This window comes from Oncorhynchus mykiss, chromosome 28, assembly GCF_057628025.1.
Source record: "Oncorhynchus mykiss isolate SJ-2025 chromosome 28, ASM5762802v1, whole genome shotgun sequence".
Lineage (NCBI taxonomy): Eukaryota > Metazoa > Chordata > Actinopteri > Salmoniformes > Salmonidae > Oncorhynchus > Oncorhynchus mykiss.
The window spans coordinates 35516058-35588146 of NC_143049.1; the positions used below are offsets into that span (position 1 = coordinate 35516058).

General features: G+C 43.3%; 3 protein-coding genes across 5 annotated transcripts in view; 1 reads left to right on the plus strand and 2 right to left on the minus strand.

The window, feature by feature from the left end:
* Window positions 1-22882: 22882 nt before the first annotated feature.
* On the plus strand, window positions 22883-30979 carry LOC110509067 (rhodopsin kinase grk7a-like). Its single transcript, XM_021590024.3, has 4 exons — window positions 22883-23644; window positions 24179-24622; window positions 28499-28779; window positions 29178-30979. Exons 1-4 carry the CDS (start codon window positions 23048-23050, stop codon window positions 29515-29517), a joined length of 1662 nt encoding a protein of 553 aa, XP_021445699.1. The 5' UTR covers window positions 22883-23047; the 3' UTR covers window positions 29518-30979.
* Window positions 30980-47623: 16644 nt separating this feature from the next.
* On the minus strand, window positions 47624-62698 carry LOC110509072 (sodium/potassium-transporting ATPase subunit beta-3). The gene is made up of 7 exons (XM_036966648.2): window positions 61981-62698; window positions 59123-59251; window positions 57165-57263; window positions 56312-56505; window positions 54113-54163; window positions 51788-51874; window positions 47624-49889 (listed from the first exon to the last, which is right to left on the minus strand). The coding sequence occupies exons 1-7, from the start codon at window positions 62096-62098 to the stop codon at window positions 49722-49724; spliced, it is 846 nt and encodes a 281-aa protein (XP_036822543.1). The 5' UTR covers window positions 62099-62698; the 3' UTR covers window positions 47624-49721.
* Window positions 62699-69772: 7074 nt separating this feature from the next.
* gk5 (glycerol kinase 5) overlaps window positions 69773-72089 on the minus strand; it is a 27138-nt gene continuing 24821 nt past the window's right edge. For all 3 annotated transcript variants that reach the window (XR_016492791.1, XM_036966430.2, XM_036966431.2), the window contains one exon: window positions 69773-72089. This exon is cut by the window's right edge and continues 1820 nt beyond it. The gene's annotated coding sequence lies outside the window, so the exon portion shown is untranslated.

Here is a 72089-nt window from a genome sequence, read left to right on the forward strand (position 1 = left end):
GCATTCTATGTTGTTTTTCTATGTTTTGTTCTGTTATATTTCTATGTGTTTGGCCTAGTATGGTTCTCAATCAGAGGCAGGTGTCAGTCGTTGTCTCTGATTAGGAGCCATATTTAGGTAGCCTGTTTTCTATTGTGTTTTGTGGGTGGTTGTATCCTGTGTTAGTGTTTTCACCATACGGGACTGTTTCGGGTTGTTTGTTTGTACTTTTGTTATTTTCTTCAGTGTTCTGTTGATTTATTAAATATATCATTATGGACACTTACCACGCTGCACATTGGTCTGATCCTTGCTACTCCTCTTCCTCCTCCTCAGAGGAGGAAGACGAACGTTACAGTCACACCAAACAGACACACGACATGGTTTCCATGTTCTCTAAATATTAGATATGAATCTTCTAGACACATTTCATGGGATTTATTACAAGAAAATGATTGTGTCCAATGACGTTTAAAACATAGGATGTTCTGTCATGGTCCCCTGGAGGTATATGTTTAGTTCCCAGCTTATTCCCGGGGATGTCCCTAAAGACGTTTTTAGGACGTTGCATGATGGTCCCAAAGAAACGTTCACAAAATAAAAAATAAACTTGTTTCTTTACGTCTTGTTTACTGTTACCAAGCCCACCAAGGCCCTGATCGGTGAACTACTGATCCATTCAAAGCTCTTTGTCTGTTGGTAAAGTCAGGAACACCCACACAAACATTGCATTTTAACATGTCATGTTTTCAATGTAAATATTTGACACTTTTGATGTACATGATTCAAGTTCCTTTACACAGGAATGATTATCTAGCGTGTCGTCACCTGAGATTTGAGCTCAGAACCTCTTGGTTCATGGCATAACTGAGCTTCCTGCTACGCCACCATGTCTGTGTCAGTAATCTATTTTCTCATTGTTGATTTGATTGACTTATTTCAGCAATTTGGTGGTTTTCTGTATCGTCGTCTAATGTTACTGGGGTATATTACTCTGTTGTAATGTTACTGGGGTATATCACTCTGTTGTAATGTTACTGGGGTATATCACTCTGTTGTAATGTTACTGGGGTATATCACTCTGTTGTAATGTTACTGGGGTATATCACTCTGTTGTAATGTTACTGGGGTATATTACTCTGTTGTAATGTTACTGGGGTATATTACTCTGTTGTAATGTTACTGGGGTATATTACTCTGTTGTAATGTTACTGGGGTATATTACTCTGTTGTAATGTTACTGGGGTATATCACTCTGTTGTAATGTTACTGGGGTATATTACTCTGTTGTAATATTACTGGGGTATATTACTCTGTTGTAATGTTACTGGGGTATATCACTCTGTTGTAATGTTACTGGGGTATATTACTCTGTTGTAATGTTACTGGGGTATATTACTCTGTTGTAATGTTACTGGGGTATATCACTCTGTTGTAATGTTACTGGGGTATATTACTCTGTTGTAATATTACTGGGGTATATTACTCTGTTGTAATGTTACTGGGGTATATCACTCTGTTGTAATGTTACTGGGGTATATCACTCTGTTGTAATGTTACTGGGGTATATCACTCTGTTGTAATGTTACTGGGGTATATTACTCTGTTGTAATGTTACTGGGGTATATCACTCTGTTGTAATGTTACTGGGGTATATTACTCTGTTGTAATGTTACTGGGGTATATCACTCTGTTGTAATGTTACTGGGGTATATCACTCTGTTGTAATGTTACTGGGGTATATTACTCTGTTGTAATGTTACTGGGGTATATTACTCTGTTGTAATGTTACTGGGGTATATTACTCTGTTGTAATGTTACTGGGGTATATTACTCTGTTGTAATGTTACTGGGGTATATCACTCTGTTGTAATGTTACTGGGGTATATCACTCTGTTGTAATGTTACTGGGGTATATCACTCTGTTGTAATGTTACTCGGGTATATTACTCTGTTGTAATGTTACTGGGGTATATTACTCTGTTGTAATGTTACTGGGGTATATTACTCTGTTGTAATGTTACTGGGGTATATTACTCTGTTGTAATGTTACTGGGGTATATTACTCTGTTGTAATGTTACTGGGGTATATTACTCTGTTGTAATGTTACTGGGGTATATTACTCTGTTGTAATGTTACTGGGGTATATCACTCTGTTGTAATGTTACTGGGGTATATCACTCTGTTGTAATGTTACTGGGGTATATCACTCTGTTGTAATGTTACTCGGGGTATATTACTCTGTTGTAATGTTACTGGGGTATATTACTCTGTTGTAATGTTACTCGGGTATATTACTCTGTTGTAATGTTACTGGGGTATATCACTCTGTTGTAATGTTACTGGGGTATATTACTCTGTTGTAATGTTACTGGGGTATATTACTCTGTTGTAATGTTACTGGGGTATATTACTCTGTTGTTATGTTATTCCTTAATGTTCTTCAGAGTCGCAAGGATCAGACCAATGTGCAGCGTGGTAATTGTCCATGATGATATATTTAATAAATCAACTGAACGAAATAACAAAAGTACAAACAAACAACCGAAACAGTCCCGTAGGGTGAAAACACTAACACAGGATGCAAATCACCCACAACTCTAAAGTGAAACCAGACTGCCTAAGTATGGTTCTCAATCAGGGTCAACGATCGACAGCTGCCTCTGATTGAGAACCATACCAGGCCAAACACAGAAATCCCAAAACATAGAAAAAGGAACATAGACAACCCACCCAACTCACGCTTTGACCATACTAAAAGGTCAGAACGCGACACTTAATCACTATAGCTGGGTTTCCATCCAAATGGGGACAGATTTTCATGTCGATATTCATACATTTGCATAAAAACAATATGCACATTTTGCCAACTGAGATATATTTCCATCAAATTGACTTGTCGAGGATAAATGGCTGAATAAAAAATACATTTTAAATGGGTTTCCATCACATTTTGAACTCTACTGATGGTTTTCCCGCAAAAAAAAATGTTGTGTTATAGTGAGTGTGTCCACTCTGGTTTTGGTACGTGTGCTGTAGCCAACAGCCTTGAAGATACTGTGTGGGTTTAGTCTACATGATGAGACGATTAGGGACAAAAGAGCAAGATTCCTTTAATTTGTGAAAACAGACAAGCATCGATGATCATGATTCATGTCACCATAATAAGACCGTCGATGTTTATTGGAAAGGAGCATCAAGCTCATCATCGTGCACTTTCACCACCCTGTGAAGTTCTCTATAATTGATTTAATCTGTAGTATAATAAACTGCATGCTTTCCCATCGAGTCGTAGAGGGAGGACGACATAACATGTCATCGCATGACTCCAAGTTTACTTCGATTTGATGGTTATTATATAAATATTTGCCCATTAAAGCTATCACTGCCATTTCTCACATAATACATTTTACAGACACAAAAAGATCCCACCTCATCTAGCGTATTTTGTTTTGTCAACATTTGGAAAGTTTACCGACACATTTTCTGTTTTCTTCAGGCCTGTCATTACATGTTTTATCCGACATGTACTTTACTCGCAGAAAAAGGTTGGATGGAAACCTGGTTTATGATAAATAAAATTGTTTTTCTTGAGTGTACTTTTAACAGAGCTGGGATTTACTTCAAAGTGCAAATTGTAGCAATACAGGTGAGTTCAATCACTGATACAGGTGAGTTCAATCACTGATACAGGTGAGTTCAATCACTGATACAGGTGAGTTCAATCACTGATACAGGTGAGTTCAATCACTGATACAGGTGAGTTCAATCCCTGATACAGGTGAGTTCAATCCCTGATACAGGTGAGTTCAATCCCTGATACAGGTGAGTTCAATCACTGATACAGGTGAGTTCAATCACTGATACAGACATGGTGGTGTTTGAGGAAGATCATGAACCGAGAGGTTGTGAAGTCAAATCCCAGGTGAAGACATGTTGAATAATAGTTACTGTATGAATAAACATGTGCAATAAAATCATGCATGTCAAATATGAAAGTTGAAAGCACTGTGTGGGTGTCCCTAACCTTACCATCAGACGAAGTGTGTCGAATGGAATAGTGGTTCACCAATCATGGCAACCATGTTCTGCAACCATGTTCTGCAACCATGTTCTGCAACCATGTTCTGCAACCATGTTCTGCAACCATGTTCTGCAACCATGTTCTGCGTGACGTTGATGGAATATTCTCCTAACCTTCACCAAAATATGCAAAATACTGTAGGTTCTCGGGAGGTTTTTGCTAACATATATAGGATGTCCACCTAACTAACAGGAAACGGAACACTCAAACATCAGGGGAACATTACAGGTAACATAACAAAAACAGTCTAGCTGGGGCGTTACATTTCAACTTGGGAAAGTGTAAAAAGGCCATAGGAGGCGGCACAGGAAATAGATGAGTAACGTGCACAACAAATTCACCAGTGTACATTTAACTCAGAAAGTGTTACATATGAGTCCCACTAATCCAGTTAACTTGAATAAAATAGCACTGCCTTCAGTGTTCATTTGTCAACACTATTAAAAGTGTTAAGTGAGCCTGATACAGTGGTACCGATATGTACACTGTGTCTGTGAGAGAGTGAATGGGCTTCATTTCTGGCTTCATTCTCTTGAAGTGATCTAATAGTGCCTCTAACCTCTGTCAGCTAGGCCAGCCATAAAACGTGTCCATCAGATCGTCTTCTTTCTACTTGGATGTCCTGGATCTGTTTACAAGCCGAGTGATAAATACCCTGTATTCCCTTTCCTCTTAGTGTTAGCTAATCTGTCTCACTTGAGACGTGGGATTACGACTGCTGCTTCAGTCCCTGGACTGCAAACCGGCCAGTAGAGGGCCAACCCTTTCAGCCAGAGAGTATTAGCACCTATAGGATCCGTAGCCGTGGTGTTTGTACAACAGAGTCAGAATGTATTAAAGCCACGAATGGGAGGCACAATACAGTATATTGTATTAACCGGCTTTGACAGGCAATGTCGTACAGCAGTCGGATTAGTTGTTAGAGCATTCAGAGAGCTGTGTGACGTCACCACGCACATATCAGATTAAGTAGCGTTGTGATGATACCACTCATGGCTTATAAAGTGGCTGTGCAGGTGTGTGTGTGTGTGTGTGTGTGTTTCAAATCAAATCACAAATATATAACATCAATCTGTATTTGTCACATACAACAAGGGTAGACTTTACTGTGAAATGCTTTACTTACAAGCCCTTAACTAACAATGCAGTTCATGAAGAGTTAAGAAAATATTTACCAAATAAACTAAAGTAAAAACTAGTAAAAAAGTAACACAATAACATAACAATAACGAGGCTATATACAGGGGGTACCGGTACTGAGTCAATGTGGAGGCTATATACAGGGGGTACCGGTACTGAGTCAATGTGGAGGCTATATACAGGGGGTATTGGTACAGAGTCAATGTGGAGGCTATATACAGGGGGTACCGGTACAGAGTCAATGTGGAGGCTATATACAGGGGGTACCGGTACAGAGTCAATGTGGAGGCTATATACAGGGGGTATTGGTACAGAGTCAATGTGAAGGCTATATACAGGGGGTATTGGTACAGAGTCAATGTGGAGGCTATATACAGGGGGTACCGGTACAGAGTCAATGTGAAGGCTATATACAGGGGGTATTGGTACAGAGTCAATGTGGAGGCTATATACAGGGGGTACCGGTACCGAGTCAATGTGGAGGCTATATACAGGGTGTACCGGTACTGAGTCAATGTGGAGGCTATATACAGGGGGTACCGGTACCGAGTCAATGTGGAGGCTATATACAGGGTGTACCGGTACCGAGTCAATGTGGAGGCTATATACAGGGGGTACCGGTACCGAGTCAGTGTGTGGGGGTACAGGTTAGAGGTCATTTGCACAAGTAGGTAGGGGTGAAGTGACTGTGCACAGATAATAAACAGCGAGTGGCAGCAGTGTACTGTACAAAACAAATGGGGGGGGGGGGGGGGGGGGGGGGGGTAATAGTCCGGTGGCAATTTGATTAATTGTTAAGCGGTCTTATGGCTTGGGGATAGAAGCTGTTGAGGAGCCTTTTGGTCCTAGACTTGGCACTCGGGTACCGATTGCCATGTGGTAGCAGAGAAAACAGTCTATAAAACAGTGACTGGAGTCTCTGACAATTTTATGGGCTTTCCTCTGACACCACCTAGTATATAGGTCCTAGATGGCAAGAAGCTTGGCCCCAGTAATGTACTGGGCTGTGCGCACTGCCCTCTGTAGCGCCTTACGGTCAGATGCTGAGCAGTTGCCATACCAGGCGGTGATGCAACCGGTCAGGACGCTCTCAATGGTGCAGCTGTAGAACTTTTTGATGATCTGGGGACGCATGCCAAATCTTTTCAGTCTCCTGAGGGGGAGAAGGTTTTGTCGTGTCCTCTTCACGACTGTCTTGGTGTGTTTGGACCATGATAGATCGTGGGTGATGTGGACACCAAGGAACTTGAAGCTCTCGACCGGCTCCACTACAGCCCTGTTGATTTTAATAGTGAGGCCTGTTCCCGTGATGTGTGCAGAGTGAAAGAGAAAAAACAGTGTGCTTCTTCAAAACTATACGGTTGGGAGGAGTTGCTGGAGGCCACTCCAGGCCATGAAGCAGATGGAGGATTGGTGGTCTGATTCTTAACTCCCCCCGCCCCGCTCCCCCCGCCCCCCCCCCCCCCCCCCCCCCCCCCCCCCAAACTAATCCTGCCCCAATCAGCAAGTAAGGTTATGGCAGGTCACTTTAGATGACAGGTCAGCACTAAGAAGAGTGTGAGAGAGAGCAACAAAGCATTTACCTGAGCATGATCCTCACAATGTGTTAGTGGTTGGTATGCGGGAGGTCTGAAATATGTGCTGTTTATAGTTAATTTGTCATGGTGGGTTTAAATTACATTTATATTGTTATCTATTAAGTATTTATTACTTATTATTTATTATATAGTATTTAAAAAGTCTCCATGCACTTCACAAACGTATGAAAAGTTATGTGTACGTGTGTTATTGTGGGCACATTTCATTGTTGTCGAGGATTCCCTGTACGTGAATTTGTCTGTTGTGTCGGTGTCTATATGCCATTTAGCTGACACTTTTATCCTAAAAGGCTTACAATCATGTGGCCCGAATGGGTATCAAACTCACGACCTTGGTGTTGCAAGCGCCACGCTCTACTCACTAAGCCACAGAGGACACAGGTTGATCCAGGTGTCCATGTCAGGTGTCCATGTCAGGGAGTGTAGTGGTACGCCACAGGGATCCCAAGGGAGTCTGAATGAGATTCTCATGTGGTGACCTGCTGCACAGTTTCAGTGGCTGCTTACCTCACGCCACCTTACCACACCCCTCCCTATAGAAGGCTGACACCCCTCCCTACAGAAGGCTGACACCCCTCCCTACAGAAGACTGACACCCCTCCCTACAGAAGGTTGACACCCTGATAAGGAAATGAGTTTTAATAAATTATTAGAATATTACACTCCTGAAACCATAAGTCTGAAACCATGTGATTGTATGAAATTGATTTGACTCATTTGATTATTATAATACTGTGTGTGGTTTTAGTCAAGGAATAATAAAGAATATATCATAGAGTGTAGTTCTTAGTCAGAATCAATGTTTTGGGAACAATGTGTCTAGTATTTTGATGACAGACTATCTGTCTGAACCAGATCCGGGGAGACCTTGACTGGGACACTGAGAACTTCCCAGTCCCAGGTCTCTCCCTATTTTAGGGGAGCGCAGGAAGACGCTATTCTCACGGACTCATCCTAATCTCTATTGGCGGGCGGATTTGATGGTTTGTGTGGAAGTATGTGTGTCACTATAAATTGAAGGTCTTTGTACGTTGCACGTCAGAACTTTCCGTGAATAAACATTTAACTATTGCAGACTGGGCCTCTGTCTGTTTTCATTTCTATCAGTATCATACAAATCCTGATAGAGCAGACTGAGTAATTACATTGAATTGGTTAATGAACAGGATAACATAATTCTCATATCACACCCCTCCCTACAGAAGGCTGACACCCCTCCTTACAGAAGGCTGACACCCCTCCCTACAGAAGGCTGACACCCCTCCTTACAGAAGGCTGACACCCCTCCCTACAGAAGGCTGACACCCCTCCCTACAGAAGGCTGACACCCCTCCCTACAGAAGGCTGACACCCCTCCCTACAGAAGGCTGACACCCCTCCCTACAGAAGGCTGACACCCCTCCCTACAGAAGGCTGACACCCCTCCCTACAGAAGGCTGACACCCCTCCCTACAGAAGGCTGACACCCCTCCCTACAGAAGGCTGACACCCCTCCTTACAGAAGGCTGACACCCCTCCCTACAGAAGGCTGACACCCCTCCCTACAGAAGGCTGACACCCCTCCTTACAGAAGGCTGTTGTCTGGTTTCTTAGAACATACCATTTGCATGTGTAGTTATATTCATGACAGCAATAGTTTCATATCATAAATAACATACCTCTTATAGAATATTACATAATATGACATAATAAACCACTAAGAGAATATCCGATTTTCTGCAGGGGTTTTTGCGTCCGAGTATTAAAAGTTGAATGCATAGAAGGACTTCTGGTCAAGTCAAAGGTCAAATTGGAATGCATCCACTGTAGCGTTCATGTCCGATACAACAGTGTAACCTTAGACCCTTAAGTGCAGTGTGGGCGAGTGATTGGCTTGAGTACAATGTGACACTGGAGAGAACTGGGGCCATAGCTCTTAGCCAGAGCATACAAGCCATGGACAAGTCATTTACCCCCTGCTCTTACGCATTGCTCTGGGAGCCGGGGATTCTTTAGGCTTGGATAAGCTCATATTAACTTAGGTTTATCGGACTGAATTAGCCTATATAGCTTCATAGCTTTAGGTTGAGGTTTCTGCCAACCAACGAGACCAGTAATGAGACCCGGGAGGATGACATTTGCCCCGTCACCTGCGTCTGGTCCCAGAGGAAATGATATCCCCTCTGTCGGAGGATCATGTGCTGCAACCTCTTAATGACTAATTAACGGATTGAGTTTGAATCAGAGCATTGCAACACGGGCCCGTTGTAACTACGGGGCTGCTATGTCAGCTTTTGAGTGGCCACTTACAAATGGAGTTGCGCCTGTAAGAATACAGACAGAGTGAGAGAACTGAGATGCTGAGAAGGACGACAAAAGCTAGTGAATTTTCACACAAGCACCCTCTTCACGGTGGAGAAGAAGTTCTTGACGGTGGAGAAGAAGTCCTTCACGGTGGAGAAGAAGTCCTTCACGGTGGAGAAGAAGTCCTTCACGGTGGAGAAGAAGTCCTTCATGGTGGAGAAGAAGTCCTTCATGGTGGAGAAGAAGTTCTTCACGGTGGAGAAGAAGTCCTTCACGGTGGAGAAGAAGTCCTTCACGGTGGAGAAGAAGTCCTTCACGGTGGAGAAGAAGTCCTTCACGGTGGAGAAGAAGTCCTTCACGGTGGAGAAGAAGTTCTTGACGGTGGAGAAGAAGTCCTTCACGGTGGAGAAGAAGTCCTTCACGGTGGAGAAGAAGTTCTTCACGGTGGAGAAGAAGTCCTTCACGGTGGAGAAGAAGTTCTTGACGGTGGAGAAGAAGTCCTTCACGGTGGAGAAGAAGTCCTTCACGGTGGAGAAGAAGTTCTTCACGGTGGAGAAGAAGTCCTTCACGGTGGAGAAGAAGTTCTTCACGGTGGAGAAGAAGTCCTTCACGGTGGAGAAGAAGTCCTTCACGGTGGAGAAGAAGTCCTTCACGGTGGAGAAGAAGTTCTTGACGGTGGAGAAGAAGTCCTTCACGGTGGAGAAGAAGTCCTTCACGGTGGAGAAGAAGTTCTTCACGGTGGAGAAGAAGTCCTTCACGGTGGAGAAGAAGTTCTTGACGGTGGAGAAGAAGTCCTTCACGGTGGAGAAGAAGTCCTTCACGGTGGAGAAGAAGTTCTTCACGGTGGAGAAGAAGTCCTTCACGGTGGAGAAGAAGTCCTTCACGGTGGAGAAGAAGTCCTTCACGGTGGAGAAGAAGTTCTTGACAGTGGAGAAGAAGTCCTTCACGGTGGAGAAGAAGTCCTTCACGGTGGAGAAGAAGTCCTTCACGGTGGAGAAGAAAGTTTATTTCCTGCAATTCTACACATTTTGTCATGGGGCGGAGATAAAAACTAAAATGTTATAACACATTCTTTTCATTTCTACTCATTTTGCCATGTGGCAGAGAGAAAAAATGTGCAGTTTTACAGCTAATTTCCTGCAATTCTACACATTTTGTCATAAATTACTCCCCGTTAATATGATATCTGAGTGAGAATAACTAACATCATCAATGGGGGCCCCCTGGAGGTAAGGGCCCCTGGGAACGTGCCCTGCATGCCCGGTCGGTATTCGTCCATGATTAAGTTTAGATAGCTGGATAGACTAACTACCAATCAAAACATTGTTAGCTGACATGGCTAATTGAGTGACTGACATAACAAGATAGAAACTGCAGATGCACAAACACATTTTGAGACCCAGACTGAGTCATCCCCCCCCCCCCCCCCCCCCATTTAGCGGCCAGGGGCCCCAGTAAATGCTTATGTCGCTTATGCCTGGAACCGGCCCTGGGCCCTGGTGTTTTAATTGGGATCATTCTGAGATCAATCTGTTCTGGCTCCACAGTAAAAATATCCAATCATTCCCAAACGATGTAAATCTTTCTGATCTGTTGGTGATCTGATGTCTCCCATTTAGCCTCAATCCCGTCCCTGTCTGAGGACAGGGAAGCCCTGAGAGTTAGAGAAGGCTTTTTATAAACAGACCAGCAAAAGGCCGGTGGCGGTCATTTCTATCTGACCATATTTTCGGCAGGCACTAAGGCTGCGCAAGTGTCAAACGCACGTTGGTTGGCATTTTTCAACCCCATGCGCCAGATTCTGCAAATTTTACCTGTCTAACATCAGCTCGCTTGCGCTGACGTGGGAGAGGTGGCAATATTTTGTGTTTAGTTTAATTAAAAACAATCTCAGAAGTGACAATTTCATTCAGCGTTAATGATAAGATTGAAGACCAATGAAATTAAGGAATTGGTAACGGTATGGATTTTGAGAGAGGAAGCGCATCATATCCAGCCATTAAAAAAAATAAAAAATTGAACCTTTATTTAACTAGGTAAGTCAGTTAAGAACAAATTCTTAATTACAATGACGGCCTACCAAAAGGCAAAAGGCCTCCTGCAGGGACGGGGGTCTGGGATTAAAAATATAAATATAAGACAAAACACACATCACGACAAGAGAGACAACACAACACTACATAAAGAGAGACCTAAGACAACAGCATAGCATGGCAACAACACATGACAACACAGCCATGATGCACAGTGTCCTTATGCTCATGGAGCAGGAGAGGAGAGGTGCTTTTCGATGCCCTTGTATTTAGAAACATAAAAAAGGAATGTTTCATTTTCTTAATTTCATTTAATTTGATTAAAAAAATCAAGCAATGAAGGATTTTTTTTTTTTTCCTGCCCAATGCATTCGCCAAGTACTAGTATCCAAGCCTATCAATAAGAGGCTTTGGCTTGTGAGACTGCTTTGAAATCAATCTTAACAACAAAAGCTTATTAAAAGATCAAGTTGAAGAGAAGCAAAACAATGAGCGGACATCTCCTTTTTAATTTATGTATTGTATATTATTTTAGCCAGATCCCGTTGTTATTTTGGACGTGCGTAAAACCCCATCCATACTTTTATCTATATGCCCATCGTGAAAGGAGAGATGAGATGATTCCATGATGCCAGTGACCTATTTAGAAACATTTTAAGACATGCTCCGGAACTTTGGCGGCTAGTAAGTATTTTTTAAACCTCCCGCTTTGGGCTGGATGTGTCCATTTGTACCTCATTCAGCATAATCTATGAGCAGAATTGCTGTTTTACCACAATTAGCCACAAAATCCCTAGTTTGAAAGCGACTGTTTACTTGAAGCTGTGTGCAGCCCCCTAGCAGTTCTAGTTCTAGCTAATGAGCTTCAGCCCCTCGCCATTTGAGTGACAGCTAGCAAGATGCACAAACAGCAGAACGAGAGAGAGCAATGACATGGTGCACATATCTGTGCGTATGTGACGTAGGTACGCAATTTTACGTTTGGCTCGTGAGTGCTACTTTCAAAACTACTGGCTAAAAAGTATACAAAAGTATCGGATAATCTCTTTAAGTTATTTTACTGTAACAGTTGTTTGTTTTACATTTCACTTCATTAAAAACCAAGCCCTCAGTAAACTACCGTACCTTACTATACTAAGTCTAGTTACACAGCAATGCGTCATCGGGTGTCTTTTTTATCCTGGCCTTGCAGCCAATCAGCCTATCCATAAAATGTGTTTAAATGTTGCATTTGTGACCGTGGTTTGAAAATACAGTGCCCAGTGAAAGTCTCCTTTGCACAGTTATCACATTTTTCACCCTTATTTAAAATCTAACAATGAATTAAATTGAGATTTTACCCCACTGATCTACACAACCTACCTCACGTCTTACACACTTTCAAAGTGAGAAAAAAAAACTACTGACATTTTTTGATTATGTAATTTTTTGAAAATAAGATGTATTGATTGTGTAGGTCTTCACACGTCTGAGCTAATTCATTACTTAGCAACAACAGCTGCAAATTCCAATAAAACAACATCACGTCTTTTCATTCCTCGCCCACAAAGGTGTTCTGCAGACATACTACAGCTATCACAGCCCAGTGTACTGCAACTTCAGACCTCTCTTAGGTATGAAACATTGGTATCACATTTCATTACTTGCATTAGTTGTGTCTTCGTGTTAGTGTTAAAAATGTCCAAATACATAGCCGAAAGCAAAACAAATAAATGATGGTCTACAGTACATGCTCATGGTAAATAAAAACAAAACAACAATTGCATTTCAAATAACGTGGACGGAATCACAGAATTACGACATTCAAACGAAATTCAACCACATTCAAAAATGTTTTGAACTCAATGGGAAATTGGCTCAATGTATTGAACTTATTAGTAAATGCATTCATTGGCCGAGGTTGATCACAAGACATCGACAAAATGCATTCATTGGCCGAGGTTGATCACAAGACATCAACAAAATGCATTCATTGGCCGAGGTTGATCACAAGACATCGACAAAATGCCTTCATTGGCCGAGGTTAATCACAAGACATCAACAAAATGCATTCATTGGCCGAGGTTAATCACAAGACATCAACAAAATGCATTCATTGGCCGAGGTTAATCACAAGACATCAACAAAATGCATTCATTGGCCGAGGTTAATCACAAGACATCGACAAAATGCATTCATTGGCCGAGGTTAATCACAAGACATCAACAAAATGCATTCATTGGCCGAGGTTAATCACAAGACATCAACAAAATGCATTCATTGGCCGAGGTTAATCACAAATGCATCAGTGATTCATATTTGTATATTCATATTTTCCTGCAGATTTCTGAAATGGCATATGAACTCCCCTGTGTGTGTGTGTGCGTGTGGTGCGCACGCATTAATGTAGCCGCTAGCGACACACCTACTCATTCATGGGTTTTTCTTTATTTTTACTATTTTCTACATTGTAGAATAATAGTGAAGACATCAACACTATGAAATAACACACATATGGAATCATGTATTAACCAAAAAAGTGTTAAACAAACTGAAATATATTTTATATTTGAGATTCTTTAAAGTAACCATCTTTTGCCTTGATGACAGCTTTGCACAATCTTGGCATTCATGACTGTCTAAAACCAGCTCCCTATGGTCTAAAAGTTCCCAATGAGTGGGTGAACAATCCAACGCTTTGTGAATTCTGCTTCACAATGATAGGAAGAGCCGACATCGATGGATGAAAAAGAGACCTCGCTGTGAACGCTTGGCCGCCACAAGCCAGTTATCCCTGTGGTAACTTTTCTGACACCTCCAGCTTTTAAAACCCCAAAAAGTAAGAAGGATCGTATAGCCCCGCTTTCACAGTCTGTAATCATACTGAAAATCAAGATCCTGCGAACTTTTGCCCTTAGGACAAAATACAATGCCATCTAACCCGAAAAGGCCTGTGGGGTTGATGGTATCCTAAATTAAATGTTGAAATATATAGACCACAAATTCCAATTGGCTATACTTAAACTCTTTAACATCAACCTCAGCTCTGGCAACAACCTCAGCTCTGGAGTAAATCTGGCGCCGACAGAGATGGCCGCCTCGCTTCGCGTTCTTAGGAAACTATGCAGTATTTCAATGTTTTATGTATTATATCTTGCACTGTTACCCCAGGAAATCTTAAGTCTTATTACATACAGCCGGGAGGAACTATATGATATAAGAACAACGTCAACTTACCAACATTACGACCAGGAATACGAATTTCCCGAAGCGGATCCTCTGTTTGGTCCACCAACCAGGACAATGGATTGGATCCCAGCAGGCGACCCAAAACAATGGCGTCGCAGAAGGGGCAGACTGAGCGGTCTTCTGGTCAGGCTCCGTAGACGGGCACATCGCTCACCACTCCCGAGTATACTACTTGCCAATGTCCAGTCTCTTGACAACAAGGTAGACAAAATCAGAGCAAGGGTTGCCTTCCAGAGAGACATCAGAGATTGTAACATTCTCTGTTTCACAGAAACATGGCTCACTTGGGATACGTTATCACAGCCACATGGTTTCTTCACGCATCGCGCCGAGAGAAACAAACATCTCTCTGGTAAGAAGAAGGGCAGGGGGGTGTGCCTTATGATTAACGAGTCATGGTGTGATCATAAAAACATACAGGAACTCAAGTCCTTTTGTTCACCTGACCTAGAATTCCTTACAATCAAATGCCGACCGCATTATCTACCAAAAGAATTCTCTTTGATTACAATCACAGTCGTGTCTATCCACCCCAAGCAGACACCTCGACGGCCCTGAAATAACTTCATTTGACTCTATGTAAAATGGAAACCACATATCCTGAGGCTGCTTTATTGTAGCTGGGGATTTTAACAAAGCTAATCTGAAAACAAGGCTCCCTAAATTTTATCAGCATATTGGAATGCACGACCCGCCCTCCTTTCGGCAAATCTGACCACGACTCAATTTTGTTGCTCCCAACCTATAGATAGAAAGTAAAACAGGAAACGCCCGTGCTCAGGTCTGTTCAACGCTGGTCTACCAATCTGATTCCACGCTTCAGGATTGCTTCGATCACATGGACTGGGATATGTTCCGAATAGTATCAGACAACAACATTGATGTATACGCTGATTCTGTGAGCGAGTTTATTAGCAAGTGCATCGGTGATGTTGTACCTAAGACGATTATTACAACAGCAGCATTCTCGCAAAAACAGCAGCGACTATTACAGCAGCATTCTCGCAAAACTGAAAGTGCGAACCACTGCTTTTAATCAGGGCAAGGCGATCGGAAACATGACCGAATACAAACAGTGTAGCCATTCCCTCCGCAAGGCAATCAAACTAGCTAAGCGTCAGTATAGAGACAAAGTAGAGTTGCAATTCAACGGCTCGGACACGAGAGGTATGTGGCATGGTCTATTGGTAATCATGGACTACAAAAAGAAAACCAACCACGTCGCAGACCCCGATGTCTTGCTCCCAGACAAACTAAACAACTTCTTTGCTCGCTTTGAGGACAATACAGTGCCACCGACACGGCAGCCAACGTGAGTAAAACATTTAAACGTGTTAACCCTGGAAAGGCTGCCGGCCCAGAAGGCATCCCTAGCCGCGTCCTTAGAGCATGCGCAGACCAGCTGGTTGGTGTGTTTACGGACATATTCAATCAATCCCTATCCCAGTCTGCTGTGCCCACATGCTTCAAGAGGGCCACCATTGTTCCTGTTCCCAAGAAAGCTAAGGTAACTGAGCTAAACGAATATCACCAAGTAGCACTCACTTCCGTCATCATGAAGTGCTTTGAGAGACTAGTCAAGGATCATATCACCTCCACCCTACCTGCCACCCTAGACCCACCCACACAATTTGCATACCGCCCCAATAGGTCCATAGACGACGCAATCGCAATCACACTGCACACTGCTCTAACCCATCTGGACAAGAGGAATACCTATGTAAGAATGCTGTTCATCGATTACAGCTAAGCATTTAACTCCATAGGGCCCTCCAAACTCGTCATTAAGCTCGAGACCCTGGGTCTTGACCCCGCCCTATGCAACCGGGTCCTGGACTTTCTGACGGACCGCCCCCAGGTGGTGAGGGTAGGAAACAACATCTCCACCCCGCTGATCCTCAACACTGGGGCCCCACAAGGGTGCGTTCTCAGCCCTCTCCTGTACTCCCTGTTCACCCATGACTGCATGGCCATGCACGCCTCCAACTCAATCATCAAGTTAGCAGACGACACTACAATGGTAGGCAGGATTACCAACAACGACGAGACGGCCTACAGGGAGGAGATGAGGGCCCTCAGAGTGTGGTGTCAGGAAAATTACCTCACACTCAACGTCAACAAAACAAAGGAAATTATCGTGGACTTCAGGAAACAGCAGAGCACCCCCCTATCCACATCGATGGGATAGTAGTGGAGAAGGTGGAACATTTTAAGTTCATCAGCGTACACATCACGGACAAACTGAAATGGTCCACCCACACAGACAGTCTTGTGAAGAAGGCGCAACAGCACCTCTTCAACCTCAGGAGGCTGAAGAAATTTGGCTTGTCACTGAAAACACTCACAAACACAATTGAGAGCATCCTGTCGGGCTGTATCACCCACCGCCTGTTACGGCAACTGCTCCACCCAAAACCGTAAGGCTCTCTAGAGGGTAGTGAGGTCTGCACAACACATCACCGGGGGCAAACTACCTGCCCTCCAGGACACCTACACCACCCGATGTCACAGGAAGGCCTAAAAGATCATCAAAGACAACAACCACTCGAGCCACTGCCTCTTCACCCCGCTATCATCCAGAAGGCGAGGTCAGTACAAAGCTGGGACCGAGAGACTGAAAAACATTTTCTATCTCAAGGCCATCAGACTGTTAAACAGCCATCACTAACATTGAGTGGCTGCTGCCAAAATACTGAGTCAAATCTCTAGCCACTTTAACAATAAAACATTTTATGTAATAAATGTATCACTCGTCACTTTAAACAATGCCACTTTATATAATGTTAACCTACCCTACATTACTCATCTCATATGTATATACTGTACTCTATACCATCTACTGCATCTTGCCTATGCCGTTTGGCCATCGCTCATCCATATGTTTATATGTGCATATTCTTATTCATTCCTTTACACTTGTGTGTATAAGGTAGTTGTTGTGAAATTGTTACATTACTTGTTAGATATTACTCCATGGTTGGAACTAGAAGCACAAGCATTTCACTACACTCGCATTAACATCTGCTAACCATGTGTATGTGACCAATCAAATTTTATTTGGCATCTTTCCCAATATTTGGAACCAAGGACTGATCACCTCAATCCGCAGAAGTGGAGACAAATTTGACCCCAATAACTACCAGGGGATATGCATCAACAGCAACCTTGGGAAAATCCTCTGCATTATCATTAACAGCATCCTGGTACATTTCCTCAGCGAAAACAATGTTCTGAGCAAAAGTCAAATTGTCTTTTTACCAAATTACCTTACGACAGACCACGTATTCACCCTGCACGCCCTAATTGACACATAAGCAAACCAAAACAAAGGCAAAGTCTTCTCATGCTTTGTTGATTTCAAAAAAGCTTGACTCAATTTGGCATGAGGGTCTGCTGTATAAATTGATGGAAAGTGTTGTTGGTGGAAAAACATCCGATATGATAAAATCCATGTACACAAACAACAAGTGTGGTTAAAATTGGCAAAAAAACACATTTCTTTGCACAGGGCTGGTGAGTGGGGGTGAGACAGGGATGCAGTTTAAGCCCCACACTCTTTAACATATATATATTAACGAAATGGCGAGGGAACTAGAACAGTCTGCTTCACCTGGCTTCACCCTACTAGAATCTGAACTCAAATGTCTACTGTTTGCTGATGATCTGGTGCTTCTGTCCCCAAACATGGAGGGCCTACAGCAGCACCTAGATCTTCTGCACAGATTCTGTCAGACCTGGGCCCTGACAGTAAATCTCAGTAAGACAAAAATAATGGTGTTCCAAAAAAGGTCCAGTTGCCAGGACCACAAATACAAATTCCATCTAGACAGCGTTGCTCTAGAGCTCACAAAAAACTATACATACCTCGGCCTAAACATCAGCACCACAGGTAACTTCCAGAAAGCTGTGAACGATCTGAGAGAGAAGGAAAGATGGGCCTTCTATGCCATCAAAAGGAACATAAAATTTGACATACCAATTAGGATCTGGCAAAAAATACTTGAATCAGTTACAGAACCCATTGCCTTTTATGGTTGTGAGGTCTGGGGTCCGCTCACCAACCAATTCACAAAATGGGACGAACACCCATATTTGTATTTATTTATTTGATTTTAATGAATTCGATTTTAATGAACCTTTATTTAACTAGGCAAGTCAGTTAAGAACAAATTATTGTGTACAATGATGGGCTACCAAAAGGCAAAAGGCCTCCTGGAGGGACGGGGGCCTGGGATAATAAATAAATATAATAACATAAATATAGGACAAAACACACATCACGACAAGAGAGACAACACAACACTACATAAAGAGAGACCTAAGACAACAACATAGCATGGCAGCAACACATGACAACACACAGCATGGTACAACACACAGCATGGTACAACACACAGCATGGTTCAACGCACAGCATGGTAGAACACACAGCATGGTACAACTCACAGCATGGTACAACGCACAGCATGGTACAACGCACAGCATGGTACAACGCACAGCATGGTACAACACACCGCATGGTACAACACACAGCATGGTACAATGCACAAAACGTGGTACAACACACAGCATGGTACAATGCACAAAATGTGGTACAAACGCTATTGGGCACAGACAACAGCACAAAGGGCAAGAAGGTAGAGACAACAATACATCACGCAAAGCAGCCACAACTGTCAGTAAGAGTGTCCATGATTGAGTCTTTGAATGAAGAGATTGAGATTAAACTGTCCAGTCTGAGTGTTTGTTGCAGCTCGTTCCAGTCGCTAGCTGCAGCGAATTGAAAAGACGAGCGACCCAGGGATGTGTGTGCTTTGGGGACCTTTAACAGAATTTGACTGGCAGAACGGGTGTTGTATGTGGAGGATGAGCGCTGCAGTAGATATCTCAGATAGGGGGGAGTGAGGCCTAAGATGATTTAATAAATAAGCATCAACCAGTGGGTATTGCGATGGGTAAACAGAGTTGACCAGTTTTCAGAGGACTATAGAGTGCAGTGATGTGTCCTAAAAGGAGCATTGTTGACAAATCTGATGGCCGAATGGTAAAGAACATCTAGCCACTCGAGAGCACCCTTACCTTTCTGATCTATAAATTATGTCTCCGTAATCTAGCATGGGTAGGATGGTTATCTGAATCAGGGTAAGTTTGGCAGCTGGGGTGAAAGAGGAGCGATTACGATAGAAGAAACCAAGTCTAGATTTAACTTTAGCCTGCAGCTTTGATATGTGCTGAGAGAAGGACAGTGTACCATCTAGCCATACTCCCAAGTACTTCTATGAGGTGACTACCTCAGACTACCTCAGAGGTAGTAATCCCACCTGTGGGGAGAGGGGCATTCTTCTTACCAAACCACATGACCTACAAAGCCGGCGTGAGGTGGTAAGAATAGGATGGGAGGCCAAAAGTCTGTAACCAATAGGGAGTCAAGAGTCCCGAGTCTGGGAACAAAAATAGTCTGTCCCACGGTTGGGTAAACAAGAAAGTTCATATTCAACAATGCAAGCAGGAGTCATAAGGCAAGTAGAAAAATGCACAAGAAAAAAATAAAATATATAACTACTTGGGGCTAGCCATTGTAAGTTCAGAGTCACTTGCCAGGGCGGCAGGTAGCCTAGTGGGGGGTGGCAGGTAGCCTAGGGGTTAGAGCGTTGGGCCAGTAACAGAAAGATTGCTAGATCGGATCCCCGAACTGACAATGTAAAAATCTGTCATTCTCCCCCTGAACAAGGCAGTTAAACCCAATGTTCCTAGGCTGTCATTGTAAATAAGAATTTGTTCTTAACTGACTTTCCCAGTTAAATAAAGGTCAAATAAAAAAACAGTGTGTGTCCTGGAGGCAAGTGAAAGCTTGGGAGAGAGGGGGGAGTGTAGTGGGGGTACCTGTACCAGATAGGGCAGACAGTGAACAGATCACCAAGTGGAATCCAAGCAGCATGCAACGGGAATAGGTGTGTTGTATCTGGTCTGTCTTATCAAGCCTGGCAGCCTCAACTCAGTATTCAGTCCCCATAAAGTAAAATATTTTTTTCATTTTTCTTTTTCTTCTTGGCTTACAAAATAGCATCAGACCAAACACTACTCACTCAGTCCCAGGTTGGATGGTGTCCTCAGGTCTCTGCTGTTTGTTTGCTAGAGCACCCTCCATATAGCTTGGAAAGCTACATCCTTTCGTAGCAGTAATCCCTCCAGGTAATTTTGGCCAAAATTAGGTTATTGAGACTGCATGCAGACTTCTGCAAAAATATCCTCTGTGTACAATGTAAAACACCAAATAATGCATGCAGAGCAGAATTAGGCAGATACCCGCTAATTATCAAAATCCAGAAAAGAGACGTTAAATTCTACAACCACCTTAAAGGAAGTGATTCCCAAACCTTCCATAACATTGCCAGCACCTACAGAGAAATTAGCCTGGAGAAGAGCCCCCATAAGCAAGCTGTTCCTGGGTCTCTGTTCACAAACAGACCCCACAGTGCCCCAGGACAGCAACACAATTAGACCCAACCAAATCATGAGAAAACAAAAAGATAATTACTTGACACATTGGAAAGAATTTACAAAAAAACATTGCAAACTAGAATGCTATTGGGCCCTAAACAGAGAGTACACAGTGGCAGAATACCTGACCGCTGTGACTGACCCAAAATTAAGAACATCTTTGACTATGTACAGACGCAATGAGTTTAGCCTTGCTATTGAGAAAGGCCGCCGAAGGCAGACCTGGCTATCAAGAGAAGACAGGCTATGTGCACACTGCCCACAAAATTAAGTGGAAACTGAGTTGCACTTCATAACCTCCTGCCAAATGTATGACCATATTAGAGACACATATTTCCCTCAGATTACACAGACCCACAAAGAATTTGAAAACAAATCCAAATGAACTCCCATTCCTATTGGGTGAAATACCACAGTGTGCAATCACAGCAGCAAGATTTGTGACCTGTTGCCATAAGAAAAAGGGCAACCAGTGAAGAACAAACACCATTGTAAATACAACCTATATTTATGTTTATTTATTTTCCCTTTTGTACTTTAACTATTGGCACATAATTATAACACTGTATATAGTCATAATATGACATTTGAAATGTCTTCATTCTTCCTGAACATTTGTGAGTGTAATGTTTATTGTTGTTTTTTTTCTTCACTTTTTTCATCTATTTAACTAACTTTGGAAATGTAAACATATGATTCCCATGCCAATAAAGCCCATTAAATTGAATGTAATTGAGAGAGAGAGAGTTCTTATGGTTCTAACAATGAACTAAGCCTTAATATGCTTTTGGGAAACTGGGCCCTGGCTCACTGTAAGATTATTGTTTGCTCTACTTGACTGCTTACAACTTTTTCATTTTTTTATTTAACTTTTATTTAAACCAGGCAAGTCAGTTTAAGAACAAATTCTTATTTACAATGACAGCCTACCCAGACAACGTTGGGCCAATTGTGCGCTCTATGGGAAACCACTGGGAAGGATCTCCTTCATCAACTCAACGTTCATGATTATCATTAGAAAACAGTCTAGGACTTGGTATATAAGTGCCATAGTGTGATGCAGCCTGAATTCAAACCAGGGACTGCAGTGACACCTCTTGCACTGAGATGCAGTGCCTTAGACTGCTGCGCCACTCGAGAGCCGATGTAAGGCACATTTACCACTTGTCCAGCCTTTGCTCCAATAACCTCCAACCTCTAGGCGCTGTCTTACGTTTACAAACATTCAGGAGCATGCAGCATAATCAGTTACATCTGAATTCTGAAGAAAAAAAACTTGTTCATCAAATGTTCAGAAACCATTCAGACATGGGATAAAGCTTGACCCGGCACAGCCAGAAGAGGACTGGCCACCCCTCATAGCCTGGTTCCTCTCTAGGTTTCGTCCTAGGTTCTGGCCTTTCTAGGGAGTTTTTCCTAGCCACCGTGCTTCTACACCTGAATTGCTTGCTGTTTGGGGTTTTAGGCTGGGTTTCTGTACAGCACTTTGATATATCAGCTGATGTAAGAAGGGCTTTATAAATACATTTGATTTGATTTGATATATATCAACAAGTTATCTGCCAATTTACGGCTCTGCCCCATAATCCAATAAAATCTACACTGGCTAATCTGAGTGCTTCAGAGATCTCTAGGACTTCATAGTAGATGGGAATTGTAGATTTAATTGTTTTCAATAATTTGGGGTTTGTAATAATGAAAACAAAAGGTATGAGGGTATGTTTGAGTGAGTACATGTGTTGTATGAGTAAATGTGTTGTATGAGTATATGTGTTGTATGTGCAGACAGATCCTCTTCTCTCCTCATCATCTCAACCTAAGTGTTTAGTCAACAGAACCCAATGCTCCTCCAATAGTCACAGGCCGACACCGGGCCAAATATAGCGAACCATAAAGCCTCTTAGGAGAGAACCTTCTTACAGTTCCCTTTCTGTGAACAGCATCTGCGAATAGACAACACAAAGATCCTTAAGCCAAAATCCCTCCCAGGTATTTAATTCTAAAGGAGTAATTACTGGGTGTGTCTTAGGTCTGCAGGTACGTGTGTTGTTGCCGCTCATTCGCATCCAGTTTTTGGAGCGAGTTGCACACTCACACAGACACGCACACTCAGAAAACACACTGCACAGAGCAAGGGATCCTAAGGAACTGCTGAAGAACCCAGTCACGTAGGGGGGATAGACCAGACAAAGCCACCAAGATGTGTGACATGGGGGGATTGGATAACCTGGTGGCCAACACGGCCTACCTGAAAGCCCAGGGTGGCGACGACAAGGAGATGAAAAAGCGTCGTCGGAGTTTGTCACTGCCCCTGGCCGAGCAGTGTGCCACCATCCGGACTACCATTGATAAGAACTTTGAGTCGCTCTGTGAGAGGCAGCCAATCGGCAAGAAGTTCTTCCGGCAGTTCCTGACTGCTACCCCAGAGTACATCAATGCCGCTGAGTACCTGGACGAGCTGAATGACTGGGATCTGGCGGAAGGTGCTGACAAGGATAAGCAGAGGGCGAACATGATGAAAAAGTTTTGCAAGGCCGACTCCAATAACTTTCTGACCTACCTCACTGGGGAGGTAGCCGACAAGTGTAAGGCAGTGACGGACAATGACTTTGACGAAGTGATGAATGTCAAGGTGAAGGAAGCCACACGGGAGTTTCTGAAAGACAAGCCCTTCACGGACTATCAAACTAGCCCCTTCTTTGACAAATTCCTGCAGTGGAAGGAGTACGAGAAGCAGCCCATCAGTGATAAAACCTTTTATGAGTTCAGAACTCTGGGTAAGGGAGGTTTCGGAGAGGTAAGCATGCAGAAACCAATACAGCAGCATCATGTCTTTGCAACACTGCCAAAATGACTACGTGTCAGTAATATGTATCTGCAATATTATCTATTTAATGAATGTAAAACACATGTGGCAACAGGACAATTCACAAAATAAAGAATTATGTACAGAATCAATTACTAATCCCATATAGTCGTTCCCATAGTTTCACTGATGCAGCGTCTATCAGTACAAAGTACACCTCAGTTAACTTGCAAAGAGCTAATCTCTCGTTAATCCCCCACAAGAGATGACCCACGGTTCTTAATTCCTAAAGTACAGAATCAGTTTCATCACTCGCTACTACTCTATGCATACTTTCAAGCTTGTATCATTATCAAGTTGTTCTACAAGATGAGAGAATTCTCAATGGAAACTCCAAATGTCTCCCTGTTCAAGCGTCATGTGTCAGTATCAAATCTGAGTGTCACAAGGTGCCATTTATCCAGCCCTTAGGGTACTGCTGAGGTATTCAAGAGTCCTTTTAACCCACGGTCTCCATCTGTCCAGGTATGTGCCGTACAGGTGAAGAACACAGGCCAGATGTACGCCTGCAAGAAGCTGTGCAAGAAGCGCCTGAAGAAGAAACATGGTGAGAAGATGGCCCTGCTGGAGAAGCAGATCCTGGAAAAGGTCAACAGCCTGTTTCTTGTTAACCTGGCCTACGCCTATGACACCAAGACCCACCTGTGCCTTGTAATGACCCTGATGAACGGCGGTGACCTCAGGTACCACATCTACTACGTCAGTGAGAAGACCAAGGGTATTGAGATGGCACGCATCATCTACTACACAGCGCAGATCTGCACAGGCATTCTTCATCTGCATGAAATGGATATCATATATCGTGACATGAAGCCCGAGAACGTGCTGCTGGACAGTTTTGGCCAGTGCCGACTCTCTGATCTGGGTCTGGCCGTGGAGCTACCTGCTGGAAAGACCATCTGCCAGAAGGTAAGCCTGTTGAAGTTGGATTTTCAAAAACTTGTAGTTGACTGTGGCTTTGGGAAACTATCGAAAGTCGAAAGTCGGGATGGCGGAGAATGAGTATGAGGAAATGATGATGATGACATGACAATGAAGGCAATAAGGTTCCTTTATGGTTGCGATCTGATAGCAAGCTTCCAGAATTTACCTTTTCATTATAGTGTGACAATTTGGATGATTAAAAGTGCCTGTGGCTTCTAATGCATTTTCTGGTGAATTGACAATGATGTGTCAGTAACAGCTTTAGGTCAAAAGCCAGGCTGAAGGGTTTTATATGGGATCAGAAGCGACGTGCTATGTCTCACTAAAAAAATGAGGAGTAACTTAACATGGGAGGGAGTGGATGAGTTTATGACATGGTATTGTCCTATCCTTGCCTATTAGATGATGGGGCTATGATTAGGGTTGATGACTTTTGACCTCAGAGTCTCATATATATATATATTCTCTGGACCCTCTCTCTGTCTCTGAAGCTTTTGCTGTAAATCTGGAGGGATTACTGGATCGTTCAGGATCTGTCCAAGAGGAGTCTCTGCCTCCATTATATAACCCGGGGCTGCGCAAGATGGAGACACGGTGTCTTCAAAACAGTGCCCCTCTAAGTCATCTAGTATATTTATAAATCATTGATCTACACCTGGGATGGGCAACTTTGATTGGTGTGGGGACGACGAGAAATCTGAACTCATCATGGTCTGCTACCCACATCAGTACCTACACATGCAGTCAGAGCCGGCCCTAGCCTTTTGGGGGCCCTAAGTTAAAAAAAAATTGGGGGGCCCTCCTCACCTTGCGAGCAAAACATTTTAGCCCCCCCCCCTCTTGACAGAGGAGAGAATAAAACAAATCATGTAATTCTACACATTTTGCCATGAGGCATAGAGAAGTTTTACCAATTTTAAAACACATTTCATGCATTTCTACTCATTTTGCCATGGCCCAGAGAGAAACATTTGCAGTTTTATAGCTAATTTCCTGCAATTCTACTAATAACTCTGAGGGTGACAAACAAAATCAATGGGTGCCACCCCCCAGATGGTAATTTGACCATGATTACTACAAGATAGCTGTCTAGACTAATTCACCAATCTAAAAATGTTTTGCTGACATACGTTAATTGAGTGACTATCAGTGACTGACATAACAATAGAAAACCTGCTGATGCACAAACCACATGTCAAAATTTCATTTAGTGTATTCTACTATCCTAACTACCGACTGAATCCCCACCCCCATTTAAAAAAAATATTTATTTGGACATTGTCAGTTGCCCATCCTTGATATAACCGATGTTATCCTTAGTGGGTGGTTATTATATCCCAGACAACTATAGGACAGACCATTTTGGGGGCATTGTAAGTAGAGTTGGGGGTTGGATTTGGTGTGTCAGGGGTGTCCTCCTGATCTCTTCCGTGAAAAAGGGATTATTATGTCCAACCCCTAAACTCCTTGGATACTGAGTAAACTCAGGGGTACAGCACCTTTGAGCAATATAAAGATAGGCAAGATTTATGTAACCTCTTGAGACTATAGAATGGTATATTACAAGGTCTCTACGTGGGGTGTCTGTTTGCACAACCAGGATACCAAAGAAATGAGGTCATCAAAACCAATCTGACCAATCAAAGACACAGGACAGGAGTTTGCAAGTCAACGAACCAGATAAATGGATAGTTTAGAAGCATCTCCCTTGGTTAAGCCAACCATTTCATTCAGGGAGGACAAGGCTAATTGTGTTAATTGTGCAAATTGTGTTGTTAGCTGGGTGACTGATACTTGATGAAAAATGCACCTTAGGAAGACTTCTGCTGTGTGTAGATGCTGTGTGTATGTTTATCAATCCTGTGAACCAGTAAACCATTAGCTTTTCAGTCAAATGATTTGTCACAGAGTTTTACAGATTGGGGCATCTCTCAGGGTCAATGAAGAGTAAGATGCAGGCTCTGTAGAAGCCCAGTAAGCTCATTATCCAGAGCTCTTCTCTGGTCCTCCTCGGCATACCGGGGAGCCTTGACTAACCCCCCATAGGCTTGGCTGGCTTTGCCCTTTTAAGCCTCTTACTTAGCAGGCATTACACAAATCAGTCCCCTGATCAGACTAGCAAAACCAGGTTAACCTTAGGCACAGTTTCTGTGTATTAATGAACTAGACCATTTTGATGGTCTACTTACAATTTCTTGACTATGCAGTGTATTTAGTGAGGCCTTAGATCTACAAAAAAGGTTGAGGAATTAGAGGCCAAAGTTTGCCCCAGCTGTTTGGCCAATGGCTGGACCAATCAGGTGTTTGGAGAGCTTTGATTTGACCAGTCACAGGTAGTAAGTAGTCCATCGCTGTCCTCTTTTGGAAAGGTGTTTTCAATGTGGTTAGCAATTAAGCGCGGGTCAAAAGTCAACTGAAAGATGGGAGTGGCATGTCCATTTTTGTGTACAAGGAGAAACCTGGCTTTAGCTCATGCAGGATAAAAGCTAATAGACACCTGGTACCAGGGACTCCGTTTTGAGTCGTGCATAAGAACAACAGCCTTTAGCCGTGGTATATTGGCCATATACCACACCTCCTCGGGCCTTATTGCTTAAATAGAAGCCTGATTCCAGTCAACCAAGGTGAAAATCTCTTGAATTCATGCTATAGGTCCGATGTGCAGTGCTGTGGTAGTGTCGTCCTCTAGAATACACGACCACAGGGCTCTCCAATACGTATTGCTAAGCACATTTGTAATGCTATACTTGTGCATGATTATACATATAGATGTACACGTGTGTGTGTGTGTGTGTGTGTGTGTGTGTGTGTGTGTGTGTGTGTGTGTGTGTGTGTGTGTGTGTGTGTGTGTGTGTGTGTGTGTGTGTGTGTGTGTGTGTGTCTTACAGTATATGGTGCATGTGGTCGCTCACTAGAGTCCATGGATGGACATCCTTTATGTAAGCAGAAAGAGAGGTACGTCACCCTGGATGTGCACATGACTCTTGACAGGAGAGAGAGAGAGAGATTAGCATTAGCATTAAGCTACTTGTCCCACGCTATGGCTGAAGACAGGAAGGACTAGAGAGGGACAGAGAGAGAGGGACAGGAAACAGAGGGCTTATATAAAACAGCACATGGCTGTGTTCATAGCCATGTCCGGTTTTAATGTAAGCCATCTTCTTCCTGTTCCACATGGCTGTGTTCATAGCCATGTCCTGTTTTAATGTAAGCCATCTTCTTCCTGTTCCACATGGCTGTGTTCATAGCCATGTCCTGTTTTAATGTAGCCATCTTCTTCCTGTTCCACATGGCTGTGTTCATAGTCATGTCCGGTTTTAATGTAAACCATCTTCTCCCTTTCCCTCTCTCTCTGTCCCTTTCTAGTCATTCCTAAGACCTTACCTTACCTCATTCTCATAACCTTTATGTTCCTGGTCTCATCCTCACTAGGTCTCACCTGGTCTCATCTTCGCTAGCCCGAGGCTAGTACGTCTTAGACCAGACCAGAAAATGTACCAAACTAACACTAAAACAGTATTTTTTTGGTCTAATCGTATCTCATGGTACAGACCCTTGGCAAGTAGAATATCACTCAGGCTGTTCCATCCTCATCATGTGGATCAGCTTTCTGATAACCCATTATAACTGGCATCAGCATGCTTTATTATCGGTCAAGAGAAATTTTGACTTTTGAGAAACAGCAAACAGATACAGTAGAGAAGGAACTGTAAGGATGGTTAAAATCACTTCTAAAACCAAGTTACCCAAACGAGCTGATGTTTCAAACATACCGTATGATGATGAGTTGTCCTCTAATTGTCTCCATCTTGCTTCAATTCTTCCTGAATCTCTCCTCCTGCATCCCCTACACCGTCCCAGGCTGGAACCGGGGCATACATGGCCCCTGAGATCCTGAACGAAGTTCCCTACAGGACATCGGTGGACTGGTGGGCGCTGGGATGCAGTATTTACGAGATGGTGGCTGCCTATACCCCGTTCAAGGGTCCCGAATCCGGGAAGCAGAAGGTGGAGAAGGAGGAGGTGCAACGTCGCATCTGCAAAGAGGAACCCCCATGGGAGCACAAGAACTTTGACGCGCCCACCAAAGCCATCATCCAGGAGTTCCTCAAGAAGAATATTGATGAACGCCTGGGCTGCAAGTAAGAGAATCAGTCTGTCCAGGCTACCATTAATATACGCAACAAGAACAATGATCTATTCTCTACTGATGTTGTCATTTATGGGGAAACAGCCCTATCAAGTCAGGTAGCTTACCATAGCATAGCATAGCATAGCATAGCATAATAGCATTCATTTTCAATTACACTACCTACACTACCTACATTACAATTGATCAAGGCAGTATCAAAAGTATCCGATGTACTCTGCAAACAACTGGTTTAATTAATTTTCCAGTAGACAGTATTTAAGTTTGTTTGTTCTACTGTATTTCTTGCTAAGTTATCTGTGACGTTAGCCTAGTTAGCTAGTTAACTAGTTAGCCTTCACCTGCCAGTATGATGCTCACACGGATATGTCAACAAACTTTCCTCCACAGGGGAGGAGGAGAGGACCCCCGTAAGCACGAGTGGTTCAAGTCCATCAACTTTCCTCGTCTGGAGGCTGGTTTGATCGACCCCCCTTGGGTGCCCAAGCCCAACGTGGTCTATGCCAAGGACACTGGCGACATCGCCGAGTTCTCCGAGATTAAGGGCATTGTGTTCGACGCCAACGATGAAAAGTTCTTCAAGGAGATTGGCACGGGAGCCGTGGCCATTCCCTGGCAACAGGAGATGATCGACACGAACCTGTTTGACGAGCTGAACGACCCCAACAGGAAAGAGTGTGCTGGGGGTGATGACGGGGAGGGGAAGTCTGGCACGTGCACATTGCTGTGAACAGTCAAACCTGGCACATATATACACCGAAACATGGCACCAATACATCAACTGATTCGCTCATGTTCTGTAAAATTCTTGTAAAACATTACACACAGAAATAATTGAACAAACTGCATCGGAGAACAGCAGGAGAGAGAGATGAGGTATCCTTCACTGGACCTGGTCGGTTGCCATTGATTTTAGTAATATGGGTTGAAAGTTCCCTGAGCTTCCAAACACATAGGAGAGTAAAGGTGGCTTTAACCAAGATTGTTATTGGTAGTCTCTTCAGATTGCAGCTACTCCCAGATGTTTCTCATGATGTATTAGTGCCCTCCTGGCCAACAGGGGTCGTAAGATTAAAATATAACAAATTGATATTGTGGATAAAACATTTTTTTTTAATGATTAATGGATAAACACAGGCCTCTGTTTACATACAGCCTGCATCAGAAAGATGTGTGTATGTAGACTGCAGTGCTAGCCCTAGGCCTGAAACCCAGGCATTGGCCACAATGGAGCATGGTATGCAGAATTTACTAGTCTGGGAATATGTTTGGGATCTCATTCTTGATTGTGTTCCATTAATTGAATTTGATAGAGGCCACATTTTTTTCACCCCCCCCCCCCCCCCCCCCCCTCTCTCTAAAGGCAGAGGTGATAACTTTTTTTTGTTGTCAAATATTTCAAGAGATCAATGTCTGTATGGACACATCACCTTTTTAGAAATTCCACCCGGAAGCGATCAGAAGCGAATAAATAATATTTCTACATCAGAAGTTATTTCAAAACGAAATGTGGCAGAGATTTTACTTACCTATAATGACTAACCTTTAGTCGATCACTAAATTTCCAAGCAGATGCACTTTCCAAGCTAGCATCTAGTTTTATTTCAAAACTATGTTGTATATGAATATAAATATGTATATCTATGCATTGACATGGGGAGAAATCCACAGATTATGTGCTAGTCAGGACTTGATGAATGCTCAACTCTCATTGGGCTGTGAAGGTTCTATGCCCTGGTTTCTCAGGAGAGAGGAATGGAATGTAGAGAAAATCCAGTGGGATTCTATATTCCAAGATTGAACATTGAGAGGAGTTGGGCTTGGCCAACAATGTGTTCCTGTACCAGGAATATATATTTGTCCCTCCCCCCAATGCTTCCATTCATGTGATTTGTCTGAAGTTCGAGATGCATGTACAAATCTGAAGTTAGAATCTGGTTAGCTTGCTAGCTTTTAACAAAGAAAATCACAGTTCCCTTGTTTGTTGCCTCAGGGTTAAGACTTATTTCACATAATAATAATAACAATAATATATTATTATTATATAACTTTAAATGGACAAATTGTATTATATTATACTATGAATATCAATATCATAAACCTACTTGTAAATATAATTTGAGAGGAAAACATTACATATGCTACTCTATGTCAGTCATTTATCAGGGACTTGCTTGAATCTTGAATTATTTGAATAAAAATATGTCTTTTAAAGCCTTTGTTTTTTCTTACTAACTCTGATGGCAATTCACTATGGTACTTGTGTGTTCCTGTGTGTGTGTGTGTGTGTGTGTATTCCTGTGTGTGTTCCAGTGTGTGTGTATTCCTGTGTGTGTGTGTTCCAGTGTGTGTGTGTGTTCCTGTGTGTGTGTTCCAGTGTGTGTGTGTGTGTTCCAGTGTGTGTGTGTTCCAGTGTGTGTGTGTTCCAGTGTGTGTGTGTTCCTGTGTGTGTGTGTCCCTGTGTGTGTGTGTTCCTGTGTGTGTGTGTGTTTGTGTGTGTGTGTGTGTGTGTTTTGTGAAAGGCACTTTTCATTCATTTCGCTCAAGTTGCTGCATTAAGAATTGTTGCATGTGCGAATGTATGTGCTTTTAAAGCGCACTTCCAGTTTTTACGATAACCAGTAAATCCGATTAGGAGAATCAACTGTGATAAAATGAATACAATTACGAATACGAGTATGACACGTTCAGCACACCTCACTGTAGCCTGTACTCCAGGGTACATGTTAACTCCCGTGGAAAGCACTGCGGCAGTGCTGAGTGAAACCTACAAAAATTGGCCGCAGTAATCCCATTAGGTAGAGATCACAAGCAGACTGTGCTGCCCAGGGCAGATTTCAGTGTGCTACTCTTAGCTGATAAGAAGATAATCGGCCTTACCCTCAGAGTACTGAAATCTACCTCTAATCTCCAAGGACCTAAAGGGAAGCCTCAGGAGGATATATACACTACGGTTCCTTACAAAATGGTGTTTAGCTACTGAAAAAAAAATGTGTGGGGAAAATAGAGCTCAAACCTTATAGATCATTAGGAATGTTTGTTTAGGTGAAAAGTTCAATAGTCTACTGGAGAGGAATAAACACAGGATGAAAGAGAAATGGAGGCAGAGCAACACAGTTGCAACACAGTGTGTATAAAGAGAAAGTGTGTTTTTAGTTTACAAATCAGTTTTGGAGTGAAACAGAATGGGCGGAGGGGACATCCCTGACGTTTGGCTCTCTCTTGATGCAGAGACGATGCTCCAAGGGCATGGTTTAAGGGCTGTTAAGGGAGTGACGAAGCTAGACGAAGTTACTAGAGCTAAAAAGCAGAGAGATTATCTGTCAAAGAGTGGGACTCAGGTGTTGACAGCTAATGGTGGTGAAGGGCAGCGCACCCTAAAAACACTGCCACAACCTGTTGGATGCTACAGTTAAACATAGCGTAGCCAGTTGCAGGGATTTTCCTGATTGATCAGAAATTCAAGCTTTTCTGATCATGACATTATCTTCCATCAGTGAAAGCTGGTGACTTGAAAAATTGAGGAGGGTGGATAGGAGACCCATGGAATAGGCTCGGACCGCACGGAGACGACAAAACAAATTATTTGAACCCCTTTTACTCATGGAAATTAGCCTACAGTGGTTTCAGAAAGTATACTGACCTATCAATACCAAAGTGGAATTACGTTTGTCTAAATTTTTTACAAATATTTTTTTTTTAAATTAAAAGGCTGAAATGTCTTGAGTCAATAAGTATTCAAGCCATTTGTTATGGCAAGCCAAAATAAGTTCAGGAGTAAAAACAAGTCACATAATATGTGGCATGGACTCTGTGTGCTATAATAGTGTTTAACATGATTTTTGAATGACTACATCATCTCTGCACCCCACACGTACACATACAGTGCCTTGCGAAAGTATTCGACCCCCTTGAACTTTGCGACCTTTTTCCACATTTCAGGCTTCAAACATAAAGATATAAAACTGTATTTTTTGTGAAGAATCATCAACAAGTGGGACACAATCATGAAGTGGAACAACATTTATTGGTTATTTCAAACTTTTTTAACAATTCAAAAACTGAAAAATTGGGCGTGCAAAATTATTCAGCCCCTTTACTTTCAGTGCAGCAAACTCTCTCCAGAAGTTCAGTGAGGATCTCTGAATGATCCAATGTTGACCTAAATGACTAATGATGATAAATACAATCCACCTGTGTGTAATCAAGTCTCCGTATAAATGCACCTGCACTGTGATAGTCTCAGAGGTCCGTTAAAAGCGCAGAGAGCATCATGAAGAACAAGGAACACACCAGGCAGGTCCGAGATACTGTTGTGAAGAAGTTTAAAGCCGGATTTGGATACAAAAAAGCTTTAAACATCCCAAAGGAGCACTGTGCAAGCGATAATATTGAAATGGAAGGAGTATCAGACCACTGCAAATCTACCAAGACCTGGCCGTCCCTCTAAACTTTCAGCAAGGAGAAGACTGATCAGAGATGCAGCCAAGAAGCCCATGATCACTGGATGAACTGCAGAGATCTATTGCTGAGGTGGGAGACTCTGTCCATAGGACAACAATCAGTCGTATCTTGCACAAATCTGGCCTTTATGGAAGAGTGGCAAGAAGAAAGCCATTTCTTAAAGATATCCATAAAAAGTGTTGTTTAAAGTTTGCCACAAGCCACCTGGGAGACACACCAAACATGTGGATGAAGGTGCTCTGGTCAGATGAAACCAAAATTGAACTTTTTGGCAACAATGCAAAACGTTATGTTTGGCGTAAAAGCAACACAGCTCATCACCCTGAACACACCATCCCCACTGTCAAACATGGTGGTGGCAGCATCATGGTTTGGGCCTGCTTTTCTTCAGCAGGGACAGGGAAGATGGTTAAAATTGATGGGAAGATGGATGGAGCCAAATACAGGACCATTCTGGAAGAAAACCTGATGGAGTCTGCAAAAGACCTGAGACTGGGACGGAGATTTGTCTTCCAACAAGACAATGATCCAAAACATAAAGCAAAATCTACAATGGAATGGTTCAAAAATAAACATATCCAGGTGTTAGAATGGCCAAGTCAAAGTCCAGACCTGAATCCAATCGAGAATCTGTGGAAAGAACTGAAAACTGCTGTTCACAAATGCTCTCCATCCAACCTCACTGAGCTTGAGCTGTTTTGCAAGGAGGAATGGGAAAAAATTTCAGTCTCTCGATGTGCAAAACTGATAGAGACATACCCCAAGCGACTTACAGCTGTAATCGCAGCAAAAGGTGGCGCTACAAAGTATTAACTTAAGGGGGCTGAATAATTTTGCACGCCCAATTTTTCAGTTTTTGATTTGTTAAAAAAGTTTGAAATATCCAATAAATGTCGTTCCACTTCATGATTGTGTCCCACTTGTTGTTGATTCTTTACAAAAAAATACAGTTTTATATCTTTATGTTTGAAGCCTGAAATGTGGCAAAAGGTCGCAAAGTTCAAGGGGGCCGAATACTTTCGCAAGGCACTGTACTTCAGACAAACAGATTGTAATTGTGATGCGCATAGAATGGAGTCATGGGTGCTTTCAAGTGCATTTTCCCAGCAAATTTTCTTCACAATATGACAAACATGGGCTCATTGTGTTCAGGACAACCCAGGGTATAATGCATCTCATCCTTGTAACTGTGGATCAAACATAACGATCATAAACATTGACACTGTAAATGACATTACCTGAGTTTTATGACATGGAAATCTGAAGTGCACATTTGGACTCATGGGTGTCTGGTTTGCTTGTATGACATCAAATGGGTATTTATTATAATCCTCAAGGCCAAATCTTTCAGAACACATTGACTCATTTCGATTTACAGCAGTAAACTGACAACAACAAATGTGCAAAAGCAGCCCAATTAGCGGGAGGGATGTTCTCAAGTTTCTAACAGCTGTCAGTCAAAACCCATACAGCACTGTAAAGTGGAGAACCTGAGCTCAGACTTCCTGTATATCATGTTACTGTACAGCCACTGTGTTCCAATTTAGGTGTTTATCAACTAAAAAAATCTGCAATTGTCAACCAATATACAGGATGACAGGGGCTGTGACTGGAAACCTCTACCCTAAAGCATAAAGACATTTATAGTTAAATATTATGGGTAAAGGACAGGGGTTGAGGTGTTCAGAGGCATGAGGGCAGGACAGGGGTTGAGGTGTTCAGAGGCATGAGCGCAGGACAGGGGTTGAGGTGTTCAGAGGCTTCAGTGCAGGACAGGGGTTGAGGTGTTCAGAGGCATGAGCGCAGGACAGGGGTTGAGGTGTTCAGAGGCTTCAGTGCAGGACAGGGGTTGAGGTGTTCAGAGGCATGAGCGCAGGACAGGGGTTGAGGTGTTCAGAGGCTTCAGTGCAGGACAGGGGTTGAGGTGTTCAGAGGCATGAGCGCAGGACAGGGGTTGAGGTGTTCAGAGGCTTCAGTGCAGGACAGGGGTTGAGGTGTTCAGAGGCATGAGCGCAGGACAGGGGTTGAGGTGTTCAGAGGCATGAGCGCAGGACAGTGGTTGAGGTGTTCAGAGGCATCAGTGCAGGACAGGCTCATCATGGATGGATAGTGTTGGAGAAGACTCTTCCACTGAGGGCAGGACAGGATTTGACTGTGATGACAAAAAACAATAACACAACACAGTTAGACAGAAGAGCTAAGAATGAGTTAGTCTAAGCAAGGATTAAAATCGTATTGATGTGTAATAATGTGATTGTGTTTGTATTGTGTTTGTATATGAGATTGACTCTACATACAGTTATGAGAGAAAATTGACACAGCTACACACAGTGCTTGGAGAGGAAACATTCAATGCGCCAGTGGAAGAAAGAGCACATGAGACATGGTTTGAGTTCATGTCAGGAGAGAGTTGACACTGGTAGTTGGGTTGAGTGGTCACACCTCTTAATCAGGGAACAGGAGGGGACTTAGATGTAAACACAAATAACAGATACATGAAGTTAAACTCAGAATTCACAAAGTAAAACAGACTGTGCATCTCTTTTGATATGAGTGGAGAGAGAGAGAGAGAGAGCTGCATGTGAGCTCTCACATTTTTCAACATGTTTTTTACAAAGGGATAGATTTGAAGTTAGATAAACTTTGAATTTTTCGGCAGGGACATATGCAGGATGCTACCCTCCACAGCATGGCCTTCGTTCCAGATAAAAACTTTTGGCCAAAATTAACCGGAGAGATTACTGCTACCATGGTTTCCTTTTTCCAAGCTATACGGAGGGTGCTCTAGCAAACAAACAGCAGAGACCTGAGGACACCATCCAACCTGGGACTGAGTGAGTAGTGTTTGGTCTGATGCTATTTTGAAAGCCAAGAAGAAAAAATAAATAATAATAATAATAAAGTATATTACAATTATATATTTTACTTCATAGGGACTGAATACTGAGTTAAGGGTGCCAGGCTTGCTAGGACAGACCAGATACAACGTCAAATAACACTGAGGTGTGAAGTGAGAGGTGTCGAGGCCTTTGGGACCAACAAGTGGCAGGAGTTTTTGAAACTCCCCTCCTGCTGTTCAAACATTTTCTACAAGAAATCTGTCTCCAGAAAGAAAGTATTCTCCCAATTGGGTGTGACATCTACTCCCGTTGTCTGCTGCACTGCTGCTTGGATTCCACCTGGTGATCTGTTCACCGTCTGACCTGGCCTGTCTCCCCCTGTCTGGTACAGGTACCCCCACCACACTCACCCCTCTCTGTTCACCGTCTGCCCTGGCCTGTCTCCCCCTGTCTGGTACAGGTACCCCCACCACACTCCCCGCTCTCTGTTCACCGTCTGCCCTGGCCTGTCTCCCCCTGTCTGGTACAGGTACCTCCACCACACTCACCCCTCTCTGTTCACCGTCTGCCCTGGCCTGTCTCCCCCTGTCTGGTACAGGTACCTCCACCACACTCACCCCTCTCTGTTCACCGTCTGCCCTGGCCTGTCTCCCCCTGTCTGGTACAGGTACCTCCACCACACTCCTCCTCTCTCCTGAGGTGTCGCTCACCTCCAGCACATACTCACTGTTGGGTCCAGTGACTCTGAACTTACAATGGCTAGCCCCAAGTTGTTATATGTATATTTTTAAATCTTGTGCATTTTGCTATGTGCCTCATGACTCCAGTATGCTTTGTTGACTACAAACTTTCTTTACCCAACTGTGGGACAGACTATGTTTGTTCCCACACTCGGGTCTCTGACTCTCTTGTTGGCATCTGATGCACATTCAGATGTCATAAATCAGCACGGCAGAGCTCTCCCTGTCTTCTGCCGTGCCTTGATTGTATTACTGTTGATGATATCTGGAAATGTGCATGAACACCCTGGCCCATCTATTGTGGCTAGCCCCAATTCTGACTTGTGCTCTGATATCTGCTTCACTTCTGCTCTCGTAAAAGCCTGGGTTTTCTGCACGTTAACACTAGAAGCTTATTACCTAAAATTGATCAATTGAAAGTGTGGGTTCACAGCTCCAATCCAGATGTGTTGGTCATTACTGAGATGTGGTTTAGGAAGCATGTATTGAATACTGATGTTAACCTTTCTGGTTATAACCTTTTTCGGCAAGACAGATCTTCCAAAGGTGGGGGAGTGACAATCTTTACCAAGGATCCCCTTCGGTGCTCGGTTGTCTCCAGCAAGTCTGTTCCCAAACAATTAGATTTGCTGGTGCTAAGCATTAAACTTTCAAATAGCTCTTGTTGACTGTTGCTGGGTGTTGTCGTCCTCCATCAGCACCGGCCAGTACCCTGCCCACCCTAATCTCTCTCCTGGCCCCTTACACCAAGCCTGGATTTGTCCTGCTAGGTGACCTAAACTGTGACAAGCTTAAACCACCTAACCAAGTCCTAAAGCAATGGGACTCCCTAAATCTTTCTCAGATTATTACCATTCCCACAAAGTATGACTCCAAACACACAGAAAAGGCTACTCTCTTCAACGTTTTCCTCACAAATAATCCCGATAGGTATCAGTCTTGTGTTTTCTGTAATGACCTAAGTAATCACTGTTTTACAGCCTGTGTCCGTAATGGCTGCTCAGTGAAACGACCTGTCCTGATTTGTCATAGACGCTTGCTAAAAACTTTCATGACCAAGTCTTCCTTCATGAACTGGCCCCCGTAAAATGGTATAGAATCAGCTCTGTCGAAGATTCTTGGACCTTCTTTTTGATATTTCAGTGGTATTGTTAACAAACACGACCCCATAAAGAAAATAAGAATTAAAAACAGGTTCAGCCCCTGGTTCGACTGTGATCTTGCAGAGTTACTCCAACTCAAGAATTGCATTTGACGAAATGCTCGGCACACGTATACTCAAGCTGACTGACTCTAGCTCAGGCAAATGAGAAACAAGTGCACTCAGGCTATATGGAAGGCCAAAGTTAGATACTGGGGGTCTAACCCCAAGAAGTTCTGGAAAACAGTTAAAGAGCTGGAGAATAAACCCTCCTCCTCACAGCTGCCCATGTCCCTTAATGGTGATTATGTGGTTGTTACTAACAAGAAGCACATGGATGAGCTCTTTAATCACCACTTCATTAAGTCAGGAATCCTATTTGACTCAGCCATGCCTCCCTGCCCATCCAATATTTCCTCATCTCCCACCCCTTCTAACGCAACTATCCCCAACGCTTTCTTCCTGCAGGCGGTCACTGAGTCTGAGGTGCTAAAGGAGTTCCTAAAACTTGACCTCAAAAAAGCATCTGGGTCAGATGGTTTAGACCCTTTCTTCTTTAAGGTTGCTGCCCCTATCATCGCCAAGCCTATCTCCAACCTTTTTAACTTGTCTCTCCTTTCTGAGAAGGTTCCCACTGCTTGGAAGGCAGCCACTGTTCGTCCTTTATTGAAAGATCAAGCTGATCCTAACTGTTATAGGCCTATTTCTATTTTGCCCTGTTTATCAAAAGTGTTGGAAAAACTTGTCAATAATCAACTGACTGGCTTTCTTGATGTCTATAGTATTCTCTCTGGTATGCAATCTGGTTTCTGCTCAGGTTATGGATATGTCACTGCAACCTTAAATGTCCTCAATGATGTCAACATTGCCCTTGATTCTAAGCAATGTTGTGCTGCTATTTTTATTGACTTGCCCAAAGCTTTTGATACGGTAGACCATTCCATTCTTGTGGATCGGCTATATACTTATTTTCCATCATAATTTGCAAATAAATTCATAAAAAATCCTACGTGATTTTCTGGATTTTTTTTCTTCTCATTTTGTCTGTCATAGTTGAAGTGTACCTATGATGAAAATTACAGGCCTCTCTCATCTTTTTAAGTGGGAGAACATGCACAATCGGTGGCTGACTAAATACTTTTTTGCCCCACTGTACAACACCCATTCTGCCAGTCACATTCTGTTAAAAGTCCTTAAAGAACACACACATCCCTGGGTCGCTCGTCTTTTCAGTTAGCTAGCTATCTAATGTTAGCATTAGTCTCCTAGCCACCTAGCTAACGTTAGCCACAAAAAAATAGAATTTTTAACATATCATACATTTTGCAAATTCATAAAATATTGTACATTTAGCGAATTCATAACATATTGTACGTTTAGCGAATTCATAACATATTGTACGTTTAGCGAATTCATAACATATTGTACGTTTAGCGAATTCATAACATATTGTACGCTTTTCAAATTCAAAACATATACGAAATTGATGATGGACATCCATGCTAAATGTATGTACAGAATAGTCTGCAAGCTCCTTGCAGTTGGCCTTGATAGCTGAACTTTCCTTCTCATTGTGCCCCCTAAAGCCAACACTTACAGTACATGCCCAAAAATGCAGTTGTTTCGATAAGCTGCTTTCGAAAATCCTTCTTTCTTCTTCTTACCTTCTCGTTGTGTTGCACAGTTTAAATAAGCAGACCTTCATCCATTACATGATCGATGTGGCTTTTTACCAAAATCTTGAATCTGATGTGGGCAATGAAAGGGGTTCTTCAACAAAAAAATCCACTACATGGTCGTTAGCATTAGCTAGCAATTTTGTCTGAGAAAAGACTTACGTCTCTTTTTGTCAAAAACAACATTTTGTGTGGAAGGTATTATGCTGCCTACAGACCCCCGCGCATTCAACATAATCGAGATGCATCAAGTTTCCTTGTAGCCTATTTGGTGGGGAAACTGGGAAGCGAGCTGTTGCCTATTGCCTGTTTCTGTTTATTACTATTTTATTATTTTATGAAAGAATATGAAACAATGTGTCTATTTGCTGATTTTCATTAAATCATGTAGTTAGTTGTTCTTGAGACTCTGATTTAAATCAATTAATTGATATGGGCATAATATTATATTTTGTAGCATAGGCTACCAAATTCATAAAATAATATTAACAGTTAAGGAAAATGTATTAGGATCTGGTAAAAGGCCAATAAATACATGTTGAGACACAAAGTAACAATAATCTCTGTGATTAAAGGAATCTGAGTCATTGGCAAAGCTGACACCCTGCAGTCAAAGCAAGGCAGGTGGAAACAAAAGCTCTGGGGGCATAGCTGACACCCTGCAGCCCCAGCAAGGCAGGGGGAAACAAAAGCTCTGGGGGCATAGCTGACACCCTGCATCCACAGCAAGGCAGGGGGAAACAAAAGCTCTGGGGGCATAGCTGACACCCTGCAGCCCCAGCAAGGTGGGAGGCCCACGAGCTCTGGGGGCATAGCTGACACCCTGCAGCCCCAGCAAGGCAGGGGGAAACAGAAACTCTGGGGGCATAGCTGACACCCTACAGCCCCAGCAAGGTGGGAGGCCCACGAGCTCTGGGGGCCCATGTGCCTGTCATCTAACACCTATGTCTAAATGTTATGTATGTTTTTAAATAATTTTGACAGTAACCCTCCTTTTTAATTTCCACATGTAGCAAGCAACGTGTTTGTGTTGTCCAATCTACATTGGTAGACAGACAGTACATGTGTCTAATTAGCCTATTTCTCAGCGGTGTTGGCGGCAGTCCGCCTCTGCCTCTTCACCTAATTGGCTATCAAGTTAAAACGAGTTATGTGAATTGGGTCAGACTCGGATGGGTGGTGAGTGCCTTGTTCAAGATGGATAAACAAAAGGCAAGACCAAGTGGTGCAGAAAAAAACACAGCGTGATCAAGCTCGTGCCAAAATTCCAAAGATCAGCAAAGCTACCAACTTGTCCTTGACTGACGGAACTCTTATCGCAAGTGGAAGCTAGTAGGACTACTGACGAGGCAGCTGGCACTAGCAGGTGGAAGCTAGTAGGACTACTGACGAGGCAGCTGGCACTAGCAGGTGGAAGCTAGTAGGACTACTGACGAGGCAGCTGGCACTAGCAGGTGGAAGCTAGTAGGACTACTGATGCAGCAGCTGGCACTAGCAGGTGGAAGCTAGTAGGACTACTGATGCAGCAGCTGGCACTAGCAGGTGGAAGCTAGTAGGACTACTGACGAGGCAGCTGGCACTAGCAGGTGGAAGCTAGTAGGACTACTGACGAGGCAGCTGGCACTAGCAGGTGGAAGCTAGTAGGACTACTGACGAGGCAGCTGGCACTAGCAGGTGGAAGCTAGTAGGACTACTGATGCAGCAGCTGGCACTAGCAGGTGGAAGCTAGTAGGACTACTGGCGCAGCAACTGGCACTAGCAGGTGGAAGCTAGTAGGACTACTGATGCAGCAGCTGGCACTAGCAGGTGGAAGCTAGTAGGACTACTGGCGCAGCAACTGGCACTAGCAGGTGGAAGCTAGTAGGACTACTGACGAGGCAGCTGGCACTAGCAGGTGGAAGCTAGTAGGACTACTGATGCAGCAGCTGGCACTAGCAGGTGGAAGCTAGTAGGACTACTGGCGCAGCAACTGGCACTAACAGGTGGAAGCTAGTAGGACTACTGACGAGGCAGCTTGCACTAGCAGTTGGAAGCTAGTAGGACTACTGACGAGGCAGCTGGCACTAGCAGGTGGAAGCTAGTAGGACTACTGGCGCAGCAGCTGGCACTAGCAGGTGGAAGCTAGTAGGACTACTGATGCAGCAGCTGGCACTAGCAGGTGGAAGCTAGTAGGACTACTGACGAGGCAGCTGGCACTAGCATGTGGAAGCTAGTAGGACTACTGACGAGGCAGCTGGCACTAGCAGGTGGAAGCTAGTAGGACTACTGATGCAGCAACTGGCACTAGCATGTGGAAGCTAGTAGGACTACTGACGAGGCAGCTGGCACTAGCAGGTGGAAGCTAGTAGGACTACTGATGCAGCAACTGGCACTAGCATGTGGAAGCTAGTAGGACTACTGACGAGGCAGCTGGCACTAGCAGGTGGAAGCTAGTAGGACTACTGATGCAGCAGCTGGCACTAGCAGGTGGAAGCTAGTAGGACTACTGACGAGGCAGCTGGCACTAACAGGTGGAAGCTAGTAGGACTACTGATGCAGCAGCTGGCACTAGCAGGTGGAAGCTAGTAGGACTACTGACGGGGCAGCTGGCACTAGCAGGTGGAAGCTAGTAGGACTACTGACGAGGCAGCTGGCACTAGCAGGTGGAAGCTAGTAGGACTACTGATGCAGCAACTGGCACTAGCAGGTGGAAGCTAGTAGGACTACTGACGAGGCAGCTGGCACTAGCAGGTGGAAGCTAGTAGGACTACTGATGCAGCAGCTGGCACTAGCAGGTGGAAGCTAGTAGGACTACTGACGAGGCAGCTGGCACTAGCAGGTGGAAGCTAGTAGGACTACTGACGAGGCAGCTGGCACTAGCAGGTGGAAGCTAGTAGGACTACTGACGCAGCAACTGGCACTAGCAGGTGGAAGCTAGTAGGACTACTGACGCAGCAACTGGCACTAGCAGGTGGAAGCTAGTAGGACTACTGACGAGGCAGCTGGCACTAGCAGGTGGAAGCTAGTAGGACTACTGATGCAGCAGCTGGCACTAGCAGGTGGAAGCTAGTAGGACTACTGACGAGGCAGCTGGCACTAGCAGGTGGAAGCTAGTAGGACTACTGACGAGGCAGCTGGCACTAGCAGGTGGAAGCTAGTAGGACTACTGACGAGGCAGCTGGCACTAGCAGGTGGAAGCTAGTAGGACTACTGATGCAGCAGCTGGCACTAGCAGGTGGAAGCTAGTAGGACTACTGATGCAGCAGCTGGCACTAGCAGGTGGAAGCTAGTAGGACTACTGACGAGGCAGCTGGCACTAGCAGGTGGAAGCTAGTAGGACTACTGACGAGGCAGCTGGCACTAGCAGGTGGAAGCTAGTAGGACTACTGACGAGGCAGCTGGCACTAGCAGGTGGAAGCTAGTAGGACTACTGATGCAGCAGCTGGCACTAGCAGGTGGAAGCTAGTAGGACTACTGGCGCAGCAACTGGCACTAGCAGGTGGAAGCTAGTAGGACTACTGATGCAGCAGCTGGCACTAGCAGGTGGAAGCTAGTAGGACTACTGGCGCAGCAACTGGCACTAGCAGGTGGAAGCTAGTAGGACTACTGACGAGGCAGCTGGCACTAGCAGGTGGAAGCTAGTAGGACTACTGATGCAGCAGCTGGCACTAGCAGGTGGAAGCTAGTAGGACTACTGGCGCAGCAACTGGCACTAACAGGTGGAAGCTAGTAGGACTACTGACGAGGCAGCTGGCACTAGCAGGTGGAAGCTAGTAGGACTACTGACGAGGCAGCTGGCACTAGCAGGTGGAAGCTAGTAGGACTACTGGCGCAGCAGCTGGCACTAGCAGGTGGAAGCTAGTAGGACTACTGATGCAGCAGCTGGCACTAGCAGGTGGAAGCTAGTAGGACTACTGACGCAGCAACTGGCACTAGCAGGTGGAAGCTAGTAGGACTACTGACGCAGCAACTGGCACTAGCAGGTGGAAGCTAGTAGGACTACTGGCGCAGCAGCTGGCACTAGCAGGTGGAAGCTAGTAGGACTACTGATGCAGCAGCTGGCACTAGCAGGTGGAAGCTAGTAGGACTACTGACGAGGCAGCTGGCACTAGCAGGTGGAAGCTAGTAGGACTACTGATGCAGCAGCTGGCACTAGCAGGTGGAAGCTAGTAGGACTACTGACGAGGCAGCTGGCACTAGCAGGTGGAAGCTAGTAGGACTACTGACGAGGCAGCTGGCACTAGCAGGTGGAAGCTAGTAGGACTACTGACGAGGCAGCTGGCACTAGCAGGTGGAAGCTAGTAGGACTACTGATGCAGCAGCTGGCACTAGCAGGTGGAAGCTAGTAGGACTACTGGCGCAGCAACTGGCACTAGCAGGTGGAAGCTAGTAGGACTACTGATGCAGCAGCTGGCACTAGCAGGTGGAAGCTAGTAGGACTACTGGCGCAGCAACTGGCACTAGCAGGTGGAAGCTAGTAGGACTACTGACGAGGCAGCTGGCACTAGCAGGTGGAAGCTAGTAGGACTACTGATGCAGCAGCTGGCACTAGCAGGTGGAAGCTAGTAGGACTACTGGCGCAGCAACTGGCACTAACAGGTGGAAGCTAGTAGGACTACTGACGAGGCAGCTGGCACTAGCAGGTGGAAGCTAGTAGGACTACTGACGAGGCAGCTGGCACTAGCAGGTGGAAGCTAGTAGGACTACTGGCGCAGCAGCTGGCACTAGCAGGTGGAAGCTAGTAGGACTACTGATGCAGCAGCTGGCACTAGCAGGTGGAAGCTAGTAGGACTACTGACGAGGCAGCTGGCACTAGCATGTGGAAGCTAGTAGGACTACTGACGAGGCAGCTGGCACTAGCAGGTGGAAGCTAGTAGGACTACTGATGCAGCAACTGGCACTAGCATGTGGAAGCTAGTAGGACTACTGACGAGGCAGCTGGCACTAGCAGGTGGAAGCTAGTAGGACTACTGATGCAGCAACTGGCACTAGCATGTGGAAGCTAGTAGGACTACTGACGAGGCAGCTGGCACTAGCAGGTGGAAGCTAGTAGGACTACTGATGCAGCAGCTGGCACTAGCAGGTGGAAGCTAGTAGGACTACTGACGAGGCAGCTGGCACTAACAGGTGGAAGCTAGTAGGACTACTGATGCAGCAGCTGGCACTAGCAGGTGGAAGCTAGTAGGACTACTGACGAGGCAGCTGGCACTAGCAGGTGGAAGCTAGTAGGACTACTGACGAGGCAGCTGGCACTAGCAGGTGGAAGCTAGTAGGACTACTGATGCAGCAACTGGCACTAGCAGGTGGAAGCTAGTAGGACTACTGACGAGGCAGCTGGCACTAGCAGGTGGAAGCTAGTAGGACTACTGATGCAGCAGCTGGCACTAGCAGGTGGAAGCTAGTAGGACTACTGACGAGGCAGCTGGCACTAGCAGGTGGAAGCTAGTAGGACTACTGACGAGGCAGCTGGCACTAGCAGGTGGAAGCTAGTAGGACTACTGACGCAGCAACTGGCACTAGCAGGTGGAAGCTAGTAGGACTACTGACGCAGCAACTGGCACTAGCAGGTGGAAGCTAGTAGGACTACTGACGAGGCAGCTGGCACTAGCAGGTGGAAGCTAGTAGGACTACTGATGCAGCAGCTGGCACTAGCAGGTGGAAGCTAGTAGGACTACTGACGAGGCAGCTGGCACTAGCAGGTGGAAGCTAGTAGGACTACTGACGAGGCAGCTGGCACTAGCAGGTGGAAGCTAGTAGGACTACTGACGAGGCAGCTGGCACTAGCAGGTGGAAGCTAGTAGGACTACTGATGCAGCAGCTGGCACTAGCAGGTGGAAGCTAGTAGGACTACTGATGCAGCAGCTGGCACTAGCAGGTGGAAGCTAGTAGGACTACTGACGAGGCAGCTGGCACTAGCAGGTGGAAGCTAGTAGGACTACTGACGAGGCAGCTGGCACTAGCAGGTGGAAGCTAGTAGGACTACTGACGAGGCAGCTGGCACTAGCAGGTGGAAGCTAGTAGGACTACTGATGCAGCAGCTGGCACTAGCAGGTGGAAGCTAGTAGGACTACTGGCGCAGCAACTGGCACTAGCAGGTGGAAGCTAGTAGGACTACTGACGAGGCAGCTGGCACTAGCAGGTGGAAGCTAGTAGGACTACTGATGCAGCAGCTGGCACTAGCAGGTGGAAGCTAGTAGGACTACTGGCGCAGCAACTGGCACTAACAGGTGGAAGCTAGTAGGACTACTGACGAGGCAGCTGGCACTAGCAGGTGGAAGCTAGTAGGACTACTGACGAGGCAGCTGGCACTAGCAGGTGGAAGCTAGTAGGACTACTGGCGCAGCAGCTGGCACTAGCAGGTGGAAGCTAGTAGGACTACTGATGCAGCAGCTGGCACTAGCAGGTGGAAGCTAGTAGGACTACTGACGCAGCAACTGGCACTAGCAGGTGGAAGCTAGTAGGACTACTGACGCAGCAACTGGCACTAGCAGGTGGAAGCTAGTAGGACTACTGGCGCAGCAGCTGGCACTAGCAGGTGGAAGCTAGTAGGACTACTGATGCAGCAGCTGGCACTAGCAGGTGGAAGCTAGTAGGACTACTGACGCAGCAACTGGCACTAGCAGGTGGAAGCTAGTAGGACTACTGACGAGGCAGCTGGCACTAGCAGGTGGAAGCTAGTAGGACTACTGACGCAGCAACTGGCACTAGCAGGTGGAAGCTAGTAGGACTACTGACGAGGCAGCTGGCACTAGCAGGTGGAAGCTAGTAGGACTACTGATGCAGCAGCTGGCACTAGCAGGTGGAAGCTAGTAGGACTACTGACGAGGCAGCTGGCACTAGCAGGTGGAAGCTAGTAGGACTACTGACGAGGCAGCTGGCACTAGCAGGTGGAAGCTAGTAGGACTACTGACGAGGCAGCTGGCACTAGCAGGTGGAAGCTAGTAGGACTACTGATGCAGCAGCTGGCACTAGCAGGTGGAAGCTAGTAGGACTACTGATGCAGCAGCTGGCACTAGCAGCCTTCGTGTCCGACAGAGACCTCATTGCCCGGCAATGACAATGGCCTTGCTCTTCCTCTTCTTCCTCCCCTCCAGAATAGTGACAGTTCCTCTAGTGAGAGTGATAAGCTGGTGCGGTGTTGCCAACTTCTCAGTAAGGAAAGTAGCTATTGGCTGTCCTAAAAGTCGCTAGAAGTCACTAAATGATGTCATCACCTAATTTGCACAATCAAGCTCCTTTAATTAAAGATGATGCCTATTATCTACTACTCATGAAAATGGGTGCTTAAACACAATTATTGCTTGAGTGCAAACCATTAGGTTACCACTATGATAAATATCACTACTGGATAGCACCATTCCAAAGGTAGGCCATCATTGTAAATAAAAATGTGTTCTTAACTGATAAAATAGATGAATGAAGGTTAAATTAAAAAAATATATTTTAATAAAATACTCCAGTCTCCTTTTCACCTCATTGAACACCTGATGTACTTATTAACAAAATGCACATCTCAATAGGTATCCCAGGTATCCTCCTCTTTTGTTCTCTATTGTTCCTCAAGCAATGAGGAGGCTGATGACATCACATCTGACAACTCCTTGAAGTTTGCAGTTGTTTCTGAAAAACAACATTTTTGCTAAAAATGTATAGTTTTTTTTTTACCCTTTTTGTATTTGTGTTTATTACGGATCCCCATTAGCTGCTGCCTTTCAGTGTGCGTACGTACTTTACCGTATTGTTACTTGGGATATCGCATTTCAACAGGAAAAGTGAATGAATTGCTGGAAGACGTCTTTAAAGCAAGCCATTCAACGGATCTCTCTGCCTTCATGCTGCTGCCCTCTTGTGGCAAAGGTAGAATACCACAAGCTACTTGTGCTCATTATGCCAAATAGGCTGCGCTCGCAGCCAGTTTGGGTTCCGTGTAACCTTGACAATCATTACATAACGACACATAAGAGATAAGACACAAGACATAAAACCACAGGTTAAATTTTTTTATTCTCCTCAAATCACCTTTTAATCCACAATTGTTGCGGCATCATGCAGATGATAACAAGTTGTTCCTTCAGGATTAAATTTTAGACATAGCTTTGAATATGATCGTGTCCTGTAAATCTTTGTTTATATAGTTTCTTCTTTACAGTGCTCAGACATTGTGTTCTGTGACAGAAAAAAATACTGTGTGAATCCATTAAATATATACATTGAGAAAGACAGAGGGAGGGGTAGACTGAGAGTAAGAGACAAACAGACACGCTTTCCACCCAAAGATAGGCATATACAGTACATAGATACAATGAATTGCATTTACACAGCGCTTCCTCGCAGGTCTCCAATCGCTTGTGTGTGTGTGTGTGTGTGTGTGTGTGTGTGTGTGTGTGTGTGTATGCACGCAAGGGAGGGAGGATAACTCACCTCATCCACTTTGGCTGTTACAGTGGTGAGGTCAGGGGTAGAGTAAACAGACACACAGACATGCAGCCGGACAGACAGACGGCACACCACTGGGTTGTGGTCAGACCACACCACACACACACACCTATCTACAGTTCCCTATTATAATATTATAATATCAAATTGTGGTCCCAAGACGAAAAGGATTCTAAATTACATGTAATTGTAGAGGGCATCTGGGTTCGACAGTGTTTCACTAGGGTTGACTCTATCTATGGGATGTGATGTTGAGGAATAATTATTTGTTCTGTTTTCAGATGAGAGGGTCAACTTAAAACATGGTTGTATTGACAGTGGATGACTGATGGTTAAATACTGATTGAGGCTAACTCCTAACAGTTGATCCAACCCTTGGCACTAAAGCCCTGATCTAGGTTCAGTTTACCACATCTAAGCTCCAATCTAGACCATCTGAATAGAAAATAAGATCTGAGCCTAGATCAACACTAGAGCACTGGGTCAGACAACAAAAGCCCACTAATAGAAGGGTCTGATGGCCGTTAGGTTGGTGAGTCATGAAAAGACTCTTGCTAGAATGACATAATGAAAGAGAAGACAAAGATATGCGCCATCCTAAACAGGGGTGGATAACTCCAGTCCTCGGGGGCCTGATAGGTGTTACACTTTTCCCTCCATCCCTAGAAAACACAGCTGATGTAAACTCATTTCATTTTTAACTGAAGATCATGATTAGTTGATTATTGGAGTCAGAGGTGTTAGTTGGGTCTAGGGGCAAAAGTGTGACCACCAATCAGGCCCCCGAGGACTGGAGTTGCCCAGGCCTGTACTAGAGTAAACATAGAAGTAAACAAGGGAACTTGATGTTCCATTAAATTTGGCACGATTAACGCTTTTTCCAGGAGATAAGTTGAAAATTGATGACATCACTACCCTATCCTTTTGATCCAATCGCACACCGATCTCTCACCCCATCACAGATGTAGGATCTTAATTTGAGCCAGTTTGCTATAGCAGGGAGATAATCCTGCAGAAGAGGAAATGTGATGTATTATGTGGATTATAATGAATATAATTTTTGTATGGCTGGATACGTTTTTCGTTAGGGCAAATCAAATCGGAAATTTCAAAGTGGAAATTACAAACTTTAGAAACCTTTGTTAATATTTCCTGCTAAATTCTCAGCAACGAAAGACTGATCAAATTAAGCTCCTACATTTGTAGGCACTAGTCTAGGCCCTTGTTGGGTGTGATGCACTGTAGATCTGAAAGGAATGGATTGGCATCAGCTATGATATGATAATTGCTTCATCTAGCACTCTTGCTATGCTTACACATATCCAACCCTATCAGAAATACAAGATGGAGTCAACAAGAGCCCAAGAGAAGGGTATTCAAATCTGAGATTCAGGTTTCACAGAACTGCTGGTTTTAATCCTTCCCCATCCTGCCTAGCTAGAGACTGACCTGTAACAACAGGTGAGTAGATTATCTGGCCAATCAATGAATTACCAAGGTGATGTGAAAAAGACCAGATTTGAATGTCCCTCGCCTAGTATCTGGAGTGAGGGTGGAGGGATTGGTTTGGAATTAGGCCCATCTTAATCTACCAGGAATCTTCCGGGAGGAGTAAGAACCACATTTCTCCACACTAGCCTCCTCCTCACTACTCCCTACTACTCTTTGACTGTGATTCGGAAGGTGACACGGCCCAGGAACTTGTCTCTGTCGTCGTTGTTGCGCAGGTCGGATCCCTCAATCCGGCATTCAATGGTCAGCTCCGTGTTGTAGTCCTCCTTGTTCAGCAACAGCTTAACAGCAACCACCGGCTGCACATACCTCTCCTGTAGACAGAGAGTAAAGGGTGAGAAGAAGAGAGGTGGGAGGGAGTAGAAAGAGAGAGAGAAAGGAGAAGGGAGAGAGAGAAAAACAGGGAGTGGAATAGGGTAGGAAAGAAAAGAAGTACAAAGGAGTGGAAGCAAAAAAAGACATGCAACATGGACGGTTGAATATCTCACCAACATGGACTGTTGAATATCTCACCAACATGGACGGTTGAATATCTCACCAACATGGACGGTTGAATATCTCACCAACATGGACGGTTGAATATCTCACCAACATGGACTTGAATATCTCACCAACATGGACTGTTGAATATCTCATCAACATGGACTGTTGAATATCTCACCAACATGGACTGTTGAATATCTCACCAACATGGACTGTTGAATATCTCACCAACATGGACGGTTGAATATCTCACCAACATGGACTGTTGAATATCTCACCAACATGGACGGTTGAATATCTCACCAACATGGACGGTTGAATATCTCACCAACATGGACGGTTGAATATCTCACCAACATGGACGGTTGAATATCTCACCAACATGGACGGTTGAATATCTCACCAACATGGACGGTTGAATATCTCACCAACATGGACGGTTGAATATCTCACCAACATGGACGGTTGAATATCTCACCAACATGGACGGTTGAATATCTCACCAACATGGACGGTTGAATATCTCACCAACATGGACGGTTGAATATCTCACCAACATGGACGGTTGAATATCTCACCAACATGGACGGTTGAATATCTCACCAACATGGACGGTTGAATATCTCACCAACATGGACGGTTGAATATCTCACCAACATGGACGGTTGAATATCTCACCAACATGGACGGTTGAATATCTCACCAACATGGACGGTTGAATATCTCACCAACATGGACGGTTGAATATCTCACCAACATGGACGGTTGAATATCTCACCAACATGGACGGTTGAATATCTCACCAACATGGACGGTTGAATATCTCACCAACATGGACGGTTGAATATCTCACCAACATGGACGGTTGAATATCTCACCAACATGGACGGTTGAATATCTCACCAACATGGACGGTTGAATATCTCATCAACATGAACTGTTGAATATCTCATCAACATGGACGGTTGAATATCTCATCAACATGGACGGTTGAATATCTCATCAACATGGACTGTTGAATATCTCACCAACATGGACGGTTGAATATCTCACCAACATGGACGGTTGAATATCTCACCAACATGGACGGTTGAATATCTCACCAACATGGACGGTTGAATATCTCACCAACATGGACGGTTGAATATCTCACCAACATGGACGGTTGAATATCTCACCAACATGGACGGTTGAATATCTCATCAACATGGACGGTTGAATATCTCACCAACATGGACGGTTGAATATCTCACCAACATGGACGGTTGAATATCTCATCAACATGGACGGTTGAATATCTCATAAACATGGACTGTTGAATATCTCACCAACATGGACTGTTAAATATCTCATCAACATGGACTGTTGAATATCTCACCAACATGGACTGTTGAATATCTCACCAACATGGACTGTTGAATATCTCACCAACATGGACTGTTGAATATCTCACCAACATGGACTGTTGAATATCTCACCAACATGGACTGTTGAATATCTCACCAACATGGACGGTTGAATATCTCATAAACATGGACTGTTGAATATCTGATCAACATGGACGGTTAAATATCTCACCAACATGGACTGTTGAATATCTCACACGTCCATCCAACAGTATTCCAAATTCTTGCATCATTGTACAATAATGCTTTCCCATCAAGCACCAAGAAACCAGCATGACAAGACATCAGAAATGGACAAATATTGACCTTTGACCCAAACTTACATGAAGTTTGTTGCCGTAGTAAGGGAAATACATTTTATCGAAGCGTCCCTCACTTGGGAAGTACTGCATCTGTATGGGGTTGTCCCTCTGAAGGGGAAAAGGAGGAAGAGGAAGTATAATGGTCAAAAGCAAGAATATGTCTATCCTATCCAAACAGACCGTTAGGCTAAGGACTTCATCTGAAAGGGTTGGATAGCTATCAGAGGAGGTTGGTGGGAGGAGCTTTAGGAAGACGGCCTCCTCTGATAGGTATACATAGTAGGTATTATGGTAATAGCTACAAGCTACACTTTGCCCTCTACTATGTGGCAAATTTTGCCATATTGCTCACACCTATCCAATCTTTTCAGATCTTCACAAGTCCATATGAGTATGTAAGAATAATACATTATTTAAGAATTGGAAATATTCCTTGTGCTGCATATGCTGTACTGTAACGCCATTAGCTGTTACATTAAGCAACAGCTTCTCTTTCTGGGGTCCGTGAGAGATCACACTCAATGGCCAGGTCTTATAATATTAACACTGGAACATTCTAAAAGGTTTAATATTAACACTGGAACATTCTAAAAGGTTTGATTATAAAACTGGAACATTCTAAAAGGTTTGATTATAACACTGGAACATTCTAAAAGGTTTGATTATAACACTGGAACGTTCTAAAAGGTTTGATTATAACACTGGAATGTTCTATACAATTTGATTATAACACTGGAACATTCTAAAATGTTTGATTATAACACTGGAACATTCTAAAAGGTTTGATTATAACACTGGAACATTCTAAAAGGTTTGATTATAAAACTGGAACATTCTAAAAGGTTTGATTATAACACTGGAACATTCTAAAAGGTTTGATTATAACACTGGAACATTCTAAAAAGGTTTGATTATAAAACTGGAACATTCTAAAAGGTTTGATTATAACACTGGAACATTCTAAAAGGTTTGATTATAACACTGGAACATTCTAAAAGGTTTGATTATAACACTGGAACATTCTAAAAGGTTTGATTATAACACTGGAAAATTCTAAAAGGTTTGATTATAACACTGGAACATTCTAAAAGGTTTGATTATAACACTGGAACATTCTAAAAGGTTTGATTATAACACTGGAACGTTCTATACAGTTTGATTATAACACTGGAACATTCTAAAAGGTTTGATTATAACACTGGAACATTCTATACAGTTTGAGTATAACAAATCAAATCAAAGTTAAGTTATCAAATCACAGTGAAATGCTTACTTACAGGCTCTAACCAACAGTGCAAAAAAAGTGTTAGGTAAATAATAGGTAAGTAAAGAAATAAAAGCAACAGTAAAAAGGCAGTGAAAAATAACAGTAGCGAGGCTATATACAGTAGAGGGGCTATAACAGTAGTGAGGCTATAATAGTAGTGAGGCTATAACAGTAGTGAGGCTATATACAGTAGTGAGGCTATATACAGTAGAGAGGCTATATACAGTAGAGAGGCTATAACAGTAGAGAGGCTATATACAGTAGAGAGGCTATAACAGTAGAGAGGCTATATACAGTAGAGAGGCTATATACAGTAGAGAGGCTATATACAGTAGAGAGGCTATATACAGTAGAGAGGTTATATACAGTAGAGAGGCTATATACAGCAGCGAGGCTATATACAGTAGTGAGGTTATAACAGTAGTGAGGTTATAACAGTAGTGAAGCTACATACAGACACCGGTTAGTCATGCTAATTGAGGTAGTATGTACATGTAGATATGGTTAAAGTGACTATGCATATATGATGAACAGAGAGTAGCAGTAGCGTAAAAGAGGGGTCGGTGGGTGGAGGGACACAATGCAGATTGCCCGGTTAGCCAATGTGCGGGGGCACTAGTTGGTCGGGCCAATGGAGGTAGTATGTACATGAATGTATAGTTCTAGTGACTATGCATATATGGTAAACAGAGAGTAGCAGCAGCGTAAAAGAGGGGTTGGGGGGGGGGGGGGGCACAATGCAAATAATCAGTGTAGCCACTGAAAGGTTCTATAAGGCTCCTATTATAACACCAGTATACTGCGTCACACAGGACCACAATATGGAAAAGGACTGGGATTACAAAACAACCCTGTAAATCCTTTCCACGTTGTAATAGCTTGGAAAATAAAATGAGACATTTACACATCGCTAAGCTTACCCTAAAGCGTCGACTGAAAGCAGAAAAAACAAACATCCAACCAAATCAGGAAAAAGGTACACACAAATATCAACATAAACCATAAATAACATAAAATGCTATAAATGTAACCAGATTGTTCTTCAAAAACACACATACTGAAATCCTGATGACATTTACCTTTGCCGTGCAGTTGACATAGGGATCTCCACGCGGCTTCAGCCCAATGATCTGTGAATGGAAAACTAATTAATCAATCAACCAATCAGAGAGCCGAAATAAGACAATAGGCACATTAAAACCATTATTATGTGGTCTACTCTGAGTAATCCAATGATATAGAAACACAGACAAGGATAAGACTGTAAAACACACTAATAGAGAATGACAACAAAGAGAAGCAAATAAAAATAACTAGATTGAGGAGAAGGAAAGAAATCCACTATGGGCTAATGTCACCTATTGATTCATGTCACCTACTGATTCATGTCACCTACTGATTCATGTCACCTATTGATTCATGTCACCTACTGATTCTTGTCACCTACTGATTCATGTCACCTATTGATTCATGTCACCTACTGATTCATGTCACCTACTGATTCATGTCACCTATTGATTCATGTCACCTACTGATTCATGTCACCTACTGATTCATGTCACCTACTGATTCATGTCACCTATTGATTCATGTCACCTACTGATTCATGTCACCTACTGATTCATGTCACCTACTGATACATGTCACCTACTGATTCATGTCACCTACTGATATGTACAATAGCTCGAGGCTCTTGTGAATGTGTCCACTGAAAAATGTATTTGAATTGGGACTAGTGAACTACACAGCACTGCCTTGAATTGTTTTATTGTTATTATTTTTATTTCACCTTTATTTAACCAGGTAGGCAAGTTGAGAACAAGTTCTCATTTACAACTGCGACCTGGCCAATATAAAGCAAAGCAGTGCGACACAAACAACACAGAGTTGCACATGGAATAAAGAAGCGTACAGTCAATAACACAATAGGAAAAAAGAAAGTCTATATACAGTGTGAGCAAATGGCGTGAGGAGGTAAGGAAATAAATAGGCCACAGTAGCAAAGTAATTACAATTTAGCAATTTAACACTGGAGTGATAGATGAGCAGATGATGATGTGCAAGTAGTGATACTGGTGTGCAAAAAGAGCAGAAAAGTAAATAAAAACAATATGGGGATGAGGTTGGTAGATTGGATGGGCTATTTACAGAGGGACTATGTACAGCTGCAGCGATCGGTTAGCTGCTCAGATAGCTGATGTTTAAAGTTAGTGAGGGAAATATAAGTCTCCAGCTTCAGCAATTTTTGCAATTCGTTCAAGTCATGGCAGCAGATAACTGGGAGGAAAGGCGGCCAAAGCAGGTGTTGGCTTTGGGGATGACCAGTGAGATATACCTGCTGGAGCGCTTTCTACGGGAGGGTGTTGTCATCGTGACCAGTGAGCTGAGATAAGGCAGAGTTTAATCTAGCATCGATTTACAGAAGACCTGGAGCCAGTGGATCTGGCGATGAATATGTAGCGAGGGCCAGCCGACTAGAGCATACAGGCCGCAGTGGTGGGTGGTATAAGGGGCTTTGGTAACAAAATGGATGGCACTGTGATAGACTGCACCAGTTTGCTGAGTAGAGTGTTGGAGGCTATTTTGACATCACTGAAGTCGAGGATCGGCAGGATAGTCAGATTTACGAGGGTATGTTTGGCGGCGTGAGTGAAGGAGGCTTTGTTGCGAAATAGGAAGCCGATTCTAGATTTAATTTTGGATTGGAGATGTTTAATATGAGTCTGGAAGGAGACTTTACAGTCTAGCCAGACACCTAGGTATTTGTAGTTGTCCACATATTCTAAGTTAGAACCGTTAATTGGGTCGGCACCAGAGGAGACTGCTGAGGGGAGGACAGCCCATAATAATGGCCTGGAACAGAATGAATGGAATGGCATCAAACCCATGGAAACCATGTGTTTGATGTGTTTGATACCATTCCACTGATTCCGCTCCAGCCATTGCCACAAGCCCGTCCTCCCCAATTAAGGTGCCACCAACCTGTGGTCTGCACTTATCCAATGTGCACCTCATTAGGACCCAACTGTATTGACTTCAATTACATGCATCCAAGGAAAGAGTCTTGGCTTCGTCCCAATTCTCTACCATTTTCCCAAAATGTGCACTTGCACAATCCCCATCAAGGCTTGAACAATGGTAGAAACTCCATACAGCCAATACTTACACCAATACAATGCTTTAATCCATGGCAGTGTGTAAGCACACACTTTGGAATGGCAATATATTTTAGGGTCACAACCATGTATTTATAGACAAGAGGGAAAAGGAGGAGGTACCCTATTCATTTTGAGGAGGACACATGGTCTCCCCTCAGCGTAACCGAAGGTAGAGTCGGACAGGCCGGAGCAGCGGCTCAGAGAGCTCCTCTTGAACTGACAGGCCTTCCTCTGCTCGCCCACCTCTCCCTCTTGCTCAAAGTAGACCCCTGCCGTGCACGCCTCATTCCTCTCCTGCTCCGTGTCATTGTACTCTGAGAAAAGACAATAACGACAGATTTCTTTTCATTTCTGTCGACAACCCAGACAGCAAAGTGCTTCATTTGACACGTTTTGTTCGTTCATGCACAGATGATTGACAGTCAAACATTTTGATGTTTGTTCCTCGACTGCAGCTAGGTTGTTGAGATGAATAAGACATTGGCTACAAGAGAAACTCAGCCCAGGCTGATATTTTGTATGCGTAATTGTTAACGTATCATTTCATGCTAGTTTTAACCATCCTCCTATGCTTTGAAACATTGTTTCTCTGTATCTCTTATTGAAAATAACATTTACAATTGAGAGAGAGAGAGACAGAGAGAGAAAGAGAACGAGAGAGAGGGAGAAAGAGAAAGAGAGAGAGAGAGAAAGAGAGAGAGAGAGAGAGAGAGAGAGAGAGAATGAAGGCGAGTTAGAGAGAGAGCGAGAGAGAGAGAGAGAGAGAGAGAGAGAGAGAGAGAGAGAGAGAATGAAGGCAAGTTAGAGAGAGAGCGAGAGAGCGAGAGAGTGAGAGAGAGAGAGAGAGAGAGAGAGAGAGAGAGAGAGAAAGAGAGAGAGAGAGAAAGAATGAAGGCGAGTTAGAGAGAGAGCCAGAGAGAGAGAGAAGGGGCACAGATTTTGCAAGGAGACAAGATAAAAGACTAAAACTCACGTTGCAGGTAAGACTCTAAGGTCTGGACATACGTGCTGAACTGGAGAGGTTGTGATCTGTTAAACAGCATGTCCAATTGTTTTGGCCGGATGACCAACCCTAAGGGACAGAGGGTACAGTATGAGATCACAACTTCCTTCAGGGTCATCAAAACTACATGGTGAAAAATAGTTAAATCCACTAACACAGAAATCAGGGTCACCAATGTTGTGTGGTAAACCCATTAACACTTCCTTTGAAATATACCTTCATAAGGCCTTCATAACACATTCCCATCATACATACTACATTCATAACCATACATAACACATTCATAACCCATACATAACACATTCATAACCATACATAACACATTCATAACCATACATAACACATTCATAACCCATACATAACACATTCATAACCATACATAACACATTCATAACCATACATAACACATTCATAACCCATACATAACACATTCATAACCCATACATACCACATTCATAACCATACATAACACATTCATAACCATACATAACACATTCATAACCCATACATACCACATTCATAACCATACATAACACATTCATAACCATACATAACACATTCATAACCCATACATACCACATTCATAACCATACATAACACATTCATAACCATACATAACACATTCATAACCCATACATACCACATTCATAACCATACATAACACATTCATAACCATACATAACACATTCATAACCCATACATACCACATTCATAACCCATACATAACACATTCATAACCATACATAACACATTCATAACCATACATAACACATTCATAACCCATACATAACACATTCATAACCATACATAACACATTCATAACCATACATAACACATTCATAACCCATACATACCACATTCATAACCATACATAACACATTCATAACCATACATAACACATTCATAACCCATACATACCACATTCATAACCATACATAACACATTCATAACCATACATAACACATTCATAACCCATACATACCACATTCATAACCATACATAACACATTCATAACCCATACATAACACATTCATTACCATACAAACACATTCATAACCCATACATACCACATTCATAACATATATAACACATTTGTAACCCCTACATAACACATTCATAACCATACATAACACATTCATAACCCATACAAACACATTCATAACCCATACAAACACATTCATAACCCATACATAACACATTCATAATCCATACATACCACAATTATAACCCATATATACCACATTCATAACATTCATACCACATTCATAACCATACATAACACATTTATAATCCATACATACCACAATCATAACCCATACATACCACATTCATAACACATTCAGAACCTGTACATAACACATTCATAACCCATACATACCACATTCATAACCTATACATAACCCGTTCATAACATATTCATAGGTAGCCTTTAAATAAAGTGTATAAAGAGTTTGGCCATTACCATTGCAGTTCATACCAGAAATCCCATTATTCAACAGCAGCCGTATAGTATAGTGCCTACTGGGCAATATTGACCAATAGTAGTCCACAGGTTTCTCAGGTTTTAAAAAGTTGACTACCTGTCCCGAACCGACAGAATTTGGGCTCAAAATCAACTAAATACAGCACTTCTTGGATATTAGTTTTCCCTCAGAATGACCCTGTGCTTTAAAAATCTCCTAATAATCAAAAATCTTCCAATCTGATCAATTTAATGATTGATTGGTTGATTGATTGACTGACTGACTGATTGGTTGATTGATTGACTGATTGGTTATTAGATTTATTGGTTGGTTGGTTGATTGATTTATTGGTTGGTTGGTTGATTGGTTGGTTGATTTATTTATTTATTGGTTGATTGATTTATTGGTTGGTTGATTGATTGATTGGTTTATTGAATAAATCATTTAAACTGTGGTGCTACTTACCTGGGTGTGGCACCCGGTCGCGGTACTTTGGCACATAGTCGTCTAGCGTCAGCAGCATGACCCAAATGGTGAGGACGAACATCCCAGCCAGGAAAGCATAGAACACCAAGTAGAACAGGAGGATGAGGCCTGGGGGAGAGAGAGAGAGAGAGAGAGAGAGAGAGAGAGAGGAGATTAGCACGACTCCAGACTGTGTTAGCCCTCAGAGCTAAAATCTAGGTCTACAAAAATCTGATCATACTGGGGTCGTTTGGTGAACTGCCTCTGGCATAGTGGCTTATTAATGTGTTTTAGATCATTCATCCTTATTAATGCGTTTTAGATCATTCATCCTTATTCATGTGTTTTACATCATTCATCCAAGTAAACATTAGTAATTTCAATGAGGACGGCTTTCAATGTAAAGAACTGGATAAGTAAGCAAGGAGAGATGAGGAACAATTTCAAGCCTGAACATTATGTTGTGCAAAGGTATGCATTTTGTTTTCTTACGATGATAGGCAGTATAATCAAAGATGACAGAACAGCCTAGCAATTTGATTGACAGATCCAAGTCTGAACCCTTATGAAATGACAGGGCTGCCCATGGGTGCTGGGAACTGGGAACCCGCATAAGCTTTATGCTGTGTTCACGTCATGTCAGGAACTCAGAAATACGCTCTTCCGACTGGGGCTAATACACATGAACGCCCCTCCAACTCGTAATTACGACTAGGAAACGGGGGTATGATCTCTTGACCCCGGTCTATCCCACATGATGAACTTTGACATCAGGCACCACTGAAAAATGTCAACAAAAATGACCGCGATTTCGGCTGTCAATGGTCAGAATGGTTATTGCGTTCCCTCTCGAGCTCCTAGCACGTGAACCTTCCTCCGAAGTAGACAAGTCGTTCTTCCGATCACTCTCACATGAGGTGAATGCGGCATTACAAATAAATATCGATCCAGCCCATCCCCAATAATGAATAGATAATTCCAACCCTGCAGAAATGTTGTATTTGTAATGTCTATTCATGTAAATGAATGTTTATTGCTTAGCCAATATAATATTATATCGGGTGTAAGCATTCCATTGAACGAGGTGGGCTTTAACATTCACCTAGACCTACCATGCAAACAGACAGTCAGGTTGTTCACCACACTCGGTCTACAGTCTACACAGTCAGGTTGGTCACCACACAAGGTCTACAGTCTACACAGTCAGGTTGTTCACCACACTAGGTCTACAGTCTACACAGTCAGGTTGGTCACCACACTAGGTCTACAGTCTACACAGTCGGGTTGGTCACCACACTAGGTCTACAGTCTACACAGTCAGGTTGTTCACCACACTCGGTCTACAGTCTACACAGTCAGGTTGGTCACCACACTAGGTCTACAGTCTACACAGTCAGGTTGGTCACCACACTAGGTCTACAGTCTACACAGTCAGGTTGGTCACCACACTAGGTCTACAGTCTACACAGTCAGGTTGGTCACCACACTAGATCTACAGTCTACGCAGTCAGGTTGGTCACCACACTAGATCTACAGTCTACACAGTCAGGTTGGTCACCACACTCGGTCTACAGTCTACACAGTCAGGTTGTTCACCACACTCGGTCTACAGTCTACACAGTCAGGTTGGTCACCACACTAGGTCTACAGTCTACACAGTCAGGTTGGTCACCACACTAGGTCTACAGTCTACACAGTCAGGTTGGTCACCACACTAGGTCTACAGTCTACACAGTCAGGTTGGTCACCACACTCGGTCTACAGTCTACATAGTCGTCGTCCCCCCCCCCCCCCCCCATCCAGCCACTGAAAAATCCTCTTCCACTCTCCTCCGACATGTTCCCATCATGCACCGGCAGGGAAAGCCAATTGACCTTGACAAGTATGCTAATGTGGGCAGCCATGCTGCCGTTGCAGTGGGAGGAGGAGTTCTGACAGCGTGAGGGAGGAGCATCCCACAGCACCGCACAGGGTCAATACTTGCTGCTAGCTACCATATATAGAGCCAGCTCGGCTCACCATCTTCAAAGAAAACAAAGACTACTGCTTTTAAAATTGAGGATATAAATTCCAGAAATGAGAAATCTACATTTTATTTCCATATGTTCTTTGTGTCGGTAGTGTATCTCATCTGTAACACAAGTGGAAGGTCTTCGCATAATCATGTTAGCTGGATGTTAGATAGTCATAAACTGGTCTGTTCCAGGGAATTCACAGGCACACACACACACAAACACACACACACACACACACACACACACACACACAGCCACACACACAGCCACACACACAGCCACACACAGCCACACACAGCCACAAACACTGATGTACACTACAGAGCAGATATTTCTGATTTCTGAGACGGGAGCAATCATTTAATTTATGATCTTAAGAATTAATATCATTTGCTTATAGCTTATCATACTAATTATTATTTTTTTTACCAAAGACCCATCTTCTATCTCATATTTCAGTTGTAGCCTATAAGGCTACTTGTGGTCTCAATGGAAATACACTGAGTATTTGGCTGTAATTATTATTCATACAGGTGGGCTAGTCTCATTTATCGGTCTTGAGCTTATCAGAGCTGAAATGGACAAGCTGTCTCTCTCTCTCTCACACACACACACAATCACACACACACACAGACCACACACATACATACATACAAAACCAACTAGACATAAATAGATTGTGATGATTGAGACCATGAATGCATAGGTGGATATTATATAATATTACTGATGCGTTATTAGGCTATATGTGACAATATGCACATCAAAACTGAATAGCCTGCAATATGATAAATCATAAAAATGTGGTTTTCGACTGTGGGCTATGGCTCCAGGTTTTCTTACCCCAGCTCTTCGCTGTGCGCCCACAAAACTCCCCGGTCCTTGGGTTGAAGATGGAATCTTTCCAGTTTCCAGCATTCTCATCCTCTTTCGCCGTCGGTTTGACTTCGTTGCTTGCCATGGTGGAAATTTGTATTTTTCCTTATTAAAAATACGAGGAACAGCGGGCGATAGGATGAGGAGAAATCAGGGATGTAGGCGGTATGTGATTGGATCAGTGGTTGGAATGGAGTCCAGCGGCAGAGTGAGGCAAGATTGCGCTTTGTTAAAAAAATAAAATAATTAAAAAGCGAAAAATCTGTGACGTTTTCTGCAACTAGCGTCAGCCTCGCTCCGCTACTCAATGCGGTACGGGTACGGTTACAATAGAAGAACGGCTTGGACAGTGTAGCCTAGATTTGTAGACACGCTAGAATAACGCGGCATTTATCCAGTTTTCCATTGCCTGAGAAAATGAGAGAATGGCGTACCTAACAAATGAGACGAAAACTGTACAGATTATGATGATGCCAATGATATTTAGACAGTAGACCTATGCTTCCTATACAGTAAATAGGCTTTTAATATGATTCTGCTTGTGGTTGAAGTAGCTTAGCACACCTGAACATGCATTCATTTGGCTACAGATCAAAATGTGTGTGGTGTGTTGAGAATGAGCAACACATAGGGGATCAATCTACTATCGTGTGTGTGTGCGCGTGTGAGGACCCCCTAACACCACAATAGTTGAGACATACAGTACCAGTCAAAAGTTTGGACACACCTACACATTCAAGGGTTTTTCTTTATTTTTTACATTGTAGACTAATAGTGAAGACATCAAAACTATTAAATACAACTTTTGGAATAATGTAGTAACCAACAAAGTGTTAAACAAATCAAAATATATTTTAGATTTTAGATTCTTCAAAGTAGCCACCCTTTGCCTTGATGACAATGTTGCACACTCTTGGCATTTTCTTAACAATCTTCACCTGGAATGCTTTTCCAACATATGTGGGATGGAGTTCCCACATATGCTGAGCACTTGTTGGCTGCGTTTCCTTCACTCTGCAGTCCAACTCATCCTCAACAATCTCAATTGGGTTGGGGTGACTGTGGAGGCCAGGTCATCTGATGCAGCACTCCATCACTCTCCTTCTTGGTCAAATAGCCCTTACACAGGCTGGAGGTGTGTTGGGTCATTGTCCTGTTGAAAATCAAATGATAGTCCCACTAAGCGCAAACCAGATGGGATGGCGTATCACTGCAGAATGCTGTTGTAGCCATGCTGGTTAAGTGTGCCTTGAATTCTAAACAAATCACTGACAGTGTCACCAACAAATCCCCCCCACACCATCACACGTCCTCCTCCATGCTTCAAGGTGGGAACCACACATGCGGAAATCATCCGTTCACCTCCTCCATGCTTCAAGGTGGGAACCACACATGCGGAAATCATCCGTTCACCTCCTCCATGCTTCAAGGTGGGAACCACACATGCGGAAATCATCCGTTCACCTACTCTGCGTCTCACAAAGACAAGAATCTCACATTTGGACTCATCAGACCATAGGACAGATTTCCACCAGTCTAATGTCCATTGCTCGTGTTTCTTGGTCCAAGCAAGTCTCTTCTTCTTATTGGTCCGTTAGTAGTGATTTCTTTGCAGGAATTTGACCATAAAGGCCTGATTCACGCAGTATTCACAGTATTCGCAGTATTCACGCAGCAAGTCGGTTAGGACATCTACTTTGTGCATGACACAAGTAATTTTTCCAACAATTGTTTACAGAGATATTATTTCACTTATAATTCAATGTATCACAATTCCAGTTGGTCAGAAATGTACATACACTAAGTTCACTGTGCCTGTAAACAGCTTGGAAAATTCCAGGAAATTATATCATAGCTTTAGAAGCTTCTGAAATGCTAATCGACATAATCTGAGCCAATTGGAGGTGTACCTGTGGATGTATTTCAAGGCCTACTTTCAAACTCAGTGCCTTGACATCATGGGAAAATCAAAAGAAATCAGCCAAGACCTCAAAAAAAAAATTGTAGACCTCCACAAGTCTGGTTCATCCATGGGAGCAATTTCCAAATGCCTGAAGGTGCCACGTTCATCTGTACAAACAATAGTACGGAAGTATAAACACCATGGGACCACGCAGCGGTCATACCGCTCAGGAAGGAGACGCGTTCTGTCTCCTAGAGATGAACGTACTTTGATATGAAAAGTGCAAATCAATCCCAGAACAACAGCAAATGACCTTGTGAAGATGCTGGAAGAAATGGGTACAAAAGTATCTATATCCACAGTTAAACGAGTCCTATATCGACATAACCTGAAAGGCTTCTAAGCAAGGTAGAAGCCACTTCTCCAAAACCACCATAAAAAAGCCAGACTACGGTTTGCAGCTGCACATGGAGACAAAGATCATACTTTTTGGAGAAATGTCCTCTGGTCTGATGAAACAAAAATGTAACTGTTTGGCCATAATGACCATCGTTATGTTTGGAGGAAAAAGGGGGAGTCTTGCAAGCCGAAGAACACCATCCCAACCGTGAAGAACAGGGGTGGCAGCATCATGTTGTGGGGGTGCTTTGCTGCAGGAGGGACTGGTGCACTTCACAAAATAGATGGCATCATGAGGAAATAAAATTATGTGGATACATTGAAGCAACATCTCAAGACATCAGACAGGAACTTAAAGCTTGGTCGCAAATGGTTCTTCCAAATGGACAATGACCCCAAGCATAATTCCAAAGTTGTGGCAAAATGGCTTAAGGACAACAAAGTCAAGGTATTGGAGTGGCCCTCACAAAGCCCTGACCTCAATCCTATAGAAAATGTGTGGGCAGAACTGAAAAAGTGTGTGCGAGCAAGGAGGCCTACAAACATGACTCAGTTACACCAGCTCTGCCATGAGGAATGGGCCATAATTCACCCAACTTATTGTGGGAAGCTTGTGGAAGGCTACCCGAAACATTTGACCCAAGTTAAACAATTTAAAGGCAATGCTACCAAATACTAATTGAGTGTTTGTAAACTTCTGACCTACTGGGAACGTAATGAAATAAATAAAAGCTGAAATAAATAATTCTCTCTACTATTATTCTGTCATTTCACATTCTTAAAATAAAGTGATGATCCTAACTGACCTAAGACCGGGAATTTTTACTAGGATTAAATGTCAGGAATTGTGGAAAACTGAGTTTAAATGTATTTGGCTAAGGTGTATGTAAACGTCCGACTTCAACTGTATTTGGGCTGCAATGTCTGAGGCTGGTAACTCTAATAAACGTATCCTCTGCATCAGAGGTAACTCTGGGTCTTCCTTTCTTGTGGCTGTCCTCATGAGAGAAGGTTTCATCATAGCGCTTGATGTTTTTTTTTCTCATTGCTTATTTGAGCTGTTCTTGCCATAATATGGACTTGGTCTTTTACCAAATACAGCTATCTTCTGTATACTCCCCCACCTTATGATAACACAACTGATTGGCTCAAACGCTTTAAGAAGGAAAGAAATTCCACAAACTAACTTTTAAAAAGGCACACCTGTTCATTTAAATGCATTACAGGTGACTACCTCATGAAGCTGGTTGAGAGAATGCCAGGAGTGTGCAAAGCTGTTGTCAAGGCTCGCCTGGTTCACCAACTACTTTGCAGACAGAGTTCAGTGTGTCAAATCGGAGGGCATGTTGTCCGGACCTCTGGCAGTCTCTATGGGGGTACCACAGGGTTCAATTCTCGGGTCGACTCTTTTCTCTGTATATATCAATGATGTAGCTCTTGCTGCGGGTGATTCCCTGATTTACGAAAACGACACCATTCTGTATACTTCTGGCCCTCCAAACAAGCTTCAATGCCATTCAACACTCTTTCCTTGGCCTCCAACTGCTCTTAAACACTAATAAAACCAAATGCATGCTTTTCAACCGTTCGCTGCCCGCACCTGCTTGCCCAACTAGCATCACCACCCTGGACGGTCCCGACCTAGAATATGTGGACAACTATAAATACCTAGTTGTCTGGTTAGACTGTAAACTCTCCTTCCAGACTCATATTAAACATCTCCAATCCATAATCAAATCTAGAATCGGCTTTCTATTTTGCAACAAAGCCTCCTTCACTCACGCCGCCAAACTTACCCTAGTAAAACTGACTATCCTACCGATCCTTGACTTCGGTGATGTCATCTACAAAATAGCTTCCAATACTCTACTCAGCAGACTGGATGCAGTCGAACACAGTGCCATCCGTTTTGTTACCAAATCACCTCATACCACCTACCACTGCGACCTGTATGCTCTAATCGGCTGGCCCTCGCTACATATTCATCACCAGACCCACTGGCTCCAGGTCACCTACAAGTCTATGCTAGGTAAAGCTCCGCCTTATCTCAGTTTACTGGTCACAATAACAACACCCACCCATAGCACGCGCTCCAGCAAGTATATCTCACTGATCATTCCCAAAGCCAACACCTCATTTGGCCGCCTTTCCTTCCAGTTCTCTGCTGCCAGTGACAGGAACGAATTGCAAAAATCGCTGAAGTTGGAGACTTTTATTTCCCTCACCAACTTTAAACATCAACTATCTGAGCAGCTAACTGATCGCTGCAGCTGTACATAGTCCATCTGTAAATAGCCCACCCAATCTACCTACCTAATCCACGTAGTGTTTTTATTTTATTTACTTTTCTGCTCTTTTGCACAACAGTATCTCTACTTGCACATCATCATCTGCTCATTTATCCCTCCAGTGTTAATCTGCTAAATTGTAATCCTTCGCTACTATGGCCTATTTATTGCCTACCTCCTCATGCCTTTTGCACACACTGTATATAGACTTCATTTTCTCTATTGTGTCATTGTCTTGTTTATTGTGTTATTGGCTTGTTTATTGTTTACTCCATGTCTTGTTTATTGTTTACTCCATGTGTAACTCTGTGTTGTTGTCTGTGTCACACTGCTTTGCTTTATCTTGGCCAGGTCGCAGTTGTAAATGAGAACTTGTTCTCAACTGGCTTACCTGGATAAATAAAAAGTGAAATAAAAAATAAAAATGAGACAGATATTTCACCGGATGTATAAATGTGAAGCATCTGCTTGGCGTTCGCGCGTAGTGAGGAAGCCCAGCCTGCCTGGGTAGATAAAGGTGGGGGAAAAAACATTGTATGGTTGGTTGGTAGTTGGTTGGTTGTCTGTCTGTCTGTCTCTCATACTATGCTACTGTAGGCTACATACTATGCTACTGTGGACTACATACTATGCTACTGTGGACTACATACTATGCTACTGTGGACTACATACTATGCTACTGTGGCCTACATACTATGCTACTGTGGACTACATACTATGCTACTGTGGCCTACATACTATGCTACTGTGGACTACATACTATGCTACTGTGGACATACTATGCTACTGTGGCCTACATACTATGCTACTGTGGACTACATACTATGCTACTGTGGACTACATACTATGCTACTGTGGACTACATACTATGCTACTGTGGACTACATACTATGCTACTGTGGACTACATACTATGCTACTGTGGACTACATACTATGCTACTGTGGGCTACATACTATGCTACTGTGGACTACATACTATGCTACTGTGGACTACATACTATGCTACTGTGGACTACATACTATGCTACTGTGGACTACATACTATGCTACTGTGGACTACATACTATGCTACTGTGGACTACATACTATGCTACTGTGGACTACATACTATGCTACTGTGGACTACATACTATGCTACTGTGGACTACATACTATGCTACTGTGGACTACATACTATGCTACTGTGGACTACATACTATGCTACTGTGGACTACATACTATGCTACTGTGGGCTACATACTATGCTACTGTGGCCTACATACTATGCTACTGTGGACTACATACTATGCTACTGTGGACTACATACTATGCTACTGTGGACTACATACTATGCTACTGTGGACATACTATGCTACTGTGGACTACATACTATGCTACTGTGGACATACTATGCTACTGTGGACTACATACTATGCTACTGTGGACTACATACTATGCTACTGTGGCCTACATACTATGCTACTGTGGCCTACATACTATGCTACTGTGGGCTACATACTATGCTACTGTGGGCTACATACTATGCTACTGTGGGCTACATACTATGCTACTGTGGACTACATACTATGCTACTGTGGACTACATACTATGCTACTGTGCCCTACATACTATGCTACTGTGGGCTACATACTATGCTACTGTGGACTACATACTATGCTACTGTGGACTACATACTATGCTACTGTGGACTACATACTATGCTACTGTAGACTACATACTATGCTACTGTAGACTACATACTATGCTACTGTGGGCTACATACTATGCTACTGTGGGCTACATACTATGCTACTGTGGACTACATACTATGCTACTGTGGACTACATACTATGCTACTGTAGACTACATACTATGCTACTGTGGGCTACATACTATGCTACTGTGGACTACATACTATGCTACTGTGGACTACATACTATGCTACTGTGGACTACATACTATGCTACTGTGGCCTACATGCTTAAATATTTGGTGCTTTTAACAATTGCAGTTGCCATGGAAATACAGAATAACTTAAATACAATGTAAGATGGCTGAGTAAGAGAGAGAGAGAGAGAGAGAGAGCGAGAGGGAGGGGGAGAGAGAGAGAGATAAAGATAGCACAGAATCCTATCACAGTAGGATTTGTGGACCCAAGGGGAGAGTGAAGTACAGCTATCAAACATAATTACCACCAAGGCCACACGCCAACCCGCATGCGGGTGTGTTGATGTGCCCTTTAGCAAGGCACTTCATCTGCTACAGGGTTGATTTGAAAATCAATGTGAAACAAGACAAATATCTGCAACCACCAAATTAAAAGGGAAAGAGAAGTCAGATGTACAACTGAATCTTCCACATTTGAACCGTGTCTTCTGCATTTAACTCATCCCCTCTTAATCGTCATCCACGTCTTCGCCGCCCGGGGGAACAGTGGGGGTTAACGGCCTTGTCCAGGGGCAGAACGACAGATTTTGACCTTGTCAGCTCGGGGATTTGATCCAGCAACCTTTCGGTTACTGGCCCGACACTCTAACCACTAGGTTACCTGCCGCTTCTCACTCAAGCACTCACACACTTAAGCAAATGGATTCTCTGGCACACAGAGTAAATATGTTATGCCATATTGAGATTAGTGTATTGATTCATGGCCCAGGTCTCTGACTCTAACACATTTACCCTGCGACATCAACCCACAGGCAAAACAGGACCTGTGTGTATGTGTCAGCAAGAGGGAGATCATACACACTCACACTCCTCTCATTGTCTTCAGAGCCCTTCTCTGTGTGCCCAATTAGTTTCCCCCCGCTCTCTCTCATACCAGCACAATGAGCAAGAATACAGTAAAAAAAAAATCTCTCAATTCATCTGTCCGTTGCCGTGGCAACAGTGACAGCATCACTGCCGCTGACGAGAGCCAATCATTAAAATGGCATCTGAGGGCTCTATTTCCCACAAGTCTCTGGGTGCAAGTGATTTCCCATAAACCTCTGCTCTAAGCCAATTGACCAACTTTCTGTGGAACTGCATTTCCCATGTTTTTAGGGGCTGACAGTCTCCTCTGGGAAGTACATTTTCAATGTGTTCCATGCCAATATGCCAATGTTTAGCAGGACATCAACGAAAAAGTTAAAGCAGAAAGAGACAGTGATTCAGCACAGGCTAGTAATTGACCACAAAGTACAATAATTTATATAATGTACATTTTTAATGTTACTATTAACCGTGTAACCATTATTACACAACACTATTCTCCCAATTGTATCCACAGACAAATGGTTAACGATGTATAGACAAATCAAAAATGTATTGTGCTTACAAGTAAGTACTTGGCAACTGTTTTAAGAACAGTTATACATAAAGAGTAGGGTGTCAAATAGTCTTGTTCAAGTGTAAAAACATCAGCATCCTATTTGTTAACATGTCATCTCCTGCATTTGATGTTCTTTGGGGAATAAAAAGGTAGGCAGGCAACAGAATTGGAGAGAGATGGATAGCAATACAAAATAGATTTGTAAAAATGTCACAAATATCCAATAGTACATTAGGGTATGGTGGCCCATAAGGGCCAGAATTAAGCAGCACAATCTCCATGTAGGCTGTTCGAAGCACTCAATCCATTGAAATGCCAGAAACATGGACAACAGATACTTTCTCTTAGTTCATAAGTGAACACGGGGCTAAAGTAACACTGTGCAATATTCCTTTCCAATAACAGTTCAAGTCTTTCCAATTCATGTAAACCACAATCACAATAATCAGTGTCTGTAAGAACATTAAACATATATAAAAATAAGTGTTTTACCGATTCAAGCATGCAGGCAAATGAGGGTTGATTCTCAAAAGTATTATATTATGTCATTCTATCAAATCCTATAGTCTCCTTGTCACCTTTCCTTCGTTCATTACGCTGCTCTGGAAAAGTTCTGGATCAGTGAAAACAAGTGTCCCAGTGACCTACCGCTGTACACGACCCTCGTGTTAGTGCAGAGACAGAGGAGGGTAGACAAGGAGAGGAAACCTTTTGAGAGCCAACAATATATGCATCATATGCATAGAATTGTCCATGGTGTTCCTGAACTCTGTTGAAAAGCAGTGACAAGCTCCCTCTCCTGGACAAGGGGGGCACTGACACGGTCTACCAACACTGACTGATTAAAAGATTGTGTAATAATTTACTTCATGCCTTCAGTATAATGCTTTATATCTTGTTATAAGTATGTATGAGCCTTTATAGAGCCTTTACATGACTTCTAATATGTTATTTCTCTCTATGTTTATTTATTTTATTGATTTATTCAACTAGGCAAGTCAGTTAGGAACAAATTCTTATTTACAATGACGGCCTACCAAAAAGCAAAAAGGCCGGGGATGGACTGGGATTAAAAACAAACATCACGACAAGAGAGACAACACTACATAAAGAGAGACCTAAGACAACATAGCATGGTAGCAACACAACATGACAACACAGCATGGTAGCAACACAACATGACAACACAGCATGGTAGCAACACAACATGACAACACAGCATGGTAGCAACACAACATGACAACACAGCATGGTAGCAACACAACATGACAACATGGTAGCAACACAACATGACAACATGGTAGTAACACAACATGACAACAACATGGTAGCAAAACAACATAACAACAACATGGTAGTAACACAACATGACAACAACATGGTAGCAACACAACATGACAACAACATGGTAGCAACACAACATGACAACAACATGGTAGCAACACAACATGACAACAACATGGTAGTAACACAACATGACAACAACATGGTAGCAACACAACATGACAACAACATGGTAGCAACACAACATGACAACAACATGGTAGCAACACAACATGACAACAACATGGTAGTAACACAACATGACAACAACATGGTAGCAACACAACATGACAACAACATGGTAGCAACACAACATGACAACAACATGGTAGCAACACAACATGACAACAACATGGTAGCAACACAAAACACGGTACAAACATTATTGGGCCCAGACAACAGCACAAAGGGCAAGAAGGTAGAGACAACAATACATCACACAAATCAGCCACAACTGTTAGTAAGTGTCCATGATCGAGTCTTTGAATGAAGATAATGAGAAAAAAAACTGTCTAGTTTGAGTGTTTGTTGCAGCTCGTTCCAGTCACTAGCTGCAGCGAACTGAAAAGAGGAACGACCCAGGGATGTGTGTGCTTTGGGGACCTGTAACAGAATGCTACTAGCACAACGGGTGTTGTATATGGAGGATGAAGGCTGCAGTAGATATGAGTGTTTGTTGCAGCTCGTTCCAGTCACTAGCTGCAGCAAACTGAAAAGAGGAACGAAACATATTGCTTTATTTATTTTACTAGAACAAATTCTTATTTACAAATACGGTCCAGGAACAGTGGGTTAACTGCCTTGTTCAGGGGCAGAACGACAGATTTTTACCTCGTCAGATCATAGATTCGATCTAGCAACCTTTGGGTT

What these genes read in the sequence shown, in the direction of transcription:
- LOC110509072 (XM_036966648.2), bottom strand. Translation starts at nt 62,098, where the DNA reads ATGGCAAGCAACGAAGTCAAACCGACGGCGAAAGAGGATGAGAATGCT. An exon ending in GCGCACAGCGAAGAGCTGGG is followed by an intron (nt 59,252 to 61,980) that starts GTAAGAAAACCT and finishes TCTCTCCCCCAG; the next exon opens with GCCTCATCCTCCTGTTCTAC. An exon ending in CTTAGAGTCTTACCTGCAAC is followed by an intron (nt 56,506 to 57,164) that starts GTGAGTTTTAGT and finishes GTCTTTTCTCAG; the next exon opens with AGTACAATGACACGGAGCAG.
- LOC110509067 (XM_021590024.3), top strand. Translation starts at nt 23,048, where the DNA reads ATGTGTGACATGGGGGGATTGGATAACCTGGTGGCCAACACGGCCTAC. An exon ending in GTAAGGGAGGTTTCGGAGAG is followed by an intron (nt 23,645 to 24,178) that starts GTAAGCATGCAG and finishes CCATCTGTCCAG; the next exon opens with GTATGTGCCGTACAGGTGAA. An exon ending in GAAAGACCATCTGCCAGAAG is followed by an intron (nt 24,623 to 28,498) that starts GTAAGCCTGTTG and finishes ACACCGTCCCAG; the next exon opens with GCTGGAACCGGGGCATACAT.